Raw genomic sequence first — 52,811 nt, 5'->3', positions numbered from 1 at the left:
ACCGCCAAAAAGGATGCGCAGAATACCAGAGTTGGGAGGGCCCTATTGATAATTTCAAACCTCTCTTACAGAATAGGAGGCGATTTTAATCTTTCGTTGCTGCCACCAGTTGAAGAACGAGGAGTGTATCTGCTTCCTAACAGTTCGGAAGTCGATCGATAATAATTCACTCATTCGTTCAGCGACGTGAGCACCACCCCAGGCTCCGAGGCATGCGGACCCCAACTCTGCGGCCACCGAGAAAATTCAGTAGAGCGTCCTTTCGTGGGTATGGTGGCTGGCCCTGTTCGTGGTGCTGAGCAAACAGAACTGGTCAAGCCTCCTGATTTTACATCAAAGGATGTAGTCAAGTCTACCGATAGTGTCAGCATTTTCTGCTTGATAAGAGTATGGAACTTGGGGCCGAGCGCGGGGTTCCCACACGGACCGACGTCTCCCGACTTTGCGGTGCTCCAACGCCACTGCTACCTACTACAGGAACTGCAAAAAGAAGGAATAAGAATACGGAAACAAGTACACAATATAAAGTGAAATTTAAGAGTTCTATGAGCAACCCTTAAACATAAGAAAAATGTGGTTTTAAAGAAGAGATCCCCTCTGGAGGAAGGATCAGGAAAGACTTAGGTGCTGCTATGATAATGTGAATCTTTATTTTTCCATCAGGGGTTGTTGCAGTACTCCTACAAATAAGATTTTTTTCTATAATAAAATTCATCCATAAGCAACCACCAGATTTTCTCTCCTAAAACAGAATACTCACCACGACGTTGCCTTGATCAAAAACTCAATGGCCCTCACCTGACAGTAACTTCACATCTCACAACTTGACTTAATGTAGCACTTTCTCCTGCATTGAGCTTGGGCATTGCCACCTGCTATGGACTGAATTATGTCCTTCAAGATTCATTCATTTCAGAGTAGTTTAAATTATGCTGCAGTGACCCTAAAAATCCCACAGAGTGGAGCACTGCAGAAGTGGAAACTTGAATATTTGATGAACAGTATTACAACTTATCACATGTCTCTAAATGCACTAAGTTAAAAATTGGACCTCAAAGACCCTTTCTCAGATGACTGTTTTTCCTATTAGCAAAAAGAAATTTAAAAAACCACTTTACACCCTCATGTTCTACAGAAATAAAACTCCAATGAAAGCAGTTTCTATAAGCCCAATTGTTTGCTCATTCAGTTGAAAACTTGACAGTGAAATGGTAATAACATAATCTTCATGCCTATTTATGCCTAAAGCCTCTCCAGCCAGGCAAAGCTATGGAGCACTGGAATTTAACCTTCCTGACCTAATGAGAGTAACACATCCTATTCCAAAAGATGTTCCAAGTATTCCTCTTGGACATTATGGGACCTGAACTCATATATCAATTCTATGTGTATTCTTTCCATGATGAAGCAAGTGATTCAGATTCTAAATTCTATGGCAAGCCCCTTTGCTTCCTCCTTTTTTATATTGTATGAATTCTGTTAAGAACCCCCATCTTTTGCTGATTTACGGGCTGTATGATGACATTGTTAATTTCATGATCAAACTGAATTGCTGAAATGCAATAGCACTGTGAACAATTTCTAATTTCAATTTGCATTAAAACATCTAAATAAGCTCTCTTCAGGGGTGTGCTCAGATTAAGGTAACCCTTTGAGAAGTATCTGTCAAAAGGCTCTAACACATAAAGGAAGTAGGAATCACCCATCTATTTAAAGGGATCTGTAATATGTATGGTCTGATCCCATGAAATATCCAAGAAGTTACCATTTAGAGACCATATGTAACTAGTTGCCCTCTGTCTTGAATTTATTCTCAGAAACGATCTATTGACTTGAAAGATTTAAATAGTGCCCTTCCTCTTTAAAAATCCTATTAAATTTTCAAAAGCTCTAACGACAACAAAATTTATAGAGAGATCAATAATGAAAATGTGACAAAATGTTAACAATTGGTGACTCTACAAGCAAAGTATATGGGTATTCATTACTGTATTCTTTCAAGTTTTTTGTGGCTTTGAAACTTAAAAAAAAAGAAAAAGAAAAAAAGAAGGTTAGGGGGAAAACCTAAAGCTAAAACAAAAGTTTCCGACAACAGATGACAACAGTAATGGTTAGTTTCCTGATACAGTTTTCACCTATAACCCAAGAAATGAGAAAAATGAAAGCACTCTAAGGAGTTTTCCAGGAAGACAAATATATTTAATTTAACATGTGGTCATTTATTTTTAAATTATGTCCTTCTTTTTGGTGAGTGTGGGAAATGGCACATTAAAAAAAGTTGCTTTCATGACCTGATAATGATAGTGGATGAGCATAAGAGCAACAGAAACTTGCAAATGTCAAATAAAATTAATGAGGGTTTCCCCTGATTTTCATTTTTTCCTTAAAAATATCTAAATTTTGTGCACAGTGGCACACTTGCCAGATAAACGACTACATATCCCAGCTTCCTTTACAGGTAAATATGGCTAATTAGATGTTAAGTGGGAGACATGAAATGAGACTTTCAATATGGCTTATTTAGAGGAGAACATTGTTATCAAATGTAGGGGGAGTAGGTATAGGGAAAGACAAGAAGCTTTGAATTGGATACAATACATATTTTTATTTATATTAGACTGGACTACTGGACTCCTAAAAATTAGATTGTTCTAAAACCCAGTGACTACTACTTCTCTAGGACCTCAAGTTCCTGTTGAGGACAGGCAAACAGAGAGCCAGCAAAGCAGGCTTAAAGGGTTGCTAGGCAGAAAAAGAAAGCTGCGGCCTACTTCACCTCATAGGAACCCACTATTCAACAAAGTGGTTACTCAGCATAGAGTGTGACCTGGCTACTATACTGACTAATATCAATGGCAGGTACAAATGGACAGCCACAGATATCTAAACCAGGAGTCCCCAACCACTGGGCCGCGGACTGACACCAGTCCGTGGTCTGTTAGGACCCTGGCCGGGAGAGTTCTCCTGAGCTGTGCCCCACACCTGCCCCACCTCGCCCAGCTCTGTAAAAAACCCAGGCCCTGTTGCCAAAAAGGTTGGGGACCGCTGATGTAAAGCATTTGGAGAAAAGATCACACAGTTATGATATACAGAAAAATGACTAGTGACCTTCTTTTAAGATAATGAGGAGCAAGCATCCAAACTCGAAAATTCTGAGAGAGTGAGACTCACATTGATCTTCTGGAAACAAAATAACATGTTTCCCTCCAACCCAGCATGAGATTAAGACAACTCTGTATGTTGCCTAAACTCGATATGTGCACTTTATAGGGCAGTGCACAGGGTTATAGAATACATAATACAATCGCTTGATATAGTGCATTCAATGAAGAACAAGTGTTTTGTCCTTCACTCAGCCTCGCCAAATGAACACAGCCTAATTGAGATAAATTTCTGAACTCAGTGCTAAAAGATTAAAATTAGAATCAGCAGGTATCCAGATATCTCTGGGGATAATAGGATGCATCCTGTTTAACACACGCATACACACAGCTATTGTTTATTGAGCATTCATTGAGGCCATCCACTATGTTTAATTATTTCTGTTCAATTATTTCATTTAACCAAAACAAATAGCTCAGTGGAGGAGGTGATAATTACTATTATTTACAGATAAGAAAGCCAAGAGTTAGAGAAATTAAATATTTTCACTAAACTCACACAGCTAGTAAGTGGCAGAAATGTGATTTGAATTCAAATAACTTTGATTCCAAAAATAATTCTGATCATAGACTTCATCTTCTGCAATAATACACTGAAAAATAAAAGTTGAAGAATATAAACAAGTGAAATATTCTTATTCTTTTTTTATGTTTATTTAAGAAGCACTCAGATTAGTAAATGTGATTGCTTTTATGATATCTATTAGCTGGTAAACAGTAAACATAATTCTAAAAGCATCAACATTTAAAATATGAAGTTTTCTCACATAACAATCATGGCATTAGACATCTCTTGTGCATTTTATAAGGAAGCTAAGTAGAGGTTTTGGGGTTTTTTTTAGCAGGATAAAAATAAGCACTAAATATTAGAAAGAAATGAATGCAGAAGTCTGTTTCCTCATTATTTCAAAACATCATGCTGTTACAGGGTGCAGCCAAGAGGGGAGACCCCAAATAGGCATTTAAAATGGGGTCCAGAACTCAAGGTGTCCAGGAGATTTTAAGATGTCTCCAACCCTTCCCCCACAGGTGTGAGTTGGGGGAAGGGGCACACAGAGCAAGAACATGCAGGGCAGCTTTGCAGCTAATCCATGGCATGGTCATTTAACATACCTATAGCCTCTGGCTGGTCACTTAGATATACTAAATAGCTATGGTGATGCTCTAGGCCAGGGGGATGGAAAGGGACCTCCCCCCAAGATGTGACTGGGGGGCAGGTCCCCAGAGTTACAGCGCCTGCGTGGGAGCTCGGAGAAGATTGGCTCCATGACATGGGGTCACACCTGCCCAGACCCATGATGGCGACCAACCAGAAAAGCTGGAGAAGACAGCAGATTGAGGGCAAGTGTGCCCGAGTGTAGGAGGAGTCAGAAATGGGGCTGCAGAGGAAGATTGGCGTGGGGATTTAAACCCAGACACGGCAGCCATTGAGGAGAGAACCACACAGCTTTGACAGATTGGGGACTCCCCCTTCCCACAGCCTTGTAGGGAGGGAGAAGCATGCAGTTTTGACTGAGTGGGGACTCCAGTGGCCCTGGGAGAGAGGATCATGTGCCTTTGCCAGAGTGGGGACCCCCACAGCTTTAGAAGGGGGAACACCACCTGGCTTTAGCAGAGATCTTGGTGACTCAGCTGAGGGTGCAGGGAACCCAAGGAGGTCTCCCAGTCGAGATGGAGTGCTAACTGGGAAGAACCAGAGGACTGACTGAGCCATGGACTTCTATTTCCTTTCCTGAGATATGGTACTATGGACTGGGCAAAGGGGGAAGGAAGGAAGGACTGTGTCTGTTTGTGGGTGTTTTAAGGGACTTTGGGATTTTGGTGAAGACATTAGGTCACTACTTTAAGTTTGTATAGCATTAAATAAACATTTCCTTTCCTTTTCACAAATCTCTGGCATTGAGAGACGTCTTTCCTCTGGCAGCAGACATAACGGACCTGGGGGCTTTTTTTTTTCAATAATAGTATCTCATCCCAGGGCCCCCGCCTTGTTTGTGCTGTAACAATGCTTTTGTGTATTTGTTATTTTCGATGCAAACACTTCATCTTTAAATGAAAGATCAATTAAGAAATATGTTTTTATTAAGATCATTAGTAATTAGTGATGTTATCATTTTGTTTTTGTAGGTACATATAAAGCAAAATCTATGTATCCTAGGGGACTAAAGGAAATTGTAAATGTAACATCAAAATGAAATTAATCAAAGAGCAGATATTTTAAGACTCTGTAAAAAGACAGCATGGTTCTAGCCCACATCTTGATAGGAGCTTAGTTGACTGAGTGGCATACCTAAGGACAGAACAGGACCCTCAGAAAGGGAGTTTAGATTAGGGATCTATGATATATTTCTATAATAATGAGCTTTCAGGGTTGCTTCCCAAAGCTTTCTGTTCAGAAACACTATTATCTTGTTTTACAATTTGTATATCACCATAGGGTTTATGGACAGATCAAGACTTTGCTTGAGCGACAGCAGTCCCGCATCATTTGGCTTTCTCTTGTGCAGAACTCATGAGAACAAAACAAACTTCTGAAGTGTAAAGTGTCCACATAGCTTAAGAGAAAGAGAATATGCTGACCTTCATGCCTGTCTGCTTTAAACTTCTATTTCTCACGATCACTGACTGAGTTGGTATTTTGAAATTCATGGTGTAACTAACCCTAAGAAACAGATCTCTTGGTAGATGGCCATCTTCCTTCATGTTAGTGACTTTTCCATTGAAATTGTAACTGTTTTAAGTGCCCTGTGTGCATGGGTGATGAAATCAGTACAGCATAAAATACTTAATCTGATGAGTTTTATTGTATTTGACATTTTTAGGGAACGTTAAGATTTAGGAACACTGGTGCACAGTGAAGTCTTCTCAAATTGGACCATATGCTTTATAAACATTTGTAAGAATAAAAACAAATCTCAATAAATGAATCTTTTCTCCTTTCTAATGTCTCTTTATTTCCCTTTGTACAATAGTAGCAGAGGAATCGGGGCTCTTCTTTCTTGCAGTAATCCCCAGATGGTATGAATCTAGGCTGTAAATTCAATCTAAAAATCTTTTAGGGATTGTTTAGATTAACATTCCAAGTTTTCAGCCAAGATAGAGGCATAGGTAGATAAGCTTTGCTTCCTTGCACAACCAAAAGAAGGATAACAACCAAATTAAAAACAGAAAACAACCAGAACTGCCAGAAAATCAAACTGTATGAAAGTCTGACAACCAAGGAGTTAAAGAAACATTCATCCAAATCTGTAGGAGGGGTTGAGATGGGAAGCCAGGGTGGACAGGACTCATGACAAGGTGATGGGTGAAGCAGGATATCCCACATTCCCGTGCAGGTAAGCTGGGAAGAACAACTGGGGAACGAGACAGATTGCTCAACCCAGGGTGCCAGCGCAGGAAAAGAACGTTTCAAAACCTCTGCCTGTAATCACCTGTGAGAATTGTGGCAGCGGAAGAAACTCCCAGCCTCACTGGAGATTTTGTTGGAGAGACCCACAGGGTCCTAGAATGTGCACAAGCCCACTAACCCAGGAGTCAGCACCAGAAGGGCACAATTTGCTTGTGGGTAGTGAAGGAAGTGACTGAAAGCCAGCTGACAGCCAAGCAAGCAGTATTGTTCCCTCTCTGACCCATTCCCCACATACAGTGCCACAACACAGTAGGTGAACTGCTTCACTCTGGTGAACACCTAATGCTCCACCCCTTACAACATAATGCATAGGCTGAGATAAAGAAATATGGCCCAAATGGAAGAACAGATCAAAACTCCAGAAAAAAAAAACTAAGCAACGAGGAGATAGCCAACCTATCAGAGGCAGAGTTCAAAACACTGGTAATCAGAATGCTCACAGATATGGTTGAGTATGGTCACAAAATAAAGGAAAAAATGAAGGCTATGAAAAGTGAAATAAAGAAAAATATACAGACAACCAACAGTGAAGAGAAGGAAGCTGGGACTCAAATAACAATTTGGATCAGAAGGAAGAAATAAACATTCAACTGAAGCAGAACGAAGAAACAAGAATTTTTAAAAATGAGGAGAAGCTTAGGAACCTCCAGGACAACTTTGAATGTTCCAACATCCAAATCATAGGGGTGCCAGAAGGAGAGGAAGACCAAGAAGTTGAAAACTTATTTGAAAAAACAATGAAGAAGAACTTCCCTAATCTGGCAAAGGAAATAGACATGCAAGTTTAGGATGCTCACAGAGTCCCAAAGAAGGTAGATCCAAAGAGAAACACAACAAGACACATCATAATTACATTACCCAAGATTAAAGAGAAGGAAAGAATCTTAAAAGCACTAAGAGGAAAGGAGAGAATTACCTACAAAGGAGTTCCTATAAGGCTATTAGCTGATTTCTCAAAAGAAACCATGCAGGCAAGAAGGGACTGGAAAGAAGTATTTGAAGTCAGGAAAGGCAAGGACCTACATCTAAGATTACTCTATCCAGCAAAGCTATCATTTAGAATGGAAGGGCAGATAAAGTTCTTCCCAGATAAGGTCAACTTAAAGGAGTTCATCATCATGGAGCCCTTATCATATGAAATGTTAGACTTATCTAAGAAAAAGAAGATGATCCTGGCTGGCGTAGCTCAGTGGATTGAGCGCAGGCTGGGAACCAAAGTGTCCCAGGTTCGATTCCCAGCCAGGGTACATTCCTGGGTTGCAGGCCATAACCCCCAGCAACCACACATTGATGTTTCTCTCTCTCTCTCTATCTCCCTCCCTTCCCTCCCTAAAAATAAATAAATAAAATCTTAAAAAAACCTATAGTAGAAATGTCCCTTTCTTAAAAAAAAAAGAAAAAGAAGATGATCAAAACTCTGAACAGTAAAATGACAACAAACTCACAACTATCAACAACTAAACAAACAAACAAAAAAAGCAAAACCAAACTAAGCAAACAACTGGAACAGGAACAGAATCATAGAAATGGAGATCACATGGAGGGTCTCAGCAGGAAGGGGAATTGGGGAAAATGGGGGAAAAGGTATAGGGAATAAGAGGCATAATTGGTAGGTATAAAATAAATAGGGAGAGGTTAAGAATAGGATAGGAAATGGAGAAGCCAAAGAACTTACATGTACAACCCATGGACATGAACTAAGAGGGGGACATGCTGGAGAAAGAGTGGTTGCCGGACAGAGGGGGATAAAGTGAAGAAAGAAATGGGACAACTGTAATAGCACAATCAATAACATATATTTTAAAATAAAACAATAAAACATAAAATAAAAAAATAAAAGTCTTTTAGTGATTGTTTAATATTTTCAAGGCAGATGATTATGTCCCCACCCCTTTTCTTTTCTCAATGTCAAGGTAAATTTCCTGCTGTATTCTGGGATTGGATTGGGTATGTTTCCCTGTGGCCCTGGCTTTACTGTAAGGAGAGTCCCTTTATTGTAATACTCATTAGAGTGGACCCTAGAGTTTTGTTTCTGAGCTTTGTCTCATGTAAGGGAATCAAAACAGGTACTAAATTTGCCTAGTTGGGAAATACTCCTCTAGGAACAATTTCAGTACCTTGCTCACCTTTCTGCATATACACCTTTCTTATATTTTGCATTTAAGTCCTCACAACCTTGTCATTTGCTTGAATGCTCTATAGAAATTGATTCTCTGTTTATCCACTATTTTAGTTTTTTTAAATGCGAAGTCAGTTCCCAATTTATAGCACCATTTCAAAATGGAACTTTTATATGGATTTTGAAAAATAAACCTATATAAAATTGATGTTAAGAATACAGACTCTACAGTCATACTGCCTGGCTTCATATCGTAGATTTAGGCTTTATCTTCTGTGTGATATTGGGCAAGTCATTTAAGTTCATTGTGTTTTCTTTCCTCATCTTTAAAATGAGGGAAGTAGTAGTATGTTTTTCATAATATAGATAAAACAGTACCCTTTCTGCCACCTGATAATCACTTTAGTGTTGATTAACATCATTATCATTACCTCTCTAAGAGAATTAGTATGAAAAAAATTAGAAATGATAAGAGAACGGGGAGGGTAAACTAGAGTGTTAACCTGTATTGGAACAGGGAATGGGGAAAACAACAAAAATCTGGAAGAAAATAATATAAAGAGGTTTTATTAAGGACATCTTGATGTATGCCATGAAATATAATTCACCATCCCCTGCTTTTTGAAAGGATCACATTAGTTTTCAGTATTTTTTGTGGGGGGCCTAGGAGCAAAATTTGTATTTCTTTTGGATATGATAATGTATTCATACTGGTTTCCAGGTGGTTCAACTTTTTTCTTATTACATATTTATCTCACAGGAGTCCATGATTTCACTAGAAAGACTGTTATACTTAGTAAAGATTGCAGTAGCTTGGCGATCTGTATGAAACATAGCAGGCACTCATGACAGAGAGACACAAAGACAACTTGAGTACAATAAATTAATGAAATGCTAGCAAAATGCAACAAAATTATAATTAGAAAACTTACATGTTAAACAGATACCTAAACAACAAACACAGTAAGAAAGATGATGTAAAAATGTTGGTATTTTTTAAACAGCATTTTCTAGTTACAAAAAGTTGACACTGCTTAGTACAGAACACGGAAAACATGGAGTAAGGTTTTCTCCACCTCTGCACAATTGATATCTTAGGCCAATTAATTCTTTATGAGCAGGCGGGTGACTGGTGCATTGTTTGATGTTCAGTAGGAGAATTAGCCTTTACCCACTATGTGCCAATAGCATCATAGCCACACCAATTTATAACAACCAAAAATGTCTCTAGACATTGCCAAATGTCAACTGTGGGCAAAATCACTCCAGGCTGAGAACCACTAAAATAGAGAAATTACAAAAGTTGAGACTAAAATAGAGAAATTATATCTAGAAGTGTAAGCTTTTTGTTTGCATAAATACAAATTACAAAACGGTCACATTGAATTTACCAGTCTATATTTCACTAATACAGCATCGACATTTTTGTTATGTAGTATTTCTCTGCAGCATGATTTTTTGGGTAGTGTGAGAACCTTATAATAACAAAATAATTCTAATTCCTCCCTGCCATCTCTTGTATCATTACTATAATTCATTTCACTTCCACAGAATCACACAGGGTCTGGCACAAATAACACCCCTTTTTATTCTAAATCTTTTATTCCAAAATCATAAGCATGTAATTCTGTAACATAATGATATCACACTCAAGCACACCAAATGAAATTTTAGGTAAAATGTTCAAGTTAAAACTATAAATTATTACACCCATGTGATTATCCTACCAACCACACTCAAGCAGGCGTCTCTTCTCCCGAACCCTGTATTTATGTGTTTATGCCACAAGCGTACGTAACCAAGTACATTGTTGCCACTATTATTTGAAGAAACTGTTATCTGTTAGATCAATTAAGAACAAAAACATAAAAGATTTTATTTTACTTTCACTTATTCTTTCTCTCATGCTTTTCTTTTCTTTATGTAGATCCAAGCTTCTGACTTATACCATTTGCCTTCTCTGTAAAGAACTTGTTTGAAACTTTCTTGCAAGACAGGTCTACTGGCAACAAATCCCCTCCATTTTTGTTTGTCTGAGGAAGTCTTTATTGCCCCTCCACTTTCTTTAAATTTTTAAAAAATATTTTCTTCATTGATTTTTTTGGGGGAGGTGGGGGTGGAGAGACAGACAGACATCCACCTGTGATTCTTGCATGTGTCAGACCTACCCAGGATCAACCTGCAGCCTCAGCATGGTGCATTGGGAGAAGCTCTAACCAACTGAGCTACCCAGCCAGGGCTCTCCCTTCACTTTTGTGAGATAATTTCACAGGGCATAGAATTCTAGGTTGGTTAATTTTTTATTTTCTGCCAACACTTAAATATTTTACTTCCCTTTTTTCTTGCTTGTATGGTTTCTGAAGAGCAGACAGATATAAATAATTCTTATCTTTGTTCCTCTAGAGGTAAGGTATTTGTTTTCCTCTGGCTTCTTCTAGATTTCCCCACTTTATCCTTGATTTTATGTAGTTTGGGAATGGTATGTAGTTTTTCTGGTATTTATATTTTTTGGTAATCTGTGAACTTTCTGGATCTCACAGTTTTGGTGTATGACATTAATTTGGGGAACAGTTTCGGTTATTATTATTCCAAATACTTATTTCTGTTCCTTTCTTCTTCTTCAGAAATACCCACTACAGATATGTTACTCCTTTCGTAGCTGTCCCACACTTCTTGAATATTCTGTTCTATTTTTTTTGTCTTTTTTCTCTTTGCTTTTCAGTTTTGGAGGTTTCTATTGAGATATCCTCAAACTCAGAGATTTTTTTCCTCAGCAATGTTCAGTCTGCTATAAGCCCATTAAAGGCCTTTTTTATTTCTCGTGCAGCTTTTCTTTTCTTTTTTAAATCCCTATCATTTCTTTTTGGTTCTTTCTTAGAATATCCACCTCTCTGCTTACATTGCCCATCTGTCTTGCATGGTGTTTACTTTACCCATTGGAGCTCTTAGCACATAAATTCTGATTTAACTTCACTGGCTGATAATTTCAACATCCCTGCCATATGTGAATCTGGTTTTGATGCTTCCTTTGTCTCTTCAAACTCTACTTTTGCCTTTTAGTATTTTCTGTAATTTTTTTTCTGTATAGTCAGACATGCTGTAGCAGGTAAAAAGGAACTGCCAGGCACTAGGCACTGATTTGCAGGGAAGGTTTAGCTCATGTGTTTCTGCTGCCTTAGTTGTGGTTGTCTGTATTTCCCTCTCTCTCTGTGATTTTTGGAGCAGTGGTTTGCCCCGTGATTCCAGTTTTCTTTGAGATATATGAAAAGTTGTTGATTTTTCAGTTTGTTCAGGTGTTAACTTGCTTTCAAGACCTACTGCATGTTTTTAAGTGGATGTTGGTGTAAAAAAAAGATCCACTTTAAAATGGAGTTGAGCTGCCATAAACACCTTATATCTCAAAGCTTTGGAATGTTAAAACAGGGCAAATTGACCTTTGGACTGGGCCTAAAATAACACTGCATCTCAAACAATAAAGCAGATATTATTACCACTGGATCGATGGCTACCAGATCGAAAATTAAAAGCATTGTTTAGAATTAACACCATTATGCCTGTTTATCTGCACCAACAGAAATACCTTCCTTCCATTAATATAATTGCTTTCCTTTTTCTTTCTCATAAATACCCCTTGCCTTTGTCTCCTAAACCAAACAGTATTTTGGTTTTCTCCCTAAATCAGGCTTCCCAAATAGCTGTTTATTTTCTGACTTCAAGTAAATGTTTGTTGCCTCTCACTTTGACTTTTTAATATTTATGGTATCCCATAGTATGGAAGATTTTGATCATTTCAAATAAAGCTAAACTAAATATATCTGATTGTTTCCTCAGACTAGATTCTTGTGAGTAGAATTGTAGCTCAAAGTAAAGAAAAAGCATTGCAATTTGTTGCTGTCCACTGGTAGGGTCATGGACTTCAGCGACAGGTCATCCTCACCCACCGAATTCTCTCTCCATGGCACTTCTATGGGTTTCATGCATAGCAAAATCCTCACCGGAGCCATTCACACTCCTGTTTCTGGTCTGAGAGCTGCTCGATCGCCTTCTGTCGGGGGTTTGGTGAGTCCTCCGCAGGCAGGGGGCACTGTAGGACTGGCGAAGTCCCCAAGGACTAAGAAGCTTCTCTCCTTCCGCCTAGGCTCTGGCCCACCCGCCCACGCCCTTTCTCCCGCCCCTCGGTTTGGGGAAGTGTTTCTAGGAGACGGCGCAGACCGCTGCGCCTGCGCAGTCGGTTTAGCTGGGGGCGGGCTGACTGTCGGTGGCCCTCACCAGAAGAGCTTGTTCCTGCTGGGTTTGGGTTGCTGTCCCCGCCCTGGTTCCCCGGCTTCGTGAGACGCCGGTGAGGCGGCTGCCGGCCGACTCTCATCGGGATGGAGCACATCCGTACGACCAAGGTAGGCGGGCTCGGTGATGCGTTTGCCGCTGGCCTGGGTCTGAGACCAGGAGGAGGCTGGAGACGGGCAGAGCTCGGCTGGTCAGAGGAAGGCTGAGGACCGGTCGGGCGGGGCCTGGCTACGGTTCGAGGGTCCCGGCCTTGACTGTGGCGGGGGGTGCGGCAGAAGCAGCTTGGGCCACGGGGGTGTTACCGAGGCCTCCTGTACCCTCGGAAGTGCAGCCTCACTTGTTAGTCCAAGGCGTTGGGTGCGGTGATCTGTCGCCGCCCTCTTAGCTTTTTCTTTGCCAAAATTGGGGCTGTTTAGCTGCGGGGCCTCTCAGCCTTTCTCTGTCTCAGACTGGAAAGTTGATGGTCTACAAGTGAACATTTCGATGCTCTGTAAGCTTTTCCTTATTTACGGTTAATTGCCCCGCGTCTCACAGATTCTTGATGCAAGTTTTGGAGCAACTGAGATCAGCACTCGGCTCCTCCCCACCTTCTGGTCTTGGGCTCCAGTCTTTTAGATTTGGTGTTTCCGTCTCTGTGCTCAAACATGATTGTCTTTAGAGTCAGCTCAGCAGAGGAGTTACGGAGAAGGTAAAAATATTATTCTATATTTTAAAGTATTTGATAAAATTGTTATTCAGCTGAGCTTACTAAATTCCATGCTTAATTTTGGTGCGTAAAAGGTATGCTTGTGATTCCATAACAAATGTTAAAACTGATGGAAATAACATCAAAATATTATCAAATTACTTTACCACCATTTAAGTTAGATTTCAACTTTGAGAGGGGTAAAATAAAGAGACCAGAAGAATTGAAGAACATGATTTGAGGATCGCTGGGAAGGGGACGACCCACTGGGAATCTTTACTGCATTTTGCTGAAACCAGATGATTGCTGCTCATCCTAGAATCACTGTTTAGCAGACATTCGTCATCTTCATTTGTTCCATGGAGAATCTGAGCGGTCATTAAAATGTTTCACAAACCTTTTTAAAGTGTACATGGAGCTCTGGCTGGTGTGGCTCAGTGGATTGCGTGCCGGCCTGCAAACCGAGGGGTCGCAGATTTGATTCCCGGTCAGGGCACATACCTGGGCTGCGGGCCAGGTTCCCAGGTTAGGGGCGTGCTGGAGGTAAACCCATTGGTGTATACACCTCAGACATGGATGTTTCTCTCCCTCTTTTTTTCCCCTCCCTTCCCTTCTCTCTAAAAGCAGAAGAATAAAGTCTTAAAAGCCCTGGCGGATGTGGCTTAGTGGATTGAGTGCCAGCCTGCAAACAAAAAGGTCTCCAGTTCGATTCCCAGTCAGGGCACATACTTGGGTTGCAGGCCAGGTCCCCAGTAGGGGGTGTGTGAGAGGCAGCCACACATTGATGTTTCTCCTTCCCTTCTCTAAAAGTAAATAAATAAAAATCTTTTTAAAAAAATTAAGAAAAAACATTAAAAACCTGTAAATTCTCTCTTTAAAAATAAAGTGTATATGGATTTTTTTATTAGAGGTCGTTTTTAACATTGCACATACTATATCTAATAAAATTGAAGAGTTTAGTACTAACCCCTTTTAAAAAATCTTTTTTTTTAAGAGAAGAAAGGTAAAGTAACTCTAAAATTCAAGTGGCTGGCACTTTATGTTTGAAAATAAAAGGATGAGTAAGTAAATAACCAAACTAGTAGAAGATGTAGATGTGGAAAGAAGAACTAGAGTAGGCATCAGATCAGGTTCTTCTGGTTTCAAGGTCCCAGATGTGTATATGTAGTAGCTGTGTGCACATGACTTCCTTCTGTAGCAGACTGAACCTCATGGTTGCATTTTTCATCATCCTTGCTACAGCACACAACAACAAAAGAGTAAAAGTGAACCGAGTTTAATCAGTTAGAAGCAGCCCTATTTCTAGGTGGCTGGTAAGAGTGAATAGAAAGTTGGAAAATCTAGGATCCTTTGGTTTATTTAAGCCTTTCCACTTTTATATTTATGATGAATGTTTGTCTTTGTTTTTATTTGTATAATTGTAGCTCTTATCATTTCCTTAAGTTTATTGCTGGTGAATCACTGGTCAAGTGTACCTCTTTAACTACCAGTTGATAGGACTTTAATTAATTTTCTGACTTAGTCTTACTTTTACACAGTGGGTCCAGGTTGGTGTTTTAGTTAAGGTTCTTTCATGACTTTTTTTCTGCTATAAAATTTATTTATTTATTTGAGAGAGAGAGAAACATCGATCTGCCGCTCCGCATACTTATGCATTCATTGGCTGGCTTGCACGTCCCCCACTAGGGATCAAACCCACAACTGTGCTACGTCCGGACGATGCTCCAACCAAGTGAGCTACCAATGCTTTTGGGTATTCTGGGTGGCAGTGTTATCATCTAACAAGTAATTAACTGTCTTTCTACTTAATCTACTATTTGAATTTGTTTGCTGAATTTAGGCACTTTAACCTTTTATTCAAGTATTATGTGTATATATTCTGTTAATAATAATTCAAATATTGCAAATAATGCTGAAGTCTCTTCTTGCCACCTCCCATTTCCCATTCTCTTTCCAGAGGTAAATTGTTGTTATCAATTATATGTGCACACATTTTATATTTTATGTACATATTTACATGCATATATGTACCTATAAAATTATATAATATTTTCATTTAAACTTTTTTACATATATGGAATTTATTGTACATACTGTCTACAAATTGCTTTCTTCCCTTACTAATATATCTTACAGAGCTTTCCATGTAAGTATTGTGTAAATACATACATGTCATTGTTTTCTATAATATGGATGTGTCATAGTATGTTTAATAATTTCCCTATTTAAAAACATTAAGGTTATTGTGAAGCTTTAGTGGTACAAATAATGTGGCCACAAATACTGCTACATATGTAACTTTGTACACATATGTCCATGTTTCTCTTGAGCTGGTGCAGAAAATGGAAGGGCCTTGTCAAGGGACCTGGAACTGTCATTTATAGATTCTCCTCAATCTCCTTCCAGGCGGCTGGATCCTGACATAAGAACAGCCATTTCCTTTTATTTTTGCCATCATTTTATGTTAAGAAACCTACCTCAAAGGTGAAAACAATGTCATTTGCATTTCTCCAATTAATAGTGAGATTAAACAGTTTTTATATTTTTACCTCTATAAATTACTTCCTTAGAATCTTTCCTCATTTCCTATTGGATTGTATCTACTTTTTCTTACTGATTTATTGGACGTTGATGACTTTTTAAGGACTAAAGGATTTCTGACTAACATTCTATTAAAATGACTTCTCAAGTGTGCTCCTTTATTACTTTCTGACACGCACTCACCAGCCTGCAGTGAGCACGGAATGCTGCAGATGGCTCGTCGACACACAAGAAAAACATACACAGAGAGAACTAGGTCCTGTGGGGAAGTAGGAACTGAATGGCCACTCTTTCTAGTGGGGAGCACCCCGTCTCCATTCCCAAGCAGATTTTTATTGAGAATACAGACTTAGTTTGTGGATTCACAGTCTGGCAGAAAAGATCAAAAGAAGTAGGTGACTTACAAAGGTGCAGACAGAACCCCCGCTGTGATTCTGGGCAGAGATTGGAGTTTTAACATTTGAAGGGAGTAACAGGGCTCAAAGGGCAGTTTTGGTTTCCTGTCTGTGCCTTCAAATTCTAATCTAATAACATCCTCCAGCAAACAGATTTCACAGAATCTTGCATATTCTATGTCCCAGGCCTGATTACCCCGGGGGTCCGCTGTTTCTGGTCTGGGCTGCACCGCCCCCTGCTGTTTCCGCAGGCCTGAGTTAACAGAGGAGACAAAGGCAGCCAGGAGACTTGGATTACTCACTTCTAAGAACAAGGGCTCAGGCTTTGACAAAGCCAAGGGGGCAGGGGTTGATGTTCATCACCCCTTCATTTCTGCAGCCCTGAGTCTCTTCCCAGAAGCCTCCATGTGATCATACCTGTCTTAGGTGATTCCCCCCATGGGAAATCTTACCCGTCATTGGCTAACTGATCAAGCTTAGGAGGTCAGGCACAGAACAGGCAGCGTTCATGCCAGGGAAATAAGTTTTGTCTTCTTAGTGGCTCCTGGTCCAGAGGTCTCTCACTCAGCCTAAGTCACGGGGGGTTACAGTTTCCTGAGACCAGGCAGGGCGGTCCCCAACAACTTTCAATTATTTTTCTAGCATTGGAGCACTGCTACCCTGGAATTATCCTAAGTGGCTATGTGTAGAGTGCCGTGAAACCAGTGTTTGCTAGGTGCCTGTTATGTGCCAGGCACTGCACAGACACTAGTTACACAGACGTGGGCCTCACAAGACACACTGATAATTGTTGACATTCTACTGACCTGAATTTCTTAAGTTGTAACTTACAAGAATAACTTCATAACTTATGTTACAAAGATTGATTTGAACATAGCCAACTTTTTGTTTCTATTATGCATAGCCTTCACCTGGACATAGTTAACTTGCTGCTGAAATCATTGTATTTCAAACTACAAATGAATTGCTTTCCATTTATTTAGCTGTTTTGAACTCTCTGTAGTTGAGTCACTGTGATCAAGAATTGACTGTGAAGTAGTGCTGTGTAACTAGTGATTCTTTCTGTGTTGTTCAGACAGCTGCACAGTTGACCCTTGAACAATGCCAGGGTTAGGGGTGCTGACCCTTGTGCAGTTGAAAATCTGTGTATAACTTTTGACTCCCCCCAAACTTAGCTATTCTTGGTATCCAAGGGGGATTGATTCTAACCCCTGCCCTCCCCATGGATACCAAAATCTGTGGATATAAAATGGCATAAATTGATGCATACAGTTGGCCCTCTGCATCTGTGAACTATTAACCATGGAGGGAAAACAGCATAGGTGTTTATTGAAAAAAAAAATCCACGTATAAGTGGATCCACACAGTTCGAACCCATGTTGTTCAAGGGTCAACTGTACTTGAAAAGTAGTAATTATATGTCAATGTAGTGAATTATATGATGTCATTTCACAATATTTACAATTTCACAGATATGGTAATTTGTACAAAATTATCACTAATCTCTAAATACCACCAGTTGGGTACATTGTTTCTATTTACAAATGAGGAAATGGGTTTAGAGAATGGAAATAATCTGCCCAATTAGCTTGTGAGCCGAAGAGTCAAGACTTAACCCGAGATTTGTCTAACTCCAAAGACTATGTAATGTCTTTTCCATTGACTCTCTAATTTTAATATAATTGTAAAAATGTATTAATATTAATTCAGAAATAAATCCTAAGAATAATTCTAAGAGCTTTGTCTTCCTCAAACTTCTTGACATAAGTAAATGATATTTATGTGGCATTGTTTATTGTCTTGTTTGTGGTTATTTTTTATTTTGTTTTGTTTTTGCTTACCAGAAATTTATGAGATAAAATATTTTAACTGAATACTAATTAAATGGGCTTTATTGTTCTAGAATTCAAGAATAGATATACCATCCTGTTTTGGTCACATTTGGTTTTTATTAACTGTATAGCATCAGTAAAGATGCCAAGTCCGAATTTGACATTTTCAAAGCGCACTTTCAAGCTATGCTTAAGAACAATGTAGCTACTACCTATCACTTTGAGTGCTAACTTTGCCGTAATGAGATAGTATTGCCAAGAAACAATGGGAAATATGCAGAGACAGTTGTTCTTTATGTAGTCTTCTTGCCCTGCCAGGCTCTCGTCTTTTGGCTGACATGATGTATTGATGTCGAAATCTGTGCTATTTGTGAATGTAGCTTTACAGAATGAAATGGAAGAATGTCTTCCTGACCTCTATGTGAAAGACAGCTTTCTAGAGTTTGTTAAAGAATGGAATGTTGCATGAAAATTTGACCCCATTAGTGCTCAAATTGAGTCATTCCAAAAGCAATGCCTAATTTGTCTTAGCTTGCTATATCCCTTTATGTCATTAGAATGTGAGATCATACCTGTATGTACACAGGTATGTTTCCTGTTACAAAGAGTGAAGGAGGTACGAAACTAAGAATGGATGAAGAATAAAGAGAAAATGATATTTTAATTGTGTTTGAAATATGAGCCAGTAGATTTTGAGGATCACCTGAATGCTTTCCCCACAAAATAGTTAAGTCATCTTGACTTTTACTAATATTATCCCAATATACAGGTGAGAAAACCAAAACTTGCAGAGATTAAATGAAATAACTAAGGAAGAGGTGGAGCTGGGAACCTGAATCCTGGTCTTTAGGATGCCAGCTGTGTTCTCTTAAACATTACACTCTCCTGCCTCACAGAGTAATTATCTAATCAAGAGATTAGAGTAGGGAGGTACGTCAGTGTGAGTAGGAATGGGAAGGAGAGGATGGGTGAGAGGAGCTCAGGTGGTAGGATGTCTAGTCGGTAGCTGATTGTGAGGGTCTATAGATTTGGGACTTGTCATTGATTTTAGGTAATCATTGAAATTGCCTATTGTGGATAAGTTTATGCAAGAAGACATATGCTCTGTAGAGAAGAGTGTGAAGGTTAGAGGCCTGGGAATACTTAAAAGGGGGCAAGCAGAGTAAGAAGAGCCAGAGAAAGAATATTCAGGATAAAATGGAAAGTGGTGAATCACAGATGGGAAGGGAGCAGTCTTCCCTGCCTAATTTCCTTCTTTGCTTCCTCTTGCTCTACCCTCTCCTTATTTTCGCCCTTCTCTTCTGTTCCCTTCTCTGCACCCTCCTTTTTCATGGGGCAGCACTGTTCTAGGTACTGGGGAGATGGCAGTCATTAAATCAGATAAAAATCCCTGCCTTTATAAAACTTATTTTCTAGTTGGGGAAGATATAACAATCAGCAAAATTAGTAAGTCAAATATATAATATGGTAGATGGTGGTAAATGCTGTGGAAAGTGCCAGGGTGGGGTGGGGGAGGAGAGTTGGAAATATGGTAGGGAAGTCCTCACAGAGATAGTGACACTTGAGTACAGACCTGAAAGAGGTGAGGGAGTGAGCCATCTTTATGTGGGTGGGAGAGATGATAGGGAGAGTCCCAGCAGAGGGGACAGCAAGAGCAAAAACCCTATGCTGGGCATGCCTGGTTGGTAAGAACCAGCAAGACGACTAGTGTGGCTAGAGCAGAGAGAGTGAGTAAAGGAGAGAGCATAGTAGAAGATTACAGTTGAGGACACGTTCAAGTTACTATGCAGGGCTGTCCAACTTTTTGGTGTCTCTGCACCACAGTGAAAGAAGAAGAGTTGACTTGAACCACACATTAAATATATTGCGACATGTAATCACAAAAAATCTCATAATGTTTAAGTAAATTTATGATTTTGTGTTGGGCCACATTTATAGCTATTCTGAGCTGCGTGCAGCTCAGTGGCTGCAGGTTGGATCCCCACTGTGAGGATAGAGCCTTGAAAGGTAATATGAAATCTTAAATTTTACTGTGTGAGGTAGGAAGCCATTCATGGAATGTCAGCTGTGTCTAGCACTGCAGGAAAGCAAAGCAGGGTGGAGGTGAGTAAAGTGCCCCTGGATTTATGATCTGTTTCACTTGGCAGTTTATTCAGAAGATGCTGTTGTAGGAACTGGGGATACGTGAACAAAAAAATAAAAATCTCTGCCATTTTGATGCTTACTTCCCACTTCAGGAAGGCAACTTGATGCTTTTTCTTTTTGATAGGTAATTATTGGCAAGATGTCAGTGCGTGAGTGTGTAAAAATGATTCTAAGAGTCTCGAATGGGTGCCTGGCTAGAGAATCTTGACAACGCACTTTCTGCTTCAGTAGCCATTGTCATGTAGTTGCCGAGTAAGTACAGCTGTTGTTCACAGCATTTTGAGGAAGGCCATTGGTCCCATATTGTCCCAGAGGCCACTTTTCCCTCTTATGGGTAGACAAGTGTCTGAGTTTTCCAAATGTGATTCTCTGTGTGTGATTTTTTCTGCTTTGTAACCAGCTGAAATCTGAACTTCTTGTGTAGACCATTAGGATACTTTTAGGGCAGGCCCCTATTGGGCAATAATTCAACCAACTGGCCCTTAAAGTAATGTATTGGCATTTCCCATCCTCACCATAATGACCACACCCCCCCCAATTCTTTTCTTCCTGCCCCATTTTCTTCTTGGTTTGGTCTTTTTTTTTTTTCTCCATAACCCTTTCCCCACTCCCCAATTCCTTTTTTGCCTTGGCGATACCTATAATTCAAGGATCCTAACACTGTTTCTGTTGTGCCTCAGTGCTTGTGACCTGGAAAGACGTGTAGATGCTTCCTAAATACCTGACTTAAAAACTTTTCCAAGGAAACAGGAAAATCCATAGTAACATATGTAAGGTATGTTCAGGTTCTTAGTGAAAAAGGGAAATATGAAGCAGCAGTTGGTGTTTAGAAATAGGCTGAGTCTTTAGTTTGAAATTTGTATGCTGATGATTTTAGCAAAAAAAAAAATTTCTTTTTAAAACAATTATCTTAGTATTTGCAGCAAGAAATTGAATAATCACTGTTATTTTCTCAGAAATTCAGTTTAAGTATTAGCTAAATGTTTTGGGATAATTTCAGGTTAATTTTATTATCTGCCACATCCATATAGTAATTGCCATATTGAAGTGGTCATGTAATGGTTTTCTATTATATTTTCTTGATTTGGATATAATTTTGCATTTACCAAGGTAATGAACAGTCCTCAAGTTATGGTCAGGATGAACTTTTTTCTTCAAAAACAAACATTTTAATTTTACATTTAAATTTTCATTGACTTGAACAGGTGCTATTTTAAGTTTAAAAAAACTCTCTGAAATTAAATTTCTTAGCTGGGGGAGCACCAATAGTCTTTTAAATGGTAGTTGTTGATTCTTTTGGAAATTACAATTTCAAAATGGAATTTAATCTTCAATGTTTGTAAGGGGAAAGAAAATACAGGGTGGGGCAAAAGTAGGTTTACAGTAGTGAGTACGTGAAATACAGAGTTCATTCTCTATTGTTAGTTATTAATTATTGTAGTGTTTTCCATATGAACAACTGTAAATCTACTTTTGCCCTGAGCTATATATGTGGGGAGAAAGTATAGAGTAAATGAGATAATGGTTAGCTTTCTGATTTTGAAGACATACAATTTAAAGAACTATCTACAACCTACTGATATAGTTGTGGATTGATATTTTTAACTTGGTAATGGTTATTTTACTCCCCCCCCCATTAGAATAGATAGTAATAAATGCTGGGGTTTTGTTTTTTTTTTTTTTTTTTCAAAACAATAGTCTCCTGCAGATCCCTGGCCAACTTTATCTTCTCTTTTTTATTTTATTTTATTTTATTTTTTCTTTTTCTCCCCTGGCCAACTTTAATCACACTCTTCAGTAGCAGCCTTGCACACACTTGCTTGTGTTTACTGTTAATAAAAATGCACTGTGTACCTCACTGGCTCAGCTACTACGGACGCAGAAGCGGCATATGACCTGACCTGTGCCGAGGAATTCAGAGCCATGAAGAAATGAGAAGCTAAGACATTACTTAATTAATTTCCTGAGAAGGATTCCTGTTAGGGGACAGGACATCAGTGAGCCCTGCAGAATGCTTAGTACTTAGCAAAGCAGAAGAGACCGTTACGTGAAGGGAGAACAGTATGAGTAAGTGCACAGAGCTGGATAAAAGACAGTGTTCTGGGTGGAGTGGTGAGGAGAATAAGTTGGTCTCTGCAGTAATTTAACTGTTTCCTGATTGAATTTTTATGGTAATTTACTTCCATGATTCTACGTGACAACCTTAAATATTTATTATTTGACCTGCCAGCTCTAAGTAAAACATTTTGACTCTTAGATACGAAAAACATTTTTGCTTATTTATACCACACCCCTCCTTCCTGTGCCCCTTAATATGTGTGTTAATACTTATTTCCAGGGTTCTTCTCTCGTTTATATTTGTAACTATAAATAGTACCTATATTGTTTGTGGTTTACATGTTTTCCAGGACATGAGAAATTGAACATTCAACATTTAATAAATTCATGTTTTTGAACAGGAGGAGGAAAAATTTGAAAATGTGCACCTAAATCCTAGGGTAATGGAAAAAGAATTTATACTACTTTTGAAATGACAGGTAACATCTTTTTCCTTTTTAGGTTGAGCAAGTGAAATTACTTGACCGATTCAGTACCAGTAACAAGTCATTAACAGGAACACTGTATCTTACAGCCACACATCTATTATTTATAGACTCTCATCAGAAAGAAACCTGGGTAAGGTGGACCTCTGTTGTACTGTTTACCAGAATTATAATAATGGTCTTAGCCTCTTGTTGTGTTTTATTTTGAATGTGTAAAACATTTTTAATCATTGGTAACGGTGTTGCAACCATTCAAGGCTGGACAGGTCCATGGTATTCATGCAGACAGAATAATATTCACAGAGCCGTTGGGATGTCTGGCATGCCTTTATTAAGGGGTGGGTGAGCCATACATGCAGCAACCTACGAGTCTCCCTGCATGTCACACATCGTGGCTCTTGCTCCCCATCGTGGCACCTGTCCCCTTGCATGTGTCTCTAACTAGTGAGAAGTCCCTACTTGTTTAAGTACTAGAGGGGAACAAAGCTGGAAAACTGCCAGAACATTATGTAACATAATATAATTGTAACATCATTCTGCGCATGTGAGCTTACTTTATGTTACGGGAACTATTTATCGGACCCAGTCTCAAGGCTATGAGAACACTGGTTATCAGGCCCCTCCCAGCCTATGGGAGCACTGCTTCCCTTGGTTACCCAGACACCTGGGTGAGGAAGCCAGACTGCCTCCACCTACCCTACAGTAACCCATCTCAAAAAATTTTCAGTCACCTAAATCACTTTTACCTTCCCTTTTAATAAAACTGATAAAATATGGAACATGGAAATTTTTTTGTAGAATTCCAGGCTCTTTTTACATACATGAATATAAAATGAATTATAAAAGACCTATATGTTCTTTTTACTTTTTAAAAATCAAAACAATGTAAGTACATATTGACAGTTCAAATGTCATATTCCATAATATTTTGCCATTAGGGTGTTTGTTTGTTTGTTTGTTTATTGCTAGTACAAACAGGGAAGTAATGGACATTTTGTATATGTTTTTTCATGTGTACACTGTGCCAGAATTTGTCTGAGATACTTACCTGGGAGTAAAATTACTTAGATAAGTGCATATTCAACCTTACTGAGTATGTTACCTCTCCAAAATGATTGTTTCAACCTATTCTCAGTAGAGTGTGATACATTGTTCACTATTCTCAGCATTATTGATATTGTCAACTTTAAACTTTTTGCCTGTCTGGTAGATGTGTATATGTGATTTAAATTTGCTGATTATAAAGAAGTTACCTTTTTGTTGGTGGTGGAATTAGGCTCTTGCACAGGATCGCGAGGAAAGAATTCCAAGGACCTGTGCATGGTAGATTGTGGTGTTGCAAGTGGAAATAGAAGCTGCCCCCTTGGTTTCCAGTTTCTCATCTCTGTCCATCCTCCCATGGAGAAAGTCCAGCCTTGTCTTCAGCAAGGCAAGAGTAAAAGCCAGTGTCCAGATTTTCTGCTTCACGTCAACGTACAATTTGCTCCAGCATCTGGCTAGCTTAGCGTGCGTTTCCAGCTGCCGTCCATTACTAAGAAGTGGTATTCAGGCTCCTTCCTGGAGCGAGCATATGGAGTTCCCATGGCCATGGGCCGAGTGGTTGCTAAGGCCGCATGGCTGCAGAGAGAGGACACACAAGCGCATGGGGCGAGTGCAGGGCCAGAGAGAGAGAGAACCCACACCATCTTCTGTGGGTTCCAGTAGTTGCTAGACCCACGTGGTTGAATGTCCCTGGGCAAGAGAGCACACAAACAAATGGTGCAAGTATATCACTGGGGGAGTGGTGGGGGGGGGGTGGGGGGAGAGAGAGAGAGAGATAGATATATTGAGATTGATTCTTTGTTCCCCTGGTATTATATTAGCTTGTCCTTAGTATGGACCAGATGCCTTTTCAAAATGACCAACCAGCTTCTGAAATTTTCATGGGCTTTGGATGGGTGCACAGCCCCTAGTTAGACTGACAGGCCTCTGTGGCCCAGAACCTTCCCCCATTGCCCCCCAACAATCTGGAACTGATGTGGGGAAGGGAAGAGTGTTAGTTCCCTTGGTGGAGCACAGTACTATGGTCCTCTGAAGTGTGAGAAGCTGTAGCCACACCAGCCAGGGCTATTGACTACAGCTTTTTAATAAGTCTTGTTATCTCTCTTTTCTTAAACTCTTAATTTCCCCAAGAAGGCCATCCAATTGATAAGTGATTGCATTAAGTTAGGATACCTAACTGAGATGTTGATTTTGGAGAAGTTGTATTCCCCTGGAGGCTCCGGGTCTCTTCCTCATCCAGTGTTTGCCCAGGAGTTTCACCTAGCACAGCCTTCCAAAACCATTAGTCTGTTCTCATCCACCCTGTCTAACCTTCCTTTGCCTGCCCACTTAATATCTTCTGTGTACAGCATCTGTCTCCTAGAGTACAAGTGAAAGTTTCCCATATAGCTGTTCTTTCAGAAGCTGGGAACGTAGTTTTGGGTGCAGCTAAAAGATATCTATGTAGTTCTTTTCTCTCCTATTCTTATCTTTAAAATGCTTTCTTATTGGTATCATCCTGTACATCTTTCCTGAATGAAGTCTGTTTAGTATACTAGATCCATAAGAATGAACATTTAGATCTAGAATGGGCCTTACTTTTTTTTCATTTTATAGATTATTTTTTCAAGATCATATAACTAGTTAGTGACAGAGCCAGGTCCCTTCTTCATTCTCTTCCTGAAAATAATTTTGGGTCTTAATTGGAATCATAATAATGATATAATATTACAGTGGATTATTTTTCCTTATCCTCTACTTAGATGTTACGGTTAGATCTTTTTGAGTAACTTGGCACAGGTCTGCTAATGTAAATGTTAATAGTGCTGAGTATCAGCCAGAAGTATAAGTTACGTATGTGTAGTGTATGTTAATTATCTGAGTTATATATACTTTTAATTGCCGTAGGACTTCTCATCAGTCTTCTTTTTCAAGCTTTCCTTGATTATGCATTTAATCTTCCATGTGAGCTTTAGAATTAATGCTTAATTTTGGAAGTTAATATTTGCATATAAAATTATAATTATATAATATATGTATAATATAAGTAATCATCCATTTCTTACCTTGCCACTGACACACACACACACACACACACAAACCCCAAAAGCAGGTTAAATTTTTTTACTGGAATTTATGTTAAAATTTTAGATTAATTTGAGATCATTCAATTTCTCGTCATGTTTGAGTTTTATCAGACTTGATAAAACATGATTTTAAGATCTTTATTTTTCAGATAAGTTTTCTATAAATATTTTTAAAAAGTAGGAATGCTATTGAGAAAAAAAGAACTTTTTTAGTAGCAAACAGAATATAATAGGTAACAGGTTAAGAATGATAATTATGTTTCAGATGTTATCAAGTACTGAGTTTATAGTAGGACATTCTGTTCATTCATTCAGCAAGCATTTGTGATGGAGAAGGTATCAACTATGACATCTATATTTCTGGCTTGGTCAAAGTTAAGTTTGAATGTGTAATATATATCATTTGAATTTTTTTGTCTTTTTAATTTGAAGAGGATCATTACAATGTTCCAAGTAATGTGTTAGGTGCTGGGGATATAGCATTTATCTTAGCTATAGTTTTGCTTCTTACGAAGTTCCTAAAATCTGGCTAGAGAAACAGACCTTTACTACACAACAAATTACACGTGTACTAAGTGCTATGAAAGGAAAAATGTGTGTTGATATTTGATAAGAAAATGGAGGAGGCCTAACTTACTTGGGAAGGCCCATGGGGATTGTCAGGCTATACATAGTTCTCAGTGATGAGTTTAAAGCAAAGGTCAGAAATAATACTGGGAGTTCCTAGGTGAAGAGGTAGAGTTACAATATCCCAGTTAGTAGGAGCGACTCAGACTGTGTATAAAGGAGCATGGCTCATTTGAGGAGCCAAAAGACTATTGTCACTAGAACTTAAGTGTTGTTGGGGGAGGGACTTGAAATGAGGCTAGAGAAGTGGGAAAGTCGGGTCCTCGTCCCCTGAATGCTTCTGCTCTCATCTGATCTCAGAAGCTAAGCAGAGTCAGGCCTGGTTAGTACTTGAATAGGAGAATTGGCAAATAATGACTAGATTGCTTTGCCTTTTTTTTTTTCAGATTGGGTTTTCAATGATTACTTGTCTGCCTTGCAGGAAACGGATTGGGGGATATCAAGAGTAGTTTTGTAGAGAGCCTTTAGAAGGATAGTTACAATACTTCAAGTGAGAAACATTGGGAACGTCTCAGCTAGGGCAGTGACAGTGGAGACGGAGAGAAGTAGACAGATTACAGAGATATTTAGAGGATATAATTCTTGGGATTTGATAATGTGTGACCTTGAGTGATCAGGGCACATTTCTGGCTCAGGCGTTGCCATGTACAATTTTTAAGTTTGAGTCTGTAGTGTATAACATTTGAGACTTTATTTGAAGAGGATATTTCTAATATTTATGAACTGTGGAACAGAATGAAATAGTGCTTTTTATAATGATGATCAAATGTTTTTTCTTGGTGTAGATATTGCACCACCATATTGCCTCCGTGGAGAAACTGGCTTTGACAACTTCTGGATGCCCACTTGTGATTCAGTGCAAGAACTTCAGGATTGTGCATTTCATTGTTCCCAAAGAAAGAGATTGCCATGATATTTACAACTCTTTGCTACAACTGTCAAAACAAGGTACTGTTACTAGAGACCACTGCTCAATTTGGAGGAGAACTAGCTGAGATACTTTATTTAGTATCTCTTTATTGTTATTTTATACTTTGTTATTCTTGAGTATTTGTGTACTCTAGTCTAAAAAATTTGAGCTAGAAGTAGTTACAAACTTCTGATCTGAGTTGTAATTATGGTTTCCAAAGAAGGGGTAATCATAAGGACAAAATGAGGCATTTGTAGTACAGACTTAAGAAACTGTAGATTATATTAATGTTTTAGCAGTTTATTGATAGCCAGTAACATAGACTTTTTTTTTTTTTTTTTAAGAACCCCACAGCTAAGGGATGTGACTTGGAAATTGATTCATTAAATGAGAAGTTAAGGAAGGTCAGGCTTCTCTGATAGCAGTAGGACTAATACATCTAATTGACTAGAGCAGAACATAAGGGAGATGAGCAGAGGGAAAAAGAGGGTGAATCCTACTTTAGTAGAGATAGGAATGAAAGCGATATAGGCCCTAAAGAAGAATCTTATCACTACTATGTCTTAGGAATCTGGAGGCCTCCTTCCCCAATATAACTTGAATTACATAGTTCTCTCCAGGGAGACAAAGCACATTAGTTACTGGGTGCTACTTTTTTTATTGGACATCCAGTATGCAGTGGTCTAGTAGCAGATTTTTTTTACTCTTGTCTCCTAACACATAAGGCCAGTAACATTTATCTCATTGTCCCAAGTTAAGTCAAATCTTATGGTATGGATGGTTCTGTGACTTCAGGGGCTTGTCATTGTTCAGAAGTAAGTGCTCTTTGGACCTCTGTGCAACCATTGCCATTTTGGGTCCAAATCGTACTATAGGAACATATAGGCAATATCATGTTCTATGTTATACCTCTAATTTTTCATTATAGCATTAGTCTTTATTTTATATCTCATTTGGGAAAAGTGGTGGGTAGGAAGTGTCTGTCTTTAAAATTTTACTTTTAAAAGGAAATATTACAGTAGAGTACTATATAAATTGAACTGCATTAGTCACTAGCTTTTACTGATGATGCAAATTGAATCTCAGATCGATATATTATGCCTTTAGGTCATTTGCATCAAAGACCTAGGCCATTTTAGTCATTTGCATCAAAGAACTGAGAAAATTGTAACTTTAAATATGTTCACATACTAGCTCTCTCTTTGTAGGGTTTAAAGAAAAAATTGAAGGGTAGAACTGAAAATACTTTTATTTATCATATAGTGAGTCTTATAAATTGCATTTTAACATTTATGCATTTTTGTATACTACAGCAAAATATGAGGATCTCTATGCATTCTCTTATAATCCCAAACAAAATGACTCAGAACGACTGCGAGGTTGGCAGCTTATTGACCTTGCTGAGGAATATAAGAGGATGGGTGTGCCAAATTCTAACTGGCAATTGTCTGATGCCAACCGAGAATACAAGGTAACTTAGCAACCTTCTGGGGAGATTCAGAAAATGTTAGTACCGGAGAGTCAGGAAGTGTCATGGTAGCAATTTGTCTCTGTATTGCTATGTATTGTTCTTACATTAGTAAGTTTTAAAGTTTTATCAAGGTGTTTCAACCTCTTGGGTTGTTTTTTCTTCAATTTCATGGTTTTTAACTGGATGAAACAGTTATGTTTTATTTGATTTTTACAGATTTGTGAAACTTATCCAAGAGAACTTTATGTTCCCCGAATAGCAAGCAAACCAATAATTGTTGGTAGTTCTAAGTTCCGGAGCAAGGGAAGATTTCCAGTTCTTTCCTACTATCATCAAAATAAGGAGGTAGGAGCTTTCCTTTGACTTTACCAAAGTAGTATCACCCGTCTTCAAGCTTAAATATCCAAAAGAATGCTCATTTTTGTATTAAGATGTCATTGTCATAAAACTGCTGATAGAGAAGTATTGGCTTTTCACTTAATGACCTTTTCGCTATTTTAAAACAAAACTGCCCCTGAAATACAGAAGCTTTTGTACTTGTCATCTTTCTTTTCCCTTCACTTTTCCCTCCTTCCTTCCTTCCCTCCCGCCCTCCTTCTCTCCCTCCCTCCCTTCCCTCTTTCCTTCCTTCTTTCCTTCTTCCCACTTCTCACCCTTCCTTCCCTTCCTTCCAGTTTTCAAGTGGCGACTTGAAAATAATGGGATTAGATAGGTTCTCTTCCTTGCCTGTGGTTATCTTGATTCTGCTTGCATTGGGGGAAAATAGATAGTTTTGACAAGCCAACTATTGAGAAAAGAGAGAGAACCAAGGATATTTCAGGTTCCCATTTTATTTTATTTTTTAAATTGTTTACCTTTTTAAAATTTTTATTTATTTTTAGAGAGACAGGAGGGGAAAAGATAAGGAGATAAACATTAATGTTGTGGTTGTCTCTTCTGCACTCCTGCACTGGGGACTTAGTCCCCAGCCCAGGCTTATGCCCTGATTGGGAATCGGACCAGCGATCCTTGGGTTCCCAGCTCTGCACTCAGTCCACTGTCAGGCTCCCATTTTATTTTATTTTTAAATATATTTTATTGATTATGCTATTACAGTTGTCCTGTTTTTTTCCTCCCCTTTATTTGCCTCTGCCCTGCAGCACCCTTCCCACCAGTATTCCCTGCCACTTAGTTCATGTCCATGGATCGTACGTGTAAGTTCTTTGGCTGCTCCATTTCTCATACTATTCTTAACCTCCCCCTGTCTATTTTGTACCTACCATTTATGCTTTTTATTCCCTGTACCTTTTCTCCCATTTTCCCCTCTTCTTCCTGCTGATAACCCTCCATGTGATCTCCATTTCTGTGATTCTATCCCTGTTCTAGTTGTTTCCTTTGTTTTTGTTTTTAGTTTCAGTTGTTGATAGTTGTGAGTTTGTTGTCACTTTATTGTTCATATTTTTGATCATCTTCTTTTTCTTAGATAAGTCCCTTGAACATTTCATATAATAAGGGCTGGGTGATGATGAACTTCTTTAACTTGACCTTATCTGGGAAGCACTTTATCTGCCCTTCCATTCTAAATGATAGTTTTGCTGGATAGAGTAATCTTCAATGTAGGTCCTTGCCTTTCATGACTTTGAATGCTTCTTTTCAGCCCCTTCATGCCTGCAAGGTTTCTTTTGAAAATCAGCTGACAGTCTTATGTCCTACTCCTTTGTAAGTAACTGTCTCCTTTTCTCTTGCTGCTTTTAAGATTCTCTCGTTATCTCTAATCTTGGGTAATGTAATTATGATATGCCTTGGTGTGTGGTTCCTTGGGTCCAACTTCTTTGGGACTCTCTAAGGTTCCTGGACTTGCATGTTTATTTCCTTTGCCGGACTGGGAAAGTTCTCCTTCATTATTAGTTCAGACAAGTTTTCAATATCTTGGTCTTCCTCTTCTTCTAGTACTCCTATGATTCTGATATTGGAATGTTTAAGTTGTCCTGGAGGTTCCCAAGCTTATCCTCATTTTTTCCGAATTCTTGTTTCTTCAGTCTGTTCTGGTTGAATGTTTCTTTCTTCCTTCTGGTCCACATGGTTGATTTAAGTCCCAGTTTCCTTCCCATCACTGTTGTTTCCCTGTACATTTTCCTTTATTTCACTTTTCATAGCCTTCACTCTTTCTCTGTTGTGACCATACTCAACCATTTCTGTGAGCATCCTGATCAGCAGAGTTTTGAACTCTGCATCTGATAGGTCGTCTATCTCTTCCTCACTTAGTTGTATTTTTTCTGGAGCTCTGATCTGTTTTTTCATTCGGGCCATATTTTTTTGTCTTAGCTTACCTGTTACATAGTAAGGGATGGAGCCTTAGGTATTTCTTAGGGCGGAGCAACCCATGTACTGTGTTGTCCTGCTGTTTGTGGGGGAGGGGTCTGAGAGGGAACAGTGCTGCTTGCTCAGCTCTCTGCCAGCTTTCAGTGAGTTTCTTTGCTACTTACAAACAAATTGGGCCCTTCTTGTGTTGATTCCTGGTGGGGTGGGTTTGTGTACATTCTAGAGCCTTGTGGGTCTCTCCAACAAATTCTCCCATGAGGCTGGGAGTTTCTCCCACTGCAGCCCCCCCAGATTTTTACAGCCAGAATTTTTGAGACTTTATTTCCTCATGCTGAACCCCTGGGTTGCACAGTCTGTCTCATTTCCCGGTTGTTCCTCTTGGTTTATCCACACACAAATGTGGGACCACCTGGTCTGCCAGCTGTCACCTTACCTGGTCCGCTGTCACTGCCTTGTCCACCCCAGTCTTCCAGCTGCAGCCTTGCATGAGTCCTCTCTTCCCCAGATGCCCATCTCTGCCCCTCCTACTGGTCTGGATGAGTGTTCCTTCTTTAACTCCTTGGCTGTCGGACTTCTATACAGTTCAATTTTCTGTCAGTCAGGTTGTTTTTTGTTTTTAAATTTGTTGTTGTCCTTCTTTTGGTTGTGTGAGGAGGCAAAGTGTATCTGCCTATGCCTCCATCTTGGCTGGACATCTCTCAGGTTCCCATTTTAATAGTCAGCTCTTCAGAGTGGAAAGATTTTGCAATATGAAGAGGTGAAGGAGGCATCTTTATACTGAGATGCTGTAACAGGGATTACACATTACTGTGAAGTTACCTTTGTAGGCTGTAACAGGCCAGGAGGCACTATATGTTAAAAGCTTTATATATGTGAAATCCTTACAGTAATTTTATAAGGTGGGCTCTGCTAATTACCTATCACTTTCAAATGGGGGAACTGTGGTACAGAGAGGGCAAATCACTTTTTCTGTATCACAGCAGCTGGTATGTTGAGAATTTGGATGTCATTTCTGACTCCAAGGTTTTTGTGACCTGATTTTTCTTCTCTGGAAGCTTTTAGACTCTTTTTCCGAGTGTTCTGGAACTTCACAGGTATGTGCCTTCATGTGTTGTTTTAAATTCTATCTGGAAACTCAGGTCTCACTTGTGGGAAATTGCTTCTCTACCTCTTTGATAACTTCCACTTTTTCATTATTTTTTTTTTGGTACTTTTGTATGTATTACTAGACAAGTGGGCTTTCTAGTATAAACCTCCATTTTTCTTAATTCTCTCTTTGATTTTCCATCTCCTGTACTTGATCATTTCTGTAAGTCTCATTGTAAGGTTTGGGGTAGGGGTCATTTCCTGAGCTTCACCTCCAACCATCTCTTAGATCCTTTTTGCTATAGTGTTTTAAAAATTCAAGAATTATTTCCTGTTTTCTGAAATTTTTAAACAGTTTTCTATTCTTAGATGTGATGACTTAGTTCTCTGAAGATGTTAGGGATTTTAAACAAGAATTCTTGTGCTCCCCACATTAGTTATCATTTCACTCAGTTTCTTTCTTTACATTAATTTTGTTTTTTATTTTTCATGTCTTTCAAATAGTTGATTTTTGCCCAGCCTCTCATATTTAAGAGTAAGGTACTACAAAGCTGTGTAGAAGTTTGTATGCATGAGTGATTACTATCTTTGGATTCTTCTTTCTCTTGTAACCTTTGTCCCAACGTGTGTGTGGTAAGTCTAGCCAGGGTCCAGATGTGGGAAGAGAGAGATAGGAAGACCTCACATTTTGTTATGTAGGCTTTACTTAATCCTCCTGTTTTTTTGAGGGGGAGGGTGTGCAACCACAGCTGGGCCTGTTGCCCAGAGTCTTCAGGTTAACCCTTTTCGTAGAATAAACTTTTTCTTCAGGGTAAGGGAAGATCTGGGATTGTTAACTAGTCCTTATTAGTCATTCAGCCAATTTGATTGTTTTTAATCATACTCCCACTCAGGCTTTCAGAGGTACCAAATCCTGAGCCTGTCTGGGATTTTGTTCCTTAAAATACCTGCTTCTTATTGACTAATAATGATTTGGCAGCCCTCTTTGCTCTGGTAAATTGGTTATTACATGTTAGTCTGATTTAATTTTTTCAAATTTTATTGGCATCTTTACTCTATTTTTCCCTCCTTTCCCTTTCTCTTTGACCTTTTGGTTTTTATATAGTAAATTTCTTTATTAGAACTTCAAGTTGGGGTTTAGAAGGGAGCCAGAGATACTAAGTAAAACTTTAAACAAAAGTTTCTAATCTAATTTTTGTAGCAAACTCATAGGGAGTTATGACTGATTATGGCCTTTGTTTGACACACCCATGTTTGTATATGTTTTTAATTGGAAATCTGGGCTAAAAGTAGATATTCCATGCCTTAGTGAACAAATCAGGAAGTAGGTCTAAAAAAATGTAATAAGGCAGCCCTCATTTTCTTTTATTAAATTTTTATGAGTGTTTTTATATGAGTAAATTTAAAATAGGTGAACGTCTGAATTTATGTATACTTTGTTTTTTTTAAATGATACTGTAGTTGAAATGCTTGGGTAGGTTTAAGTTGGGTTTGGTATCATGAGATTGGATAAAAAGTTTTTAAAACTTTTTTAAAACTAATTTTTTAAAACTTTTTTAAACTAAACTTTTTTAAAACTAAATTTTTTTAAACTTTTTTAAAGGTTTTTTTTTTTTTTAAGATTTTATTTATTTAGTTTTAGAGAGATGGGAAGGCAGGGAGAAAGAGAGAGAGAGACATCAACTAGTTCCCTCTCTCATGCCCCCAACTGGGGACTGGCCTGCAACGCAGGCACATGCCGTGAATGGGAATCGGACCAGTGACCTTTTGGTTTGTAGGCCGGTGTTCAATCTACTGAGTCATACCAGCTAGGGCTTTTTTAAAAACTTGAAACAGTGACTATCTAATCTGACATTCACTACTTCTTATAGATATTGTTGCCTTTTTGGATTGACTATATTTTAACCCAAATTTGGATTGAAGCTCATTTTTTTCATTTTATGTCTCAATTTTTATACAAAGATTGCTGATTTCTAAGTAGAGGTCTGTTTGGAAAGCAAAAGTTTAAATGTTGGTTGCTATTTTAAAAAAATCTTTTTCTGCATTTACTGACTGATCTCTTACTTGAACTTCAGTTGAAATTATCTTGTAATCTAGGGCACAGAAAGTATCTTAGTAGGTTATGTGATAGAAAATTAACCAGATGTGACTCCTAAGGACCTAAGACATTTTTTTTATCCAACTAGGTAAGGAGGCATTTAAGTTTCTTGGAAGAGAATATTGGGAAGACTTAATTAATATCAAGATATGAGAGTAGTATTTTAATTCAAATAGGATTTCAAAGTTACTGTCTTCTAATTGTCCCGCCAACTTTTAAACAGATAGCACATTTGATTTTAACATTTTTTTTCTTTTAAGCACTGTAAAACACGTTTCATACCTCTTTGGATAATCTGTTTTCTGTCTTTTTAAAATTAGGCTGCCATTTGTCGATGTAGTCAGCCACTGTCAGGATTCAGTGCCAGGTGCCTGGAGGATGAACATTTGCTTCAAGCCATTAGTAAAGCCAATCCAGCCAATCGCTATATGTATGTCGTGGATACCAGGCCCAAAGTATGTGCTTTGAATACACTACAGTCTGTTAGTTTAATTATCTTTGTTATGTTAAAAGAGTTGATTAATTTGTCCACATTTAACATACTGAATTCTAGTTTTAAATTAACCAAGGCTAATGATACTAAGGAGATTAGTCTTTTAAAGGATACCAACTTAGAAATTCAATTCCCCAGTAACACAGATAGCAATTTCCTATGTTTTCTGAGTTTTACTGGGAACTATTAATGATGTATACAAGTAAGTATTGTTATTGTGAAGAAATACTAAATAATGTGTGTATTGTGAAAAATTGAAAATTGAATTAGAATTTTCAGTTGGCAAAACACTGTTAAAATAATGGACCTTAATTTGAAATATTCAAGAAAATAAGGAAAATACATAGTGAGTTAACTTAGGAAATAGGGACCTAGAGAATTATAAATAGTGAAGGGGAAGTAGTTGTTCTGTTATGTATCCATTATGTAAGGTAAAATTTTGTGTAAGTTAAATCATTGGGACAAATGTCACAGTACATTTTTTTTTAAGCCTCACCTGAGCACATGCTTATTGATTTTAGAGATGGGGGAAGGGAGGGGAGAGAGACGGGTAGAGAAACATCAATGTAAGAGAGAAACATCGATCAGTTGCCTCTTGTAGGCGCCCCAACCAGGGGCCAAACGTGCGACCCAGGTATGAGCCCTAACTGAGAATTGAACCTGTGACCTTTAGGTTTATGGGATGATGCTCCAACCAATTGAGCCACACCACCTAGTGCTCCATTTTTCTTTTTATAAGCATAGTTAAACAACCATTTCATATACAATCCTGAAACTAAAGTAATTTAAATCCACAATGGTAGTAGCTAACATTACTTTTAATTTTTATTATAGCATCGAGTGCAGAGCTGGTGGGCTGCACAAAAGGACATTGGCAGAATTATAGTGAGGATTTCTTCAAAAATCTGGAATGATGAGAAAATAAGAGAAAGCGATGAAAAAGAGCGAGTGAGCCTTATAGACCACAATTATAGGCAGCTTTGTTGAAAAGAATGGTTGCTGTTTAGAAGTAATTCTCATCATTATGCAGTGTTACAAAAGATAATGGGGAAAACATGATATGATTAATTTGAGTAAATTAAGGAGTATTACAAATTAGAAACTGATAATTTGGTAATCTTTTGTTAAAAAGGAAAGACTTTCTTAGAAGACAAAAAGTGTTGATTTGTAAGAAAAAATGTGCTTCTTTGTGTAATTTGGATGGCTTAATTGGTTAGAACTATTTTTAGGTGATAATAGATATAAAAAGATTGTAACAAGACTTTCTAAATATAACGTCTGAGGGTGATTTATTTCTCAGGACCTAATGCATCGTATTTGTATAATTGACTTCTACAGAGAAAATGTATCTGTATTTGATTGTTTTGTTTTACTAGTTAAACTCAAGTAGTAATAATGTAGAAACACTTTAAATATCTAACTGTTGACCTCAGTAATCATAAGTGCTGAATAACCAGTGAGTTTGTAAATACAATTTAACTGTACTTGTGACCAACATGGGCTCCAGTACACTGAATGAAAAGCTACTATTTTTTCCTGAAATTTAGGTCCATGAGAATATTTAGTAAACTGTGATAATGTGCTATATGAAATCCTAGCCTGAAAGAACTAGACATGGCAAACCCTAAGTGAACGTCTAATAGCATTTGATCTAAAAGCTGAAGGTTATGGGTTACAGGCAGTCTTTTCTCTGATTTAGAGGCCAGTTTATCTGTGGCACAGTTCTTGAAGCTCTATCAAGTTATGCCATATTATATGCTGTGTGGGCCTCCAGCAATCTCTAATATGGAGGAACTCAAATACTCTGACCTATGTAATTACCCAGCTCTGCTAATCTCTGAATCATTTAAGATTTAGCTAGGAGATCTTTCTGGTTTTAGATTTTGAAATATTACAAACATAAGGAAAACTAGCTAAAAACCTAAGTGAGTTAGTTTCATGAATTATTTGTGGGGAACTTCTGGTCTGACCTTTCCATTATGTAGCAATCATACTGTCTCTTTATAGTACCCGTCTTTGCTATTATTAATCTGAGACTTTTACTTGCTAAAAAATGTTAGCGTATTCAGTTGTGGTGAGCTCCTTTAAACTGTCTGCTAGCTTAAATTATTGTGTTTTCATTATATTTTGGTAAGTAACAAGATAAAAGCAATTGTCTCTGAATTTATAAATTTTAAATTTTTAGCTGAATGCAATGGCCAACAGAGCAGCTGGAAAAGGTTATGAAAATGAAGACAATTATTCTAATATTAGATTTCAGTTTGTTGGAATTGAAAATATTCATGTCATGAGGTCAAGCCTTCAGAAGTTACTGGAAGGTATGATTATTGCTTACCCTTTAGTCAGCTTTGCTCCATAGAAATATAATGCTAGTCAAACAAAATATGAAATTATGAATTTGAAATTTTCTAGTAGTTACATTTTAAAAAGTAAAAAGAAACAGTTGAAATTAATTTAAATAAAATATTTAACCTAATAAAAACACTATGTTAAACATGTAATGTAATCAGTATTAAAAATTTGTAATGATACATTTTACTTTTTTGCCTTTAAGTCTTAGAAATTCTATATGTACAATACATCTCAGTTGGGACTACTTATATTTCAGGTGTTCATTTTCGATATTTGGGTAATAGCTATTATATTAGTATAATTCAAATGGTTTTATAAAAAATTGCTATTGTTAGATATTCTTGATTAGTCAGTATAGTTAAGATTAATTTATAATACCGTTTCATTTAAATAGTAAGATATCTTTCTAGTCATGGCATAGAGCTTTAAAAATTAAAATATCAGAGTGTTCTTAATTAAACACTGAGGTGCAAATATTTTTTCAAACCAGATAGGAGCATTTTTTTTTTAAGCACAAGGAATGACAGCAAAATATAACAAAAAATTTATCATTGAGCTTCTGGTAGCATCTTTTCATTTATAATAAGTTTTGCCTATTTATTTTGTCCTCTTCTTCCCAATTCACTCACCTATAGCAATATGTTGAATAGGAAAAGTGAAGATTTTAGCCCATTTTAATTGAAATGTTTTCCCCCTTCTTTTAGTTAATGGCACCAAAGCGCTTTCTGTCAATGATTTCTACTCTGGTTTAGAAAGCTCAGGATGGCTTCGCCATATCAAAGCTGTCATGGATGCTGCAATCTTCTTAGCCAAAGTAACTCTTCATTGCTTATATTTGGTTTTCGGGTTTATAATGGTTGGGAAGGAATGGATTTATTATGTTGAGTGCTGGTATGTTTTCCAGTCAGATAATTTTTTAAAAGATTTTATTTATTTATTTTTAGAGAGAGGGGAGGGAGGAAAAGAAACATCAGTATGTGGTTGCCTCTCACACGCCCCCTACTGGGGACTTGGCCTGCAACCCAGGCATGTGCCCTGACTGGGAATTGAACCCTTTGGTTCTCAGGCCAGCACTCAGTCCACTGAGTCACGCCAGCCAGGGCCCAGTCAGATAATTTTTATTATGTTTTACCTCTTTAATGAGGTTCTCTTAATTTTATCATGTAGCACTTAAAAATTTTTTCAGGTACTTTGAAATACAATTTTTGTTTTTGTTCGTTTGATTTGTGTTTTGTCTTCTTTTTTTTTGGAAATTATGTTGTGGCAGCATTATCATTACAGTCCTAGCTCTTCTTTATAATGCAGTACTTAATTGGTTTTTGAGTAAGTAGAACTTATCGAGTCACTTAAAATGTATTCTGTTAGAATCTAAGTATGTGATCTTTCTTTTCAGGCAATAATGGTTGAAAATGCAAGTGTGTTGGTACATTGTTCTGATGGCTGGGATAGGACTTCCCAGGTTTGTTCCCTTGGCTCTCTTTTATTGGATTCCTACTACAGGACAGTCAAAGGATTCATGGTAAGGAGTTATTTGGCTAAAACAGTGGTTCTCCCAAAGGAGTGATTTTGTCCCCCCAGGAGACATTGGGTAATATTAGCAGACAGGTTTGATTGTTATAGTGAACAGAAAGGGTGCAACCAACATCTAGCTAGTAGAGTCCCAAGATGCCAATAAGTACCTATAGGACAGGACAGTCCTACAACAAAGAGTTAGTTATCTGGCCCACAGTATCAGTAGTGCTGATGTGGAAAAATGTTGAATGAGACTGATTTTCATTTGTGCCAGTTCTTGGACAAAAAAATTTAGATTTAAAAGTTGTTTTTTCCTAAAATGTTACAGTAGAAATACTTGGTATTTTCCCCTCATATTTATCTAACAAATGTAAGTAATATACTAAAATAAGACATAAATAAGAATACTTAAAAATTATATTCTAGAAGAAACTTTCTATTTCAAATTCCTTCATTTGTTAATTGTAGTTAAAATGATAGGAAGCATGTTTTTTATCTGAAGATTAAGTTTCTAATTGAACCTATTTTCTGCTTTGTTGTGTTTTGTTTTTTAATGTATGATCAGATTAGCTCATCTTTTCAAAATTTGTATCTTAACTCATGGCAAATAGTAAATGAAGAGATGTGAGAAAGTTTTCCTTAGTTGAGAATTGTTAAATACAGTACCATCTTAAAGCAAGGGAAGGTTTAACATCACTAGGTCCCTTTTAGAACCAGTATTTTCTGGTGCTAACACATCGAATCTGGGAAGACAAATGGAAGTGTTAATAAAATGATGTTCTGCTTACTTTGTGAATGTAAGATAGGGAATATTTTCCTTGCAATGTTTAGCTTTAATTGTTTGTTAGACATCCAAATGAAATCATGAATACATGACCAAAGACAATGTGAGACCTTCTCAGGTAAAAAGCAGTAAAAACTAAAGAGTAGCTCTTTTAGGTGACTACGGGTAGTGCGTAGTGGGTGGGATTCAGGGTGAGTGTTGGGGGTCGGGGACTTGGTTGCAGAAGAAGATAGTGTGGCATGGGGGCCTGAGGAAGAGAAAACTAGAATTTGAGTAGTGAGAGCCATTAGAGGGCTTCAAACAAAGGAAACGGTAACATGCTTTAAAAAAGATGGTTAGGTGTGTTGAAGGAAGAGGGAAGTGGGAATGGAGGTTAGGAGACCAGTATAGAAACTGTTGCGATAACTTGAGAGCCAGAACTAAGGCAGTACTGCATAAGTGGAGAGAGGATGTGATGCGCCAACCTGCAGGGGTATTAAGATAGGGGAGTCAGTGAGAGTTGTTCACAGGTAGGATGATTTCCAGGCTAGGGACTCAGTTGTCAGGATGAATGGTGCTGTTCTCCTGCTCTTTACTGAGACAAGCAGAGGAATGCATTTACTGAGGAAGATTTTAAGTTTTAGATGTTGGTGTATAGGCGAAAGGGCTTGTAGTAAAATCTGAGGCTACAGCCTGAGGGCACATGCCTGAAGTCACATGGGTGTGAAAGTGGTGACACTAGAACTTGAGTCCATGCAGTATGACTCCAGAAACTGCGTCTTTTCTCGTTCCATTATATGGCCTCTGAGAGATTTAAGACCAAGTCAGAGAATCTAAAAGTGCAATTTGGACACTGTGGAAAGGATATACTTGGTGATTATGCATGAAATTATATACTAAATATTAAAAAGATACATTGTTTAGGTTATTAGACTGAAAAAAATTAGAACCTTATTATTTCAGTAGAGTTGTGACAGGAAATGATAGTCCATTTAAGAGGTTATATATTAACATTGAATTTGAATAGAAACTTTTTATTGGTCTCTTTATCACTTTTAAGTATTATATAAGTGATGTACAAGTAAATCAAAAGGTTTAAAACATAACCCAGTCTACCACCCACAATTAACCACTGTTAACACTTGATTTACATTTTCCTAGCCTTTTTTCTAGGCAAATATCATTATACATAAAAATTGTAAATGCAATAGTGCTTTATAACATACACTCTACCTAAAATGTAATAAATACAATAGAAATAATTTAAGTTATAACACTCCTGTGTTTCTTTTTATGTATCATCTTCACTTTTTGTTAAATCATCCTCTAATCTAGGTTCTTGCTGTCGTTTGCCTATAATCTTAAAATTTTGTTTTGTTTGCAAAGTATAAATGCTATTTTTAAGACAATAGGATTTAAATCCATTCTAAACAAAAATTACAAGTAGTTATAAAATGGATTTTACTTTTTTTCATTAAGGTTTTAATAGAAAAGGATTGGATCTCCTTTGGACATAAATTTTCAGAGAGGTGAGTCAGTCACAGTTGCACATTTATATATTTTGTAAAAATAGAAAAATTAGTTTAGAGTACCTAAGTGTTTCCATTTTTCATGAACTTGCTTATCCAATGGGAGCAATAATGGGAGGTGAGAATACCATATGGTTTTTTGTATGAAGACTGATTTAATTTTTTGTCATTTCTTTCAATTCTCATACCTTTGTTAGTTTTTATGGTAATTTATTACCTACCTTCCTGTTTGTCTGGATTGTAGTAGGTAGAAGGTAATAGACCCTTTAAAATTGTGGTTTAAGAACTCTTTAAGTATAAGTGGTTTCAATTAAACCATTAGTTTTTTTTATGCCAATGACACTATGTTTTAGAACTTTTTTTTGGATGTATGTTTAACTTTAACATCGCCTGAACAATTGATTTCTTTCAGAGGCATTTTTAATAGCTTGTACTTTTCTGGGGGGGGGTTAGGTGTGGCCATTTGGATGGTGACCCAAAGGAAGTCTCACCAGTGTTTACTCAGTTCTTGGAATGTGTGTGGCATTTGACTGAACAGTTTCCACAAGCCTTTGAATTCAATGAAGCGTTTCTTCTTCAGATCCATGAACATATTCATTCATGCCAATTTGGAAACTTCCTTGGAAATTGTCAGAAGGAAAGAGAAGAACTCAAGTAAGATGGTTTAATTAAACGGGCTCTTTTTTTTTTTTTCCTTAGCTGAGGTCCAACATAAATTGTAGTTGAACTTAATGAAATATTTTGACAGTATGAAATAAAACTGAATTTTTTTCTACTCAGCTGTATTTTATTTTATTTCATTTCATTTCATTACATTTCATTTTATTCTTTATATCTATGTTTTACCCTCCTCTCCCCTCTTTTTAAAGCATGCCCTTTAATATTCTTGCAATACAGGTTTGGTGGTAATGAGATTCTTTACCTTTTTTTTCTTTGGTCTGGGAAGCTCTTTATTTTGCCTTTAATTTTAAATGGTAGCCTTTCTGGATAGAGTAGTCTTGGTTGTAGGTATTTTAATTATTAAGTGTCTTGGTGAGGGCCCTTCTGGGTTCATCTTAATTGGGACACTCTGTGCTTCCTGAACTTATGTGACTTTTTGCTTCATCAGGTTAGGGACATTTTCAGCCATTATTGCTTCAAACAAGTTCTCTATCTCTTGCTTGCTCTCTTCTCTTTCTGGTACTCCCGTGATGCAGATGTTGTTATATTTGATGTCCCAGAGGTTCCTTACATATTCCTTATTTTTAAAAATTCTCTTTCCTTTCTGATATTCTGCTTAGGTGTTATATTCTTCATTTCTGACTGGCTGTTTTTTATGGTTTCTGTGTCTTTTAATGCTTCCTATCTCTTTAAGTTCTCACTGAGATCATCCATTCTTCCTCTAAAGTTCTTGAGTATTCTTTTTTTTTTTTTTTTAACATATTTTCCAGGGCAACTTTTTGCCACTTTATTTATTTATTTATTTATTTATTTATTTTATTTATTTTTAGAGAGGGAAAGGAGGGAGAAAGAGAGAGAGAGAAACATCAATGTGCAGTTGCTGGGGGCTGTGGCCTGCAACCCAGGCATGTGCCCTGACTGGGAATCGAACCTGCGATGCTTTGGTTCACAGCCCGTGCTCAATCCACTGAGCTACGCCAGCCAGGGCTAAGTTCTTGAGTATTCTTATAACCATTGTTTTAAACTCTGCTTCTGGTATTTTGGTTGCTTCCATTTCATTTAATTCTTTTTCTGCTGATTTCTCTTATTCTTTCATTTGGGGCACATTTCTTTTTCTCTCCATATTATCTCTGTGTATTAGGTAGATCTCCTGTGATTCCCAAACTTGTATCTTTATGATGTAGGTGTCTTACTGGGCTCAGTGGCACAATCTTCCAGATCACCTGCGCTCCATGCTGCAGGAATGTTTCTTGTGGGTCATGTGCACCCACTCTCCTGTTGTAGTAGAATCTTGAATCCTGTTGGCCCTTTTGTGGGTGGAGCTAACCCTTCAGGATGGCTGTCTATAAGGGCAAACCTCAGTCACTATATATGAGTCACTGTACAGGGTCTGACTGCTGAGGTGGAGCTGCTTCAGGTAGGCTGTGGTGCCTGCTGGAATCCCCCTTTGGGTGTCCTGCTTGTGTGGCTAGTTGGGTAGAGCTCTGGTGTGGCTTTATAGCCCACCAGTAGTTGTGCTGGTTCTGGATTTACTTGGGCGGGATTCAGGTACAGTTTATGTCAGATGTTATGTGTACTGGCCTTGGGCTATCTATCTGGAGTTACCATGCCATTCACTGTTTATGGCTGCATCTGCTGGGCTTGGTGGGGAGGGAATGTGGGAGGAGCCAGTCTGTGTATAGTGGTCAGCTTCTTCCGGTTTAGAGCTGGGCAGGTATGTAAAAGGTCAGAGGCTCTCTGAAGTCTGCCTCCACCTGTCAGCTACTCCACTTCCCCTTAAGGTTGCCTGGTCTTCCTCCAGAGCTTTCTGCAGAAAGACTGTACTGTGGGCCCAGTCTTTGACCCACAGACCCTTCCACATGTCGTGAGCTTGGTATGGCTGGGAGACCAGGGTCAGGAGAACCAGACTAGTGTGTCCCCTACTTGGGGGCCATGTGGGCAGGCACTCAGTGAAGGGTAAGTGGCTCCTACTTCAGAACTGAACCACTCAGTCTCTGCCAGAGTCTCCAACTCTAGTTCCCCAGGAGGAGCACGCCACAGGTTCAGGTTGGGTGCAGCCAGCATCCTCTCTGCCAGAGCAAACTCAGCAGGGCAGAGCCTTTGGGGCTCTGGGGAAGGTGGGGAGAAAGAAATTAAAAGTCAGCCCTTGGGGTGGTACCAGCCAAGCCTGCAGAAGGGGCCAGGCACTTCATCCTGGTCACAGAGTAATAGCCTATGTAGGAGACACACTTTTAATGTCCCCACTCAGAGCAGCCATCCCTTCCTCCCGGTGGAACTGAGCTCAGCAGGGTGGGGCCACTGGGACTTGGGGGTGCAGATCCAAAGTCTCTTGTTGGAGGTGGTGCTGACAAACCTGTAAGAGGGGGTGGGCCTTTTTTCCCTTCCCGAGATAGCATGGGCTGAGCTCGTAGGGGAAATTGGAGTGGACCCCCTGCAATGTGGTCACACAGCCCAGCACCTGCCCAGTTGATTCCTGGACAAAAGCCTCCCTGGGATATGGTGCTCCAAAAGTCCCATCTCTGTAGGGCACTGTGATCCGCCCTATGCAACTGAACTCAGCAGTTTTACCACCAGAGTGGTAAGGGCAGGCCAGGTGATTTAACAAATTGGAGGAGGGCGCTGGCTGTGTGTCTGAGGTGGGGAAGAGTGATCCTTTTTCCAAATTATGCTGTTCGGTCACTGAGTTTCTGCCAAGAGCTTCTCCAGAAAAAGAGCACTCCAAAGGTCTCTGCTAGGTGCAGCCAGCAGACCCCTCTGCAGGGCCTGAGCACAACAGGGTAGAATCACCAGTAGTTGGAGAACCAGGCAGGGCACTCCCCTGGCTGATGCAGTAACATAGGAGTGCTCAACCCTGGGAAGGTGGTGCCTGAGTCTCTACCAGACTCTCTGCTCTCCTAGGCAGGCTGAATCCCCACTGAGTTTTACCACCAGATTCTGTGTGTGCTCCTCTTCCCATCTCTGTTGCTCTGGGGTGGGGATCCCTATGTGGGGTCGAGACCCGATGCTTCTGGTGGCAGGGAGTGTTGCAGTGTAGAGATATCCCTCTGGCTTTTCAGTCACTGTGTATGGGTGTGGGGGGCCAGTCCTTTCCACGTTTCTGCTCTTCTTACCAGTTTCTAAGTGGCTTCTTCTGAAAATCCTCTAGTTTAGCTAGGCTTTATTTGGTTATTGAAGTTGATTGCTCTGTAATTTAGATGTAAATCCAGGTTAGCTCTGGGAACATGGGAGTGTAGCTTCCATGTGTTCTGCAGCCATTTTGGACTCCTAGAAGGACATTTTTGGTAAGGATTTTATTGCCTGTATTTCTGAAGCCAAGTATGTTCTGAGTATCTCTCACACCCTCAGGGTAATAGTAGAAATACATTGTTAAAAATTTATTTTGAAGTATAGCATACATATAGAAAAGTACGCTTATCTTAAGTGTGAAGCTTAATAAATTTTCAAGTCATTCACTTGTGTAACCATCATTCAGAACAAGAAATATAAACCCTAGAAACACCACTTATACTTCTTTCCAGTCTGAATATATATATATATATATATATATATAAATCTTTATTTTCTAGAAAGTGTTGGCTACTAAGTTTTAAAGTGTCTTAAAAGATTTAAAAACTGTTGAGTAATTTAAGGTAAGATGAAGCCTTATAATTCTCCTCACATTTCTAGACAGACAGTTCTTTGGGGAAATAAGTTTACCTATTTGGCTGCAGTGTACATCTCTTCTTCCCTAACTAGCTTTTGGGATTAGGTGCTTCTGGCTAAATTGTGGTGCACGGGTGATCTATCTCATAGTCCTTAGCTTCTCAGTTTAGGTTTCTTACAGTGGTCAGTCAAGAGCAGTTACAGATTTTGAACATCCAGGTGACATGTTAGGCTAAATCTGGTGTAGCAGTTTGAAGACAGCCAGATGCTGTCATTCCCAGCAGAGTTGAAGGCAGAACTGGGAGCATGTGGAGGAATCTGAAGACGTGGAAGGGAATAACAGGTGAAGTAGAGTGTGACAGAGATGAACAAGTCAGAGGACATTAGGACGCTAGCTCTGTGTTATAACATCTCAAATGGGTTTTGTTTTTTGTGTTTTTTTCCATAAATAGGGGAGGTGAGTTGGAGTACAGAGCTGTTTTTTAGGAAAAAACAATTCTCATTTAGTGTCAAACATCCTCATAAATAGGACGGTGTAATAAAAGCACACATTTCCCAGTAGTTCTCTAAGAACATATCTCTTGGTTATCTTAGGGGTCATGGAAGAAAGCAGATTCTCCACCTTTCTCTATCCTTACTTATTTTATGTTTATTTGGTAGATAGATCTAAAACCATTCTACCCTTTACCCACCTACTTCACCTACTTACTGTTCGATTTGCAGTATCATTGGTGTCTTAAAGTGCTTGAACAATGTCCTGATTTTTCCTAATTTCCTTTGTTGATACCACCCACACTTAAATCTGTCCCTGCCATTACAGCACAGACATGGGGCTAGGAGAATGAGGCCAAATGGAAATACAGTGTCATTCTCTAGATAGTTGACCCTTGAATAGTGTGGGGGCTAGGGGCACCAACCCCTGTACAGCTGAAAATCTCCATATACTTTAATTTGGCCCTTTATATCCATGGATTTGAAAGTACTGGTTTTGGTCATGGTTCACTGACTCTGTGTAAGTGAAACCCAGGAATATGAAAGGCCAACGCTGTGTTTATTGAACCCTATGTTTTGTGGACGTGCGTTAGACCTGTACAGTTCAAATCTGTATCATGTAAGGGTCAGCTGTATGTGTGTGGTAATTTGAAATACATGTAACAGACACCAAGATTATGAAATTGTGTGAATTAATCTCTTAAAGTGTGTGGTTTGGGACAAAACGACATACCTGCATTGTGTTTGATAGACATGGTTTCATTACACAGTTATAAGTGAAAGTAGAGAGAAGGAGCAAACAAAGTTCAGAGAGAAGGTGACATTAGACGGTGAATAGAAGGAAAAACTAAAACTTAGCTCTACTTGGAAAACAGCTGCTTGGTTTATAAAACTGAGTATTGGCATCTATGAGAAAGATATTTGTGTTTCTCTCACTGTGTAAGGTTAAAGGAGAAGACTCACTCCCTGTGGCCGTTTCTTTTGGATGACCGAGAGAAGTACTCAAATCCTCTCTATAGTTCCAGCTCTCAGAGATTTGCTGTTCTGGAGCCAAATACAGTATCTTTCAATTTTAAGTAAGTTGGCATCTTTTAATGTTTATGTTCTGTTTTTTCTCACATTTATTTATTGAATATTTTTCTTTTTTTGATCATAAAGGTTTTGGAGAAGCATGTACCACCAGTTTGACCGAACGTTGCACCCCAGGGAGTCAGTGTGTAACATAATCACGAAAATGAATGAGCAAAATAAGCAGTTAGAGAAAGACATGAAAGATTTAGAATCTGTAAGTATTCAGAATTATCTAACATAATATATTGGGAATATTAAATTAGTTTACTTCTTTATTTGTGTTCCTAGTATAAATTAGTATATGAGGAGGGATCCCCCAAAATGTATTTATACAAAGTTGTGTATTCTTAGATATTTACACTTCAGTCACCTTCAAAGTACTCTCCATTTGATGCAATACACCTATCAAAAGTTTTTTCCCACTGTGCAAAACAGGTTTTGAACTTGTCAATTTTGATGCCTTTTGGTGCTTCTGCTGTTTTTTGTTTCACTTCTCCCCTGGCAGGATGTTTCCCTTTGAGGACTTTTTTCATCGGGGAAACAAAAAAGTCTCTCAGGGTAAGATCAGGTGAATAGGGAGTGTAGGCATGGGGGTCATGCTATCTTAGGTCAAAAACTGCTGAACACTCAGTGTGGCGTGGGCAGGCGTGCTTGTAAATCACCCATTATGAAATGGGCAAATGTACTGAAAGAGGCTTAAAAAAAAATTCACTGAAGCCAAACGCAGCCTCTCACAACAACACCAAGTGGTGGTACATTGATACAGATGGGTTCCTAGAACACTCACCTAGTGGGGAAAGCCTGTGCTACAAGAGGCCTGCCCTCCAGTAGATAATTCTGGTTTTGGGGGGTCTCCCCTCATATAAAAACCTCCTATGGGCACATGGTTGCTTGAAAGTCAGAGCTCTGGTTTAAGTAGGTTAGTTTGAATCACTTTCCCTGAATTTTAAAATATAGTGAAATATCTGAAGTATATAGAAAAGTAGAGATATAAAATAATAAATATTGAGGTCAGGTTGTTCCTGTTTTTAAGAAATGAAACATGATATATTTGAAGAAGTTTATACTCCTCCTCAAGCTTCCCCCACCTATTTTCAATAATTTGGTGTTAATTATATAGAACATTTCTACTATATAAGTTTGTATCCACAACAATTTATAATATAATTTTATGTGATTTAAAGTACCAAAGAATATAATTTTTGTGTGTGGTATAAAGGGCCACAACAACATAAATCTGCATGTACCCTTCATTCAGCTAGGAAACTACATGTATTATTTATTACTTTTTAAAGATTTTATTAATTTTTATTTTTAGAGAGGGGAAGGGAGGAAGAAGGAGAGGGAGAGAAACATTGGCATGTGGTTGCCTCTCATGTGCCCCCACTGGGGACCTGGCCCACAACCCAGGCCTGTGCCCTGATTGGGAATCAAACTGGTGATTCTTTGATTCACAGGCCAGCACTCAATCTACTGAGCCACACCATCCAGGGGTGGAAACTGCATGTTTTAAAAATATGTAGAGATAAACTTACTGTTGTGCTTCATTTTTCTCAACATTGTTTTGAAATTTATCCATGTTAATACATGGTGTTTTACATTTCTTTTGATAATAGCTACTGTATAATATTATCTGGTGTAAGTAGATCACAGTCTGTCCATTCAGCTGCTGAACATTTAAGGTGTGTTTAGTTTTGGATTTCTATGGTAGTAAGTGAAGTTGAATGACTTTCATATGTTTGTTGGCTATTTGGTTTTTTCTTTTCTGTGAGCATCCTATTCAAATCTCTTCCCATTTTTCTGTTGGCATATCTGCCTTTTTCTTACTGATTTGAAGAATTCTTTATATACTAGGCACTGATTCTTTTTTAGTTAGTATATATATCACAAATGGCTTTGTCCAGTCTGTTCTTTTTCTTTCCACTTTAATTGTGGTACGTTTTGTATAGATGCTTTAAATTTTAATGTAGCTAATTTTTCAAGATTCAGTTTTGTACTGTATCTAAAGAGAACATTTTATAGAAGTGTGTTTCCTTTCATCTACATTTTTTAATGTGTACTACGTGCAATTAGTCATTTTTTTCAAATTTGTATTTGTTCTAGAAAATCAGTAAACACAAAAATGAGGAAATTGATGGAGTTCTCACCAAGGAATTGTTACATTCAGTTCGTCCTGAGTCACCTACCCTCAAAACCTCGCTATGTTTTAAGGAGCAAACTGTGCTGCCTGTGAATGATACTCTTCGAACTATAGAGGGCAGCAACCCTGCAGACAACCGTTACAGTGAATACGCCGAGGAGTTTTCCAAATCCAAACCTGCTGTGGTCAGCTTAGAGTATGGCGTGGCACGAATGACTTGTTAGACTCATAGAGTGTCTTCTGGAGTAACTAGTGCAAGAAATGGTTTATTGTGAGGGCGATCTGTGTGCATGACCAAAAGGAATTTGTCTAATAATGCTCCTCGAGTCTAACAGTAGGTTAATAGTTGAAAGAAGGATGATGACTGCTCTTGTGAGAGAAATAAGTCAGTGTAACTGCATTTCTAACAAGGAATGACTTCTGGTTAAGAAACCAGTGATATTGGCAAATTTACTCAAAACGCAATTTGCATTGTATACTAGCAAATTGACATTTCTGTATGTTTTATGTTAATTACAGCCAAACAGGAATAGCCTTACTTAAGTGTAATTTAATCACCAGTAAACAAATCTCAACAAGGCAATGCCTTAATAATTGATATGGCAAGTTCTTTCGATTATGTAACCACGTATCTATGAATATTTACATACTTTACCTGTTAGTGATGTTTAATGTTGAAGTGCCATGAAAAATATTTCTAATAAAGACTTAAAATCTCAGTTTATTCTTTACTCTTAGGTTTTATAGCCTAGAGCAGGGTTTTCTGTTTGGTTTTCCTTGGCCAGTCTTGTTCTGTCTGTGTGGATTGCACTCTTCGTTACTGCAGGCCCTGCGTGCGACAGTGCTCGTGTGTGGAGGCGCACTGTTAAGTCCACATTTAGCTCGTCCCACTGCCGTACTCAGAGTTAGTGCACCTGCAGTTTTTATTCTGATTACAGTTTGCTTAGTACTACATTTGGTGACTTACTGTTTATAACATGGGTTATTGATTTTTTTTTAATATTAAGGACATTTGACTATTTTTCATGTATGGATTACTGCACTGTTGATTCTTATTTTGTGGTTGGCTTTATTCCTTTGATAATTATGTAATTTTAAAAAATCTAAAGTTCTAAAACTGTTCTTAGAACATGAAAAGTACATATATATTTTTAAACTGTTTTCTCAGTTAGTTACTACTCTTTCTAGACTATTTCACTTTCAGTTTACCCAAACATTTTTGGGTAAGAACAAAGAGGAAATACAGATAGATATATTTGCTTGGCTGTCTGAATCTTAAAGCAGTCATTTCTATACGGAATATTATTTTTGGTTAATATATAAGAAAAGAGGGAAAATGAAGGATGGCCTAATACAAAGTTAATGTTTTACAAAAACAACTTAAATGTTGCGAAGAGTTTCATTTTACCATGTAACTTCATTCTGTGTACTGAGACATATCTTTAAATTACAAGAGAAAAAGCATCTATATGGTAGCCAACGACCTGCTGGCCTGGGGCGACCCGCATTCACACAGGACCTGGATGCCTGAGGTCAGGACTGCCGGAGACAGCTGGCTTTAAAATTGAAAATTTAAGTGAGATGGGTGGCATGAGGCATAATTAAAGGGTACATACATAGAGATCTGCAAAGGACCCCTCATACTTCTCTTTATTATGCCTGTATCTGTTACTAGTTTTGAACATAAATATTTTTTCAAGTGGGAAAAAAACTTTATTGTATGAGAGCTTATATGGTCTGGTTTAGTTTCCAGCACTTTTATGTAACAAATTATGCTGATTGGAAAAATACTCCTTTTCAAAAAGCAATAGAAATGTACTCTGTATAAAACATCATCTGTGGTGTTTAAGCATGGGACAGGAAGCTTAACCTTTGTGACCACAGAGGGAAAGCGTTTGTGCTTTGTTACTGGGTCCCAGCACTGACTGTGGCTTTCAGAGCTTCCATGCAAGACTTTTCATAGTCAGCTCTTTGGTTTGCCATCTTCTAATCTTCAGTTGAGGCACATATATGTGTGTTTACCTGCTCTCACGTGGACTGAAAAATCAATTAACACCCTAAGTGACTGATAGGGTATGTATTGGCAAAAAGCAGATTATGTGTCTCATAAAATTGGATTTATGTTCAGTGTGTTTGGGAATGTATAGCATGTAAATTATTTCATATATTATTTAAAGGTAATTAAATATTCATGTTTCACTTTGAATGTTTTACTTTGGGGGGAAAAATTGAATCAAGTTGTAGTTGTTTTTTTCTATCACCTAGGCAGATGGACCTTCAACATACACTAATTGTAACAGTGTCAAGTTTAAGCAGTTCATTTTCCAAAAGACAGGTATTGGTAATTAATAACCATTATATACAAAAAATAATTTCCAAAATATTTAAACTAGGAATAGTGGACTAAAAGGTTCAGCAGATATAGTTGATCATGTCATTAAATTTTTCCTTTGTGCTCATCACTTCCTGTTGTTAAAATCAGTAACAATTTGCTCGTACCAACTTGTTAATGAAAGGCCGTGTCAGGTATGTACGTTCAAGGTGAAACATCTCTAAGACAGATGTGGATGTAAACATGAGGAGGAAAATGATTGGCAGAGAAGAGTAAGTATTCATTTTATTTGGGGGTATTTTGAGCAAATTAGTGAGGCTAGAAATAGCTCAGGGAGTCTTGACTAAATAAAGAAGAAAAGGAGCTCCCCCTCCCCAAATCTCTTTATTTAGTGGGTTAGCAGGACAGGGTGGTAGTATCAGGATAGACTCTTTATTTTTTAAACTTTAGATTTTAGAGCACCAATTTAGAGCAGTTTTAGGTTCACAGCAAAATTGAAGGTGCAGAGATTTCCCATGTGCCCCTACCCCACACATTCATAGCTTTCTCCACTATCAATATCCCCCTACCAGAGTGGTACATTTGTGACTGTTGATGAGCCTACATTGATACATCATAGTCACCCAGAGTCCATAGTTCAGGTTTCTCTTTAGTTATATATTCTGTGGGTTTAGACAAATGTATAATGACCTTTAAGAGTACCATATAGAGTATTTTCACTTCCCTAAAAATCTTCTGTGCTCTGCCTACTCATTCCTCTTCCCCTCAACTGCTGGCAACCACTGATCTTCTTACTGTCTCCATACTTTTACCATTTCCAGAATGTCATATGGTTAGAATCATATGAGGGGGGACCACAAAAAAACCCAGAATTTATTTATAAAAAGTTGTATATTTATTCTTACATGTTTAAACTTTAGTCACCTTCAAAGTACTCTCCCTTTGATGCAATACACCTATCAAGATATTTTCTCCATGGCTCAAAACAGTTTTTGAATTTGTCCATTTTGATGCCTTTTTGTAACTTTTGCCATTTTTTGTTTCACCTCTTCCACATCAGCAAAATGTTTCCCTTTGAGGACTTTTTTCATCCAGGGAAACAAAAGTTGTA

The 52,811-nt window shown here is 38.2% G+C and overlaps 1 protein-coding gene across 1 annotated transcript; it reads left to right on the top strand.

Annotated features, from left to right (window-relative positions):
• Window positions 1-12,901: 12,901 nt before the first annotated feature.
• MTMR6 (myotubularin related protein 6) lies at window positions 12,902-51,567 on the top strand. Its single transcript, XM_045844838.1, has 14 exons — window positions 12,902-13,083; window positions 23,131-23,247; window positions 27,634-27,796; window positions 29,072-29,229; window positions 29,446-29,574; window positions 35,035-35,169; window positions 37,393-37,525; window positions 38,264-38,373; window positions 38,953-39,078; window positions 41,314-41,363; window positions 41,817-42,017; window positions 47,102-47,233; window positions 47,316-47,442; window positions 49,332-51,567. The coding sequence occupies exons 1-14, from the start codon at window positions 13,060-13,062 to the stop codon at window positions 49,590-49,592; spliced, it is 1,866 nt and encodes a 621-aa protein (XP_045700794.1). The 5' UTR covers window positions 12,902-13,059; the 3' UTR covers window positions 49,593-51,567.
• The last annotated feature ends 1,244 nt before the right edge of the window (window positions 51,568-52,811 follow it).

The sequence above is a fragment of the Phyllostomus hastatus genome, unplaced genomic scaffold, assembly GCF_019186645.2.
Source record: "Phyllostomus hastatus isolate PE091 unplaced genomic scaffold, TTU_PhHast_1.1 phas_contig_41, whole genome shotgun sequence".
NCBI classification, from domain to species: Eukaryota; Metazoa; Chordata; class Mammalia; order Chiroptera; family Phyllostomidae; genus Phyllostomus; species Phyllostomus hastatus.
The sequence above is the reverse complement of the archived record's forward strand: the minus strand, read 5'-3'. Positions and strand labels throughout refer to the sequence as shown.

Excerpts from the sequence above, each read along its gene's own strand:
- MTMR6 (XM_045844838.1), top strand. The coding sequence starts at position 13,060 with ATGGAGCACATCCGTACGACCAAG. Across the intron at positions 39,079-41,313 it reads GGACAGTCAAAGGATTCATG|GTTTTAATAGAAAAGGATTG; the intron begins GTAAGGAGTTAT and ends TTTTTCATTAAG. Across the intron at positions 41,364-41,816 it reads GGACATAAATTTTCAGAGAG|GTGTGGCCATTTGGATGGTG; the intron begins GTGAGTCAGTCA and ends GGGGGGGGTTAG.